We start from the raw sequence: 72,089 nt of genomic DNA, 5'->3' as shown, positions 1-72,089 counted from the left end.
ACAGTAGCCTGCTCAATGTATTTAAATTTTATTTATTGACCAAATTGGCAAACGAAATAACAGCCATATTCATAAACTGCCAATAGGCGAGGGAGGAAATGCAGTCATTATAGTTATACTGCTGCCCCACTGATTGTTCCACAGTGTGTCTGAGTAGGTCTCTATTACAGTACAGACATATAGCTACAGACACTCAAGGACAAACGAACACAAAGAAATTAAGAGTTTAAAACCTGTTAAGGCTAGGGCAGAATACTGCCCCCGTTGGTGAAATGCGTGCCCATAGTAAACAGAAAAGAAATCTGTAAAAAATTGCTAATATATGCATATAATAAATATTATTGAATAGAAAACAGTCTAAAGCTTCTAAAACCGTTTAAATTATGTCTGTAAGTAAAGCAGAACTCTCAGGGCACTCATTCTCCCAAACTCTCTCTTGTCATCCAAAAAGTTGGCCCAACTTTGACGTCATCGCCCCCACCCTTCCCAAGCACCTACAGTCCTGGGAACAGTTCCTATGCCTTCAGCGCGGTGTCCGCTTTCAATGGGGCTTCTCATTGTGTGAATCTCGCGCTCACGAGAGTAATGAAGGGCCGAAACCTTTCGGTTGCGCGAGAAAACAGGTTACTCTGACGCGCATTCTGTCTTTCTTCCAAGATTGATTAAACGATGCGTGTGTTTCTCTTTGTCCTGAGAATTGCGGTGAAGCTATATAGCATGCTAACGCTGTGTTCTGAACCAAGTTTGACAAGTTTAGTCGACATATAATATGTAATTTCAACGTTTTGGTGCGAACTAACTTTACTTTTTGGCTGCATTTCAACCGAAATATGTTGTGTTTGATAACCGAAAGACACAGACTTCAAAACTAAAGCTGTTTTTGGTAAGTATAAACCCTTCCAGGTCTTCTGATGGAAGAACAGCAAAGGTAAGGGAACATTTATGTGTTAAATTTGGGTTTCTGTGGAGGAGCCAAAATGCTAATTCCTGAGCGCCGACTCACATTATAGCCTAGTGAACGAAATCTGTCAAGTTAAAAATAAATGTAACACAGCTGTTTTATTAAGAAGAAGTGTATCTTTCTAAGTATATGTAGAACATGTATATTTAGTCAACGTTTATGATGTGTATTTCTGTTATCTGGCAGAGTTACCATAATTTCTCCAGGCATTGTTGTATCATTTTTTAGCCATGACCTTCTATGTAAACCGTGATTTATGGATATAATTAGCATATTATTGAAAAAAACATAAATGTACTGTATAACATGTCCTATTCCTGTCATCTGATTAAGATTTTCAAAAGCTTAGTGAATTATTTTACTTTTAATCCTGCTTTTGTGATTGCATCTATTGTTCTACAAAATGGCTATGTAAATTAGCCTATCTTTGGTGGTGGTTTGACATAAATATGTGCTATGTTTTCGCCGTAAAACATTTTAGAAATCTGACTTGGTGGCTAGATGAACAAGGTGTTTATCTTTCATTTGAGCTATTGGACTTGTTAATGTGTGGAGGTTAAATATTTCTAAGAATATTTTTTGCGTTCTGTGTGCTACTGTGTCAGTTGAGCAGTGGGGGGAGGTGCCCTAGCGGGACGTGTGGTGCCAAGTAATTATTAAATCAAAATGCTATATATCCATACATTCTTCACATTTGTGTTTTTTTCACCAGAAATGATTGCTTATTGTACCTTCATGTATCTGTAAAATATTACTGTTCTCAGATTGTTTATTGATAGATTTTAGATGTATATTACATTGTCTTTTTTGTGTGCTAAATGCTATATATCCATTGTTTAGCTGGAATGGAATGTTTGTATACTGTATATTTGACTGTGATATGTGGTTGTCTCACCCATAGAATGAATTAGGAATTAGAATATAGAATGGACATAAAAAGCTTCTTATGGTGGGAGAAGTGTCAACCATTTTGGTCAGGGAGTTGGTCAACCGTGGTTTGCCAGTGCTGTGATAGTGTGAAATAATGAATTTGAAGAATTCATCTGCACTGTATGTTTGTTAGCTACCTATCCAGACAGATTTAGAGGAAAGACTCCATAAAATGTTCTAATTAACTGCCAATGTGCCAACATTCCATTCAAACAACCCAGTCTATCCACAGCCTTGTGCAATAATGGACTAATGGATCCTAATATTGGTTATAGACCTTTTCAGCTGTCAAAACAATAACGTGTTCTATACACATACGGATGCACATCCAAGATTTCCCCAGTAAACACCCAGCGCGCCATAATTGCTAGCTAGCTAGCACAAAATTACAAGGTTGTATTGCTTGATCCAACCAAAAAAACTGAACAGACAACTTATATACACTACCATTCAAAAGTTTGGGGTCACTTAGAAATGTCCTTGTTTTTGAACGAAAAGCAAGTTTTCTGTCCTTTAAAATAACATGAAATTGATCAGAAATACAGTGTAGAAATTGTTAATGTTGTAAATGACTATTGTTGCTGGAAACAGCATATATTTTATGGAATATCTACATAGGCGCACAGAGGATCATTATCAGCAACCATTACTCCTGTGTTCCAATGGCACGTTGTGTTAGCTAATCCAAGTTTATCATTTTAAAAGGCTAATTGATCATTAGAAAACACTTTTACAATTATGTTAGCACATTTGAAAAGGAATAAAATAGGCAATAAAATTGGCCTTCTTTAGACTAGTTGAGTATCTGGAGCATCAGCATTTGTGGGTTTGATTACAGGCTCAAAATGTCCAGAAACAAATAACTCTCTTCTGAAACTCATCAACCTATTCTCGTTCTGAGAACTGAAGACTATTCCATGTGAGAAATTGCCAAGAAACTGGAGATCTCGTAGTACAACGCTGTGTAATACTCCCTTCACAAAACAGTGCAAACAGGCTCTAACCAGAATAGAAAGAGGAGTAGGAGGCCCCTGTGCACAACTGAGCAAGAGGACAAGTACATTAGAGTGTCTAGTTTGAGAAACAGACACCTCACAAGTCCTCAACTGGCAGCGTCATTAAAAACGTCATTAAATATTTCTAATAGTTTTATTTCAAATGGAGAAAACATCTCAACAAAAAGTAAACAACATGTGAGAATTTGATAATCCTGTTTGAGTATATAAATGACAAGCCACATGTTAAAATGTTTTGCACATGCCCACGAGGCAAATACTAATCCCACCATATGTCTGCATTGGGCATGCATGCCATAAATAATCTCACATCCACTGTAAACTATAGAAGCAAAAGGGTAGAGCACGGATAGTGGAGCCAAGAGAAAAATCCCCTGGAGAGTGACCACAGTGAAGGGTCACTTTACATTAGCTGCAAAGTAGTCATGTAATGTATGAGTTTCATCCATGTATGGCTGCCCGAGTCAGGACACAAACCCTGATCAAATTACACTTGAAGCTAGCATGCCAACCACTGGAGAAGGAGAACAGTGAGTGTAGCAGAATTAAGCAAATTGGTGCAAAATTTGAGATTGTCCCCCAGCTGAGAAGTTACAGTATTAAAATATAGATCAATTCAATTCATGATAGACAGAAGGAGACACTATTTCAAGTCTCAGAAGGGGTGACATCACATCATAGTGGCTACTAGAATCATATAAAATCAAATGTATTTATATAGCCCTTCGTACATCAGCTGATATCTCAAAGTGCTGTAGAGAAACCCAGCCTAAAACCCCAAACAGCAAGCAATGCAGGTGTAGAAGCACGGTGGCTAGGAAAAACTCCCTAGAAAGGCCAAAACCTAGGAAGAAACCTAGAGAGGAACCAGGCTATGAGGGGTGGCCAGTCCTCTTCTGGCTGTGCCGGGTGGAGATTATAACAGAACATGGCCAAGATGTTCATGGCCAAGATGACCAGCATGGTCCAATAATAATAGGGCTCAGGTCCTCCGAGAGAAAGAGAGAATTAGAGAGAGCATACTTAAATTCACACAGGACACCAGATAAGACAGGAGAAGTACTCCAGATATAACAAACTGACCCTAGCCCCCCGACACATAAACTACTGCAGCATAAATACTGGAGGATGAGACAGGAGGGGTCAGGAGACACTGTGGCCCCATCCGATGATACCCCCGGACAGGGCCAAACAGGAAGGATATAACCCCACCCACTTTGCCAAAGCAGAGCCCCCACACCACTAGAGGGATATCTTCAACCACCAACCTACCATCCTGAGACAAGGCCGAGTATAGACCACAAAGATCTCCGCCACGGCACAACTCAATGGGGTGCGCCAACCCAGACAGGAAGATCACGTCAGTGACTCAACCCACTCAAGTGACGCACCCTTCCTAGGGACAGCATGAAAGAGCACCAGTAAGCCAGTGACTCAGCCCCTGTAATAGGGTTAGAGGCAGAGAATCCCAGTGGAGAGAGGGGAACCAGCCAGGGCGGTTTGTTGCTCCAGAGCCTTTCCGTTCACCTTCCCACTCCTGGGCCAGACTACACTCAATCATATGAAAGACTTAAAGGTTGAGACCGAGTCTGCATCTCTCACATGGGTAGGCAGACCATTCCAGAAAAATGGAGCTCTATAGGAGAAAGCCCTGCCTCCAACTGTTTGCTTAGAAATTCTAGGGACAATTAGGAGGCCTGCATCTTGTGACCGTAGCGTACGTGTAGGTATGTACGGCAGGACCAAATCAGAGAGATAGGTAGGAGCAAGCCTATGTAATGCTTTGTAGGTTAGCAGTAAAACCTTGAAATCAGCCCTTGCCTTAACAGGAAGCCAGTGTAGGGAGGCTAGCACTGGAGTAATATGATCGAATATTTTGGTTCTAGTCAGGATTCTAGCAGCCGTATTTAGCACTAACTGAAGTTTATTTAGTGCTTTATCTGGGAAGCCGGAATGTAAAGCATTTGCAGTAGTCTAACCTAGAAGTAACAAAGGCATGGATTAATTTTTCTGCCTCATTTTTGGACAGAAAGTTTCTGATTTTTGCAATGTTACGTAGATGGAAAAAAGCTGTCCTTGAAACAGTCTTGATATGTTCGTCAAAAGAGAGATCAGTGTCCAGAGGAAATCCGAGGTCCTTCAAAGTTTTATTTGAGACGACTGTACAACCATCAAGATTAATTGTCAGATTGAACAGAAGATCTTTTTGTTTCTTGGGACCTAGAACAAGCATCTCTGTTTTGTCCGAGTTTAAAAGTAGAACGTTTGCAGCCATCCACTTCCTCATGTCTGAAACACAGGTTTCTTGGGGCTTCACCATGTTTCATTGAAATGTACAGCTGTGTGTCATCCTCTGAACTCACATGCAGCTCACCTCTGCTCCAGTCACACCCTTTTCACCACCTCCTCCTACCCGCCGACAGTATAACTCAGAGGCCGACTGTGTGGTCTGAGTCAATGTAGCAGAATTAAATACCTACAACATGAATTATGTGGGTGCTAGATTGACTGAGTTCACACAGTCTGCTCTACTGGCCGCTGAGGTTGATGTGGAGAAGGAGTAAGCCAGTGAGTTTAGCAGATGGTGTGAGTGTTCAGCCCATGTGAGTTAGTTGACAGGTGAGCGCTAGGTTCTTTCTCAATTCACCCCTCCTCAAATCTTCTCCTCGCCTCCTTCTCAAACCTACTGGAGAAGAAGGTCAGAGGGGAGGGTCCTTGTACCTTCTCCAATACAGCTGTGAGACAATAGAGGTGAGGAGATGGGATTCGAAGAATCACGTAAAGAAAAAGTGTGACAAAGCCCTAGTAGCCATCGTGTGGTGATTTCACCTGCCCCAACGCCTGAAATACTGTTATCCTAGCCGAACCAAGATCATTGGTTTTTGTAGGATAATGGACGCTGCTCTGTGGGTATAAAGTGCTGTTGTGGACAGGAGCTGCATCCCAGGTCCGCCACACAGGGATTGTTACACCCACACCAATGATCAAGGACACCAGCTGCAGCTACAAATCAGTGCAATATCATCAGACAAAATGTGTGTGACAACCAAATAAAACAGACAGACAGGGAATGACTAAAATACACAATACTTGATTCAAATGATTTCACATTTCATATCATACAAAGAACGCATATGTAAATGGTTAGAGGGTTACTAAAACATCCATACTCCAAAACAAGATTTGAATAGTTGAATGAATAGTGTCTTATACAAATAATAAGTAGAACGTCAGGTGTTGTGGCTGGGCTGGAACAAAAACCTACACACCCAGCAGCTAGATCTCTAGGAGCAAAGTTGGCAATGCATGTTCTATGCCTATACATTGTTACTTTAACAGTATTTGTGTAGTCCTAAAACCAACTCTAACAGTAAACCCAGAGCATATAACCCATTGGAGATACAGTTCCTACGGAAAGGACTCAGTCCCCTCGACTTTTCCACATTTTGTTACATTGCATCCTTATTCTCAAATTGATGAAAATCTACACATAATACCCCATAATGACAATGCGAAAAAAACGTTTTACATAAGTATTCATACCCTTTGCTATGAGACTCAAAATTGAGTCTGTTTCCATTGATCATCCTTGAGATGTTTCTACAACTTAATTGGAGTCCACTTGTGGGAAATTCGAATGGTTGTATATGATTTGAAAAGGCACACACCTGTCTATATAAGGTCCCACTGTTGACAGTGCATGTCAGAGAATAAAACAAGCCATGAGGTAGAAGAAATTGTCCGTAGAGCTTAGAGACAGGATTGTGTCGAGGCACAGATCTGGAGAAGGGTACCAAAAAATGTATGAAGCCTGAATGGCAAATGTCGCGTCTGGAGAAAACCTGGCACCATCCCTATGGTGAAGCATGGTGGTGGTCATGCTGTGAGGATGTTTGTCAGTGGCTGGGACTGGGAGACTAGTCAGGATCAAAGCAAAGATGAACAGAGCAAAGTATAGAGTGATCCTTGATGAAAACCTGCTCCAGAGGGCTCAGGACCTCAGACTGGGGTGAAGGTTCACCTTCAAACAGGACAACGACCCTAAGCACACAGCCAAGACAAGGAAGGAGTGGCTTTTGGACAAGACTCTGAATGTCCTTGAGTGGCTCATTCAGAGCCCTTACTTGAACCCAATCGAACATCTCTGGAGAAACCTGAAAATAGCTGTGCAGCAACGCTCCCCATTCAACCCGACAGAGCTTCGGAGGATATGAAGAGAAGAATGGGAGAAACTCCCCAAATACAGGTGTGCTAAGGTTGTAGCGTCATACGCAAGATTCAAGGCTGTAATCTCTGCCAAATGTGCTTCAACAAAGTACTGAGTAAAGGGTCTGAATACTTACACTACCGTTCAAAAGTTTGGGATCACTTAGAAATGTCCTTGTTTTTGAAAGAAAAGCACACTCTAATGTAATTGTTCTCTTGCTCAGTTGTGCACCGTGGCCTCCCACTCCTCTTTCTATTCTGGTTAGAGAGAGTTTGAGCTGTTCTGTGAAGGGAGTAGTACACAGTGTTGTACGATATCTTCAGTTTCTTGGAAATTTCTCGCATGGAATAGCCTTCATTTCTCAGAACAAGAATAGACTGACAAGTTTCAGAAGAAAGTACTTTGTTTCTGGCCATTTTGAGCCTGTAATCAAACCCACAAATTCTGATGATCCAGACACTCAACTAGGCCAATTTTATTGCTTCTTTAATCAGAACAACAGTTTTCAGCTGTGCTAACATAATTGCAAAAGGGTTTTCTAATGATCAATTAGCCTTTTAAAATGATAAACTTGGATTAGCTAACACAACGTGCCATTGGAACACAGGAGTGATGGTTGCTGATAATGGGCCTCTGTACGCCTGTGTAGATATTCCATTAAAACATCTGCTCTTTCCAGCTACAATAGTCATTTACAACATTAACAATGTCTACACTATAGTTCAGATCAATTTGATATTATTTTAATGGACAAAAAATGTGCTTTTCTTTAAAAAACAAGGACATTTCTAAGTGACCCCAAACTTTTGAATGGTAGTGTATGTAAATGTGATATTTCAGTTTAATTTTTTTTATACATTTGCAAACATTTCTAAAAACCTGTTTTTACTTTGTCATTATGGGATATTGTGTGTAGATTGATGAGGGGAAAAAACAATTGAATACATTTTAGAATAAGGCTGTAACGTAACAAAATGTGGAAAAAGTCAAGGGGTCTGAATACTTTCCAAAGACACTGTATATTTATATAGTGTATAATGTATAATGTGTATATTTATGTTGTATCATACAGGGCGCATTTGAAAATGAGACCTAGGTCTCAAATTTAGACCCTTTTCCCAGTACACGACACACTGACTTCACGCCCATTCAACATAGCCTAGATTGAAGTTTTTATTACTTCTAAACAAAATAACTTTTTGGGGTTCTCATATGCTTACAATTATTTTTTGATTCTTGCTTGAACAGTCGCTAAGATTATATTTGGTTGTGATCTTTGGAAAATAACTATTTTGGATGCAGCATTTGTTAGCTATAATGCTAACACTCACTGATGTAGGCTGTAGCAAAAGCTTGCCAAAGAGCCATTTTACTAGTTGAAGTTGAAGTGTTTTTTAAAAGTATAATGTAGTCAATTTTCGTTGATGACAAACATTATATTAAGCAGGACATTCATACGGGCCTAGTAGTAGTGTAAAATGCACTCATAAGCAAATGTACTTAGTGGCTTTTTTTTGCTGGTGTTCTATAAGAACTCCCACTTGTTCTGCCACCTACTTGCACTCGACCTCCTGTGGCAATGTTTGCTAAAACAGAAAGGGGTCTATACGTCTTCCCTGTTAAAATACATTTTAAAAACTACGAAGTGGTTCAGGCAGCCAAAACAGCAAAATACTCCATCTAAATTTATATCGGTTCTCAATTTCAGTATGGCTCTAGAAACATATAGTTTCACATAGCCTTATAGTTTCATATCACGTCAAAACAATTTCACAAATGCAAAATATACATGTTTAAATATACGTGTTTTAACCGGTTTTAACACAGTTGCAGCCGACAGTATTTTCCAGTGACAACACGTTTGTGGCATCCGTTTTCCGTTTAAACACAGGTGTTTGGAGACGCACATAGCTAATGAGCACAGGTTTGCCTCTGTCTCCCGTCTGTTTTTCATGAACAAGCACTTTAACATGCAAATATGGCTGTGTGGAAACCCTAAACCTTACTCTTTACCTTTTTGGTAAAGCACACCACCTCTATGTTTACAGAAAAGAACACCTTCCCTGAAGTCAAACATGGAGGAGGTTCAGTGATGTTTTGGGGTTGCTTTGCTGCCTCTGGTACTGGGTGCCTTGAATGTGTGCATGGCATCATGAAATCAGGAGAACACCAAGGCATTTTGGAGCACAATGTTGGACCCAGTGTCAGAAAGCTGGGTCTCCGTTCGAAGGTCATGGGTCTTCTAGCAAGACAATGGCCCCAAACACACTTCAAAAAGCCCCCAGGAATGGTTCTTGACAAAACGCTGGACTGTTCTGAAGTGGCCAGCAATGAGTCCAGATCTAAATCCCATTAAACTTGTGGAGAGATCTGAAAACAGCAGTGGGGAGAAGGCTCCCTTCAAATCTGGGAGAACTGGAGCAGTTTACACCAGAGGTTTGGGACCAACTGCCAGTACAGAGGTGCAGGAAGCTCATCGATGGCTATACAAAGCGTTTGATTGCAGTTATTTTGGCCAAAGGATGTGCTCCAACATATCAAGTCTAGGGTGTCCCTAATTTTGTCAATGCCATTTCTGTTTATTTTCTGATTTAAATGTATTTATTACAGAACAAAGGTTTTGTAATATTAACAGTTAAATAAAGAATTGTGGAGATCATAAACTTTGGTCAATTTCAACTTATTTTTAGGGAAAATTGCAAGGGTGACAATATTTTTGACCACGACTGTAATTGAATAATCATTAGCATATCTATATTTCTATTTACAGATGTACAAATGAAGAACTGTGACCTCCAGGGTTAGAGCATTGTCAAACTTAGACCAGAAAATAACACTGTATGGTTTCATTTATTTAATGGTGATGAAGGCTGCCGCCGAAACGCCACAGTTTGTTCAGACCTCTGCTGCTGAAAAAATACATTCCAACTTATATTTCAGTGAGTGCAGGTTTTTCCTTTCTTCAAGTATATGCCTTTTGAACCCAGCACCCAAATACTTTTTTGTTACTACAAATATTAGGCTGAGCACTCCAATTTTCTATGATTATTCTCAGTTCTCCCACCACAGAACTGAGATGGTTGTTGAGGAGGGATCGGGCCGGGCCAGAGTGACTAGTAACTGTGACCTGGCTCTCACCCTACCTTCATTAAAGTCTCTCTCTAACCCAGGGGAGCAGGTTTCACAGTATCCTGTAAAAGGAAAACACAGCCCTGTAAAAGCACCTTCTCCTGTGTGTGTGTGTGTGTGTGTGTGTGTGTGTGTGTGTGTGTGTGTGTGTGTGTGTGTGTGTGTGTGTGTGTGTGTGTGTGTGTGGTGGCCAGTGGGGAGCACAGCTGGAGGAGGAGAGGTGAACCAACCTATTCAGACTGTTGCTGACCCACAGATTATGAAATGTGTTTACAGTGACGGTCATGTGTGTGTGGTGTGTCACTCTCTCACACTCTCTCACTGCATCATACAGTCATGGGGTGAGTTTCCCCCTACTATGTAAAGCGCTTTGAGTACCTCAGTTGGTAGAAAAGAGCTATATAAATCAATTATTATGAATTTTGTGGGACACAAACCAGGGGTGAAATGGAATTTGTTCACTGTGTGTACATTTAGGAGTTCTCCTCCCAAAAACTCTGCCCCATGTGTATATTTTAAGCAGCTCCTCTTGGATTGCCCCTTAATCCCCATTGACTGTTCACCATAGTGAGCGGCTTTAGGATACCCTGGGAGATTAACTAAACAAATACACCACCTTTGAGGGACATAAGCTGTGTTTAAAGAGAGTTAAAGACGTATAAAGGATTTGCCTTTAAAGACATCAAATTCCAAACAACCAATCCCATTTATTGGATGTGCAAAACCAACTAAAACAAGCATGGGGTTGTACCTCGTTAGTGAATGGGAAAGTATGTCAGTTTTGTGCCTTAAAAAAACATGAGCTGGCGTACACCCAGAAAAATGTGTTGTGTGGAGGTTCTGACTAACGGCGAAAAGATTTGTTCATCAGAACATTCTTTTATAAACAAATCATAGAAATGATTCATTCTTATGAACAAATCTTTCATGAACAAGTCTTATAAATTGATATATTTTTGCTACATGTCACGGATGACTAGGAGTGGAAGGTAGGAAGGAATCAGGTGCAGAGAGTTCAAGGAAAAATGGCAATTTATTCAGCACAAAATTGTCATGCCCAAACAGGGCGGAAAACACTGACCAACCCAAAACACAGGGTAACACGGTCCGGAGCACAACACCTCCATCTCAAACCGTGAACACAAAATAGAACAAGTAACAAAAGAACAACCGAAACAGCTCCGTCAGGTGAAAAACACACTAAACAGAAAAGAACTACCCACACCACACAGGTGGGAAAAGGCTACCTAAGTATGGTTCTCAATCAGAGACAACAATCGACAACTCTGATTCAGGCCAAACACAGAAATCCAAAACATAGAAAATGAACATAGAATGTCCACCCTAGTCACACCCTGGCTTAACCAAAATAGAGAATAAAAACCTCTCTATGGCCAGGGCGTGACACTACAGCTTATTAGCGTGCACCTAATATGTTCCCCCTGTTGATGATGCTCATTATACATTGAGGTTGAACCAACAGATTACATGTAACAAATATGAAATGAAATACGAGACAATTATGCGAAATTTAATTAACAATAATGTATGTTGATGCTAATATGATGTACAATATTCAATTATGTTTCTATATGATAACAATAGCGTAATATATTTAATATGCCATAAACTATTGTTTTTTAAAAACAGTTTCACTAATTCATTTGAATTAACTTAACTATTATGACACACTCTTCACTATTGTCATTGGTTGCACTAATTGCACTGTTTGTCTATATAACCTGGTTCAAGTATTCATGACATCACCCTGAGGAAGGCACAGTGATGCCGAAACGTTTGTAATACCCATTAAATTGCTGGGAGTTCATACCTGGAGTGTGAGACTTTCTTTAATTTGATAGTTTATAGTTTTGTACCTTACAACATCAAAGAAGCTCATGAATAAGATAAGATAAGTATCGACTTCCAAAAGGCTAGTCTGACCTTTCCATATGGATTATTCAGTGTTTCACTTGGCAGGCTGCTCCATCTCAAGGCTTTAATGAAACTATCCTAAGGCCATACCAGAAGACTCGATCCACAGTCCTATGAGGTCTTCCTCAGTACTGCTGGACTGCCTAGCCTTAGACTAAAGCACAGGATCCTACACTACCCAGTGCAGTTGCATCAACCATATGCCTCTACATGCAGCTTGTGTAGTTATAAGAACTTTGTAGCATACTTGTACAACTCTTACACCAAACCATGTAACACATGTGCAGCAACGCTGTATCATTTCCTAACATCAACAAATCTTATGCTTTGCAGTGTACCCTTATATAGGCATTCTTATTACATGTTTCAATACCAATTTCAGGCTCCTTACACATGTTTGACAAGGCGTTTGTTTTCCGATCGTGTTTTAAAGGCCACCTTTTGGCTTCTCATCTTTACTGAAAAGTGCCTGTTTCATTCACACACAACCGATCGCCCATCCCCACAGGGGATCAGGTGTCCGTTGGAAGTGAAGCCAGACATTCATTTTCCTCCATGTATTCCCTCCTGTTCTCCCCTAGACCCTGTCAGGCCTGGATCACGACCCCCATGCCGCCCACTCCTTTCATTGGACGGGAGACGTGAACGTATGTCCCTTCAACACTAGTGGCCTCAGATCAATTTTACACCGCTTTGAGCTTTCTCATTTTACACATCCAATTCATGACAACTCCCTTTAGTCCTGCTATGAACACGTACCTACTTCAACTTGAAACTCTTCAGATCAAAGGCCAGTGAATAAAAGGAGGCAAAACTCATTTCCAGACCTTTTCATTTAGGGGGTTTAGATGTGTGTTTGAGTATATGATGCATAATTAATGAGTTATTAAAAAGATTAACAAACACAAAAGCTGCTTCTAAGGCTGGACCATTTTGTGCTTTGTTTGGTTACTGGATCAATCTCTATTCAGTCGTAAGAAGCAGACACAAAAACAACCAAAAGGCCAGACATACTGTACCAAACCAGACGGCTATGGATCAGCAGAGCCTCCTAGTGCTTAAGGTGGCCATGTAATACCACTCAATAGAGCACAATTTTAGATTATTTCTTTATCTTAGAACAAAGATTATCTTATCTTGTGTCCTTGAACAAAGCTTATTTCACATAACAAACTATGTGACTGATGAGAGAACAATGTTATCAGTGGACTGAGAGGGCAATATGAACAGATGGATGAGCTGATTGGACATTTTCACATTTGAAGCATTTGGCAGACGCTCTTATCCAAAGCGACTTATAGGAGCAATTAGGCCTAAGTGCCTTGTTCAAGGGCACATCTAGAGATTTTTCACTAAGTCGGTTCTGGGATTTGAACCAATAACCATTTGGTTATTGGGCCAACACACTTAACCACTAGACTACCTGCCACCCCATTGATTTTGCAATGTGACTGCCTGAGGCTGATTGGCTCTGACCCACTCTGATTCTCCAAAAGCGGACACCCACAGTTGTGACTCTTTTCTCCCCATGTCACGACCGCGACTCTGATCCTCGTTCTACGGCTCTGCAATATACTGTATGTGGAAATGTAGAAATCTGGTGAGAACTTTCCCAGCTGAAATAGCTGGCATTCAAATGTCAGCAGTCCTCACTTTCTTTACAATGACTTTAAACAGTGCAGCCTTCATGGGTCACAGACATGACTTTCTTTGGACCAGGGAAACATAAATTATGAAAACATAAATGATGAAAACATGCATGGAGGGAAGTTATTGTTATTGTGTGTGCGTGTGTGCGTGTGCGCTTCTGTGTGTATTCCAATGGTCATGTATACTGTTCCTACAGCGTTGGTATTTGGTATTTATTAGGATCTACATTAGCTATTATAAGAGCAGAAGATACTCTTCCGGGGGCCCACACAAAACATGACATAATACAGAACATTAATAGACAAGAACAGATCAAGGACGGAACTTCAGCTTGCGGAATCAAAATCACCTTGCCTCCTTGCATCTCCTATACTCTCTCGGTCTCTCTATCTCTCTCTCTCTATTTCTCTCTCGCTATCTCTATCTTGAGGGATAATGGCGCTGGAGGTGATGTCTGCCGTTTTACGGGCTCCTAACCAACTGTGCTATTTTGTGTGTTTTTTCGAAATAGTTTGTAACTTATTTTGTACGTAATGTTGCCGCTACCGTCTCTTATGACCGAAAAGAGCTTCTGGATATCAGGACAGCGATTACTCACCTCAAACTAGAGAAATATTTTTTTTTTATGAGTCTGACGCAAAGGATATACTGCTTCTCCGAGACCAGGCCCAAATCCCTGTCCTTCGCTTGAAGAAAAGACAAAAATACAGGGGGCAGACATCGGGGTGCCTTGTGAGAATTCATCGGCAAGTGGACAACCCACCTCTATCGTCTGTTCTATTGGCCAACAAACAATTACTGGATAACAAACTGGATGCTCTTCGTTGGAGACCATCCCACCAACGGGACATTACAATTTTTAATATCTTATGTTTCACCGAGTCGTGGCTAAATGACGACACCGATAATATACAGTTGGCTGGGTTTTCCGTGCATCGGCAGGACAAAACAGCTGTCTGGTAAGACGAGGGGTGGGGGTGTGTGTCTATTTGTCAATAACAGCTGGTGCGTGATGTCTAATATTAAGGAAGTCTCTAGGTATCGCTTGCTTGAGATAGAGTACCTCATGTTAAGCTGTAGACCATACTATCCACCAAGGGAGTTTTCATCTATATTTTTCGTAGCTGTCTATTTGCCACCACAAGCTGATGCTGGCACTAAGACCGCTCTCAACGTGATGTATAAGGTCATAAGCAAACAAGTTAATGATCATCTAGAAGCGGCGCTCCTTGTGGCCAGGGACTTTAATGCAGGCAAACTTAAATCAGTTTTACCTCATTTCTACCAGCATGTCACATGTGCAACCAGAGGGAAAAAAACTCTAGACCACCTTCTCTCCACAACAGAGACACATACAAAGCTCTCCCTCCATTTGGAAAATCAAGCCATAATTATATCCTTTTGATTCCTGCTTACAAGCTAAAACTAAAGCAGGAAGTACCAGTGACTCGCGCAATACGGAAGTGGTCAGATGACGTAGATGCTACGCTACAGGACTGTTTTGCTAGCACAGACTGGAATATGTTCCGAGATTCATCCAATGCCACTGTGAGTGATTAGCCCCTTCCTGTACCACCTGTTCACCCACGACTGCTTGGCTACGCACGACTCCAACACCATCATTAAGTTTGCTGACGACACAACAGTGGTCGGCCTGATCACCGACAACAATGAGACGGCCTATAGGGAGGCCTGGCAGTGTGATGTCAGGACACCAACCTCTCCCTCAACGTGAGCAAGACAAAAGAGATGATCGTGGACTACAGGAAAAGGAGGGCCGATTACACCCCCATTCACATCGACAGGGCTGTAGTGGAGCGGGCCGAGAGTTATATAGCTGCAGCATCGAAAGCATCCTGAACTGGTTGCATAACAGGCTGGTATGGCAACTCATCGGCATCCGACCGCAAGGCGCTACAGATGGTAGTGCGTATGGCCCAGTATATCACTGGGGCCAAACTTCCCGCCATCAGGGACCTACATACTAAGCAATGTCAGTGGAAGGCCCAAACATTTTTCAAGGCTCCAGTCACCCAAGTCATAGACTGTTCTCTCTGCTACCGCATGGCAAGAGGTACCGGAGCGCCAAGTCTAGGTCTAAAAGGCTGCTTAACATCTACTACCCTCAAGCCATAAGACTGCTGAACAATTAATCAAATGGCCAGCCGGACTATTTACACTTTGCTTTCACCCTGCTGCTACTCGCTGTATATCTACGCATAGTCACTTTACCCTACCTACAGGTACAAATGACCTTGACTAACCTGTACCCACGCACCTTGACTCAGTACTGGTACCCCCTGTATAAAGCCTCGTTGTTGTTATTTGATTGTTACTTTTTATTTCATTTTTTACTTTAGTTTATTTAGTAAATATTTTTTCTTAACTCTATTTCTTGAACTGCATTGTTGGTTAAGGGCTTGTAAGTAAGCATTTCAAAGTAAGGTCTACACCTGTTGTATTCGGCGCATGTGAAAAAGACAATTTGATTTGATTTGATCTCTCTATCCATCTCTTTCTCGCTCTCTTGTTCTGAACTTGAGTTACTCTACCACTTTTCGGCATCTCTCTTTTATTAGGAGCTATCCTTCACCTTAGCTCTGCTATAGTCTTGTATTAGCAAAGTGGCCAGCTGGAATGGGTCACAGTAGACTTTTGGACAGAGGAGTGATGGGGAGAGACAGAGAAATAAACCGCTCCACCGGGGGAGAGATAAACATTTACTTTTCTATGAGTAGTTAGCATTAGCATGACATGCGGTCAGAGAGGATGGAGGGGGGAGAGAAAGAAAGGAAGAGAAAGACATTTCCATTCATCATTCAGTTTCTAGCATAGATCGGCATCCTTTCTAATGACTCTCCAGGTGTTAGCCAGGCCAGAACAACCAGCAGTAAACCAAACTCAGGATAAATCACCGCTATGCTGTGTCTTACACCTTCCATACCCACTAAACTGTGAACAGGTAGTTGACCCTCAGTGAATCCATAACCATTACAGTGGAGGTTATCAGATGTGTAGGGGGAATCGGGTTTCACACACAGCTACAATGTGATTACGGCCGTATTATCCCTTGCTAACGGAATAGGACTCTAAGGGCATTATGAGTGTGTTATAACACAAACACAGTGCCGGTTTGATGCCAATGGGTCATGAGAAATATGAATAACCCATAGGAAGAAAAGGTAAAAACAAGCCATTTTCCCATCACTGCCTTTTTCGTGCAATTTCTTGTTCATTTGTGCACAGCAGATCCAATCTCCTCCTTCTCCTTCTGTATGTGTGTGTGATATGTAGCGGAGGCAGGTAGAGATGATATTTCTTTACGTGTGTGACAGAGGCAGCCGCGCAAGGCCATGAGAAAGAGGGCACATTAGAATGCGGTGCTGTGTATCGCGCCGGCACACACTGCGGCTCCACTGACCCTAATTCATAATGACTCCATTGTGTCTCGTGACATGGATGTATATGGTGCATGAATGAAGTAGGACAGGCGCTTTAGCTGGGGAGATGGTGAGGTGATTAAGGCTCATGGATTAGTCTGCTTGGGTGAGAGACTGGGCCTGTTGGTGACCAGCTCACACACATAACACACAGCCAGACTGGCCACCCAAACAAACACAGTGTGAGACTGAGTTAAACACAACCAAAGGAACATATTACACTAATTGTCCTGTGTGATTATGCTAATGGTTTCTTTTCTACATACAAAACTAGGTTCTCAGATTTCATCAATATAATTGCCTTTTCTATGTGTATTTGTATGCAACGCAGGCTATTTGTTCTGCAAAAATATAGTGTTTACTGTATTACTATAAGCAACAGATGTCTTCGGGATCTCAGCCTTGGAAAGTGTGTCGCTATGCGTAGAGCCAAGTTCAATTCCAAACCACTGGATGGTTGAACTTAATAAGGTACTCAGGAGTTGGCGACTGTTTTGAGCAAATGTTAGGGTTAGGAATGTTGAGATGTTCTGGATCTTGAATGATTCATGTTCTGGTTGAATATCCAGGGTTTAAGGTGAGGTTCCTCCATGGTACTGTTATACTAGGGATTATCTTTGACGCACCAGACCCTCCTGTGTATAGTACTGCCATTCTGTCTGCTGGATGGTATGTTACCCTATACTTAAGTAATAATGCCCAAAAAGCCAGTGTTTGGAGGATATATCCTCCAAAAACCGTCTTCGAGGGCATTATCACTTAAGTATAGGCTAACAAATCTAGGGTTGCTACCCAAGCCGGCTGGTCGTTCGTTCTACCGGTTCGGTTGCCGGAGATGCTACCCAGTTGTTCAGTCTTTTTGTTCTGTATCTGTGGAAGCGACCCAGTCGTTCGTTCTAAATGTTCCATTAACATACTGGCTGGCAACATTCTTACCCCTTGCTTGCTAGCTAGCCAACTACGGCTAATTTGCAGTCAGGTCAAACCGTGCAGCCAGCATAACAACAGTAGCTGCATTTGTTTAAGCTGTTTTCTAGTGACATTTATTTCTATACATCCATAACAATGAGCTAATGAGGCGCGATTTCGCCTGCCATTGAAAGTGTGCTCTCTCGTCAGGACACTGTTGTTCAAAGGAGCTAGCCAACAACACAACTAACACAATCACTTCAAACTGAATCTAGAAAAACTGCAAACTAGCTGCACTTTATTTCGTTTTACCTTTTTAAAATTGACATTTACTTGTATATATCCATAAAAATGATGCCAGCTGATTCACGATTTCGACTGGCTGAGAAACGCTGCCTGTCTGTCTCGGTCCGATTCCCGGCACGCTCATTACTATGGGACAGCTGGAGATCTAATTTGAATATTGAAACAATGTTGCAAATGTCAGAGAGACAGACAGCAAGGTCCATACAAATCTCTGCTGTTGAAAACTAAATGTAAGTCTAAAAGAAATCTGAGATAATGTCTCAGATAATGCTTTTCTAGTGGACATCAAGTTCATAATTTACTGTGCTGTGCTGATTAGACAGTGGATTGCGCAGTCAGATGGAACAGAGTAAACAGGCATTTTAACGTCATAGATTTAGCCGGTGGTAATTTGTGGATTATAAATTGGGTGGGTCGAGCCCTGAATGCTGATTGGTTGACAGCAGTGGTATATCAGACCGTATACCACGGGTATGACAAAGTATTCATTTTTACTGCTCTAATTACGTTGGTAACCAGTTTATAATAGCAATAATGCATCTCAGGGGTTTGTGGTATATGGCCAATATACCACGGCTAAGGGCTGTGTCCAGGCACTCTGCGAAGCGTATACCACACCCCATCATGTCTTATTGCTTAAATTGACACTGGCAGGAATGTGGTTTTACCCAATCAGCATTCAGGATTAGATCTACCCATTGTAAAATACAAAAAAAATACCTTAACAATTGGCCCTACTACATGCCTATGATGTTAATCCTAAAATAGTCACATTGATTACAAATATAGAAAACATAACACATTACCTGATATTGAATCGAATTACTTTATTTTAAAGCCTACCTTCCTGCCTTCCAATAAGCGATTCTCCTGTTCTCCACTGTGGGGCGCCAAGAAAATTGGAAGGCTACTGCGTTAAGCATGGTATGAGCAAAAACCGATACGGCGCATCAGTCTGTAGCCAAGCCTACAAATCAGCAAACCCTGCAAGACAGGGTAGAACAGTAAGCAATTGCCTTTGCCCGATGTTTGAATGTTGATAAAGTAGGAAGCAATGCAGAGTGCCACATACATGTCACTTTATTCACATGTTTAACTGAACTGTTCATTCTACACACTGGTATATCGAAATGGAATTGAACACAGGAGCTAAATGTGTAGTAAATTAACTATTTGATCTCAAGGGATGATAGAAATTACAGTAGCGGGCAATACGACTCAGTGGTTAGTTGCAGAATACGTTTCCACAATGCTGTATAATGAAAAACATGGTTCGTTTCAAAATACGTTATGTGTGCGTAAAGACAGCATCAACCTGGGTGAAAGGTGTAAACCTGTAACCGAAAGATCTTTATAATCTCGTTTAGGGTCCATGGCCCTCGTATGTCTACTTTGTGAAATAAATTATCTGTCGCTTGAGGAAGCACTGAAGCAGATACACCTCCTCAGGAGGAGGGATGTTGTTTTTGTAAGCGAAACGCCCATCATTCAAAATGCAAACCAATGAGACTGTGCGTGAGACTGAAACTGTACCCGCGCTGGCACAGTGGGGAACATGCATGGCCGAGCGAGTGCTCCTCTGACATGGGTTGATTTCTTCATGCTGAACTACACGACTTTCCACCGCTCCTGCTTATATTTGCCTCGTTTCAAGCGACACTTAGACATATTTGTGTCCATGCTAAGGATTTTATGAACTCGTTTTTTGCCACGGCACATTTAAACGACTCCGGTTCAAGGAAAGAGCTGCTCCTAGTTCTTCAGCGGTTCTTCAGCCGTGACAATACAGCGACAGCGACAGCGCCGACGACACGGACACACAGCCGCGCGAGTAAAGGAAGATTTGGCACTGTCTGTAGCCGGCTGGTTCTGTGGAGTTAATTATTATTCAAATGTTCTAGAAACATTTCAGAGCATATTTATGCATGGACCACGCTGTTATTAACTTGAAAATCAACAATTCAACGCTGCGTAGGCCTATAGTTACAGAAACTATTGGTGCCCAAAGAAGAGTTGATCCGAGAGAATAATTATTCATTTGTGTAGGCTGTGGTAGACCGACTACAGGAGAAAACTATTATAAAGCTAAAAATTCATGTTTATAATATCTGTGACATCCCACATCTTCTGCGGTCGAAGAGGATGCTCTTGTTGCTATGAATACACGACAAAAACAATGACTGAAATAGTGTCTTTTAAACGGATCCTCAACTAATTAATAATCAAGACATTTACCCACCAATTGCAATAGTTTTTATTCCACAAACTGGCATTGCTTTTTTTTACTGAATGAAAAAACAACTTTTTTTTACAAATGTCAATTCAAGCCTCAGCACAATAACTGCTTCGTGAAATAATCCAATCAATGCGTTATACTCGAGCAGTCAACTAAGACATAAGGCAATTATAATTTAAAAGCCTTCAGATGTGAATCTAATTTCACTCTGTTCATTTGAAGAATTCTACCGCGCCAGACGCTGCATCGAGAGGGACCTTGACGTGTCCAAGTTCGGGAGCCATGCCGCAGATGGAAATGATCCTATGCGTTTCGCTGGTGTTATGGACGTGTGTCTACGGCCAAGAGCCGGCCTCCAAGGTGGTGTCCGACCGCTATGCGGTCTACTGGAACCGGACCAACCCCAGGTGAGTCTCGTGCGTAACCGCAATGTGTGTCAGGGATGGGCCACGGTTACAAACTTCATGCGGGATCAACTTAATTGATGACATTGGTTGGAGGTGGATGGCCCGTAGACCATATGATATTTGTTACAATGTGAATTTTAAATATTCTGCCCTACTATACTGACCATGATTCACTTGTGTATTAGCCTAAATATACATTTTATTGATGCACATCGGCAATCATTTACAAAGACGAACGTGTATGTTGCGTGACATATATCTTATCTACCTCTCATCAATAAGTTTGTTATATCTTATACTGTAAATACACCAGAATGATTATTAATATTATCCTGGTTCTGCTGGATGCGTCCACAGATCTGTTGCCGCGAAAGGCTTTCATTTTAGGTAGGCTTATAATTTAACTAATGGAAAATGATGTGGTTTATCTCTCGAATGAGGGAAATCGGGTGTTAGTTTGATCATTTAAAATATTCTGTGTGTGAGTCGGATTCTTAACGCGTTCACTTTTACTGATTCGGCAGTAGGACAATTATTCTGTAGCAGCAGTGGCTATTGATTTCTGTTAGAATTGGCTACGAATGTATCCAAGTGTCTGTTCAACACATCTATAATGTTGCCTTGAATAAGATTCAATATTATCAGCCAGTTTTCTTTGGAAAAATGATAAGCCGTTTGCATATGACGCACAACAAAAACCCACAACACTTGTGCCTTCTTATAACATGTTAAAAGCCTTTCCACATGGTTGTACAATAAAATACAATAAATATTCAGTTAGGTTTCCACCTGCCATTTGTATTTTATTGTAATTGGTCAAAGTTGCCAATTAGTGTGGTCACAAGGGTAAAGCAATGGCTGTAATTACCCACTGTAATGGAATGGTCAGATGTGACTGCTATTTGACAGAGATGCTAATTGTGCAATACTATTCTCAGGTAGCCTACAGCTTTGAGTTGACTCCCCAGGTGACTAACTGTTATTCACACTGGATGGCCTGATTCTCAGAAAATAGTTTGTAGTATGAGTGTACCACTTTGTGTCATGCATAACATATCACCTTTGTACCTTATCAGGTTTTTCCTGACATTTACAGTATCGGGATGACTCCTCAACATTTATGCTTAGGGAGAAGAAACTGGTCCGTTGGGGTGATATTGCTTTGCACGGAATCAACAGATGATGCTGTACTTGTTTGTCTTTTTGTGGTAACCCTGAGGCAAAGTGTGTGCAATGAGCTAGTTAGGAGAAGAAAGAGAACGGGTGAGATATTAACGCAAATATGGTGGCATCAAAGGCAAGGCTCTCTGCCTCTCTACCTCTTTTCCTGGAACAGATAACATCTTTGATGCACTCCCATAGTGGCATCAGCTCATTCCAACAGCTCCTGCCAAACCAAAAAAAAAACGAAAAAGCTTTCCAGCTTCCCAAGTCCTGCTCCTCCAAAGCCATGCCCCCCGACCCGGCTACCCTGCCACCCAACCACATGCTGGGGCAGACAATGAGGGGAGCACAGAGGGGTATTTCAGCAGTGCCCAGGCCCAGTGTGGTGCATGCTCCTGTGAGAGACACACATATGCTGAGGTCACACACTCTGTGGTAATCAAGCAGGCCCTGGGTTAACCATCACATGGCAGCACAGAGGGGACTGTAGTCAGGGTTAAGCCCAGGGCAGAGCCTGCCTCTCCTCTGAGGCTCTGCGACGGCCATGCAACGGCACCCTGCCTGGGTTTTGTCTGAGGAGAATAGGGCTCCTCAAGTCAATAAATGACTAACTCTAAATTGACTCTCCTTTTCTCATTCAGGGGCCTAATCCAAACCCAACCCACTGTATAATGTAACCATGCACCATGCTAAGACTCAGGGGCCCCTGGCCCTGCCGTTTAATATAACCATGCTCTGTGTTAGACCTTGGGCCCGTGGCCCTTGCTAGGTAATGTAACTATACTCAGCCATCAGAGCCCGAAGCCTGCTGGGGTATAGTCACAACTTCCAGATGAGGCTTTTTTCTGACCACAGTAGAAAAACGGCACCCAACGCGGCAGCCCTGCAGTCCATACTCAGCCATTCATGAAATCCCCTACAGGGACTCTGAAATTGAAATGGGAAGTGACTCGTGAAAAATGTAAATGGTGAAGACATTTTCTATTGTTTAAAACTCATGTAGGTTGATGGTGTCATGTTTGTTGCGCGCTTAATGGGGGCGGCGGCAGCGTAGCCTAGTGGTTAGAGCGTTGGACTAGGAACCGGAAGGTTGCGAGTTCAAACCCCCGAGCTGACAAGGTACAAATCTGTCGTTCTGCCCCTGAACAGGCAGTTAACCCACTGTTCCTAGGCCGTCATTGAAAATAAGAATGTGTTCTTAACTGACTTGCCTGGTTAAATAAAGGTAAAATAAATAAATAAATAAAAAATAAACGTTGCTCCTATTTCCCTCACAATATCTCTCAAGAAAAACCTCTCAACATTCTGACACACTTTGTTGATACACTCCAACAGTGGGAATCAAAAGCAGTGGAACAGTAGTGTAACCATGATAAGGATTCAGTCATGCTCGGAGGTGCAAATGACTCAATCAGTGACAGTGAGGCGCTCAAGTCATTATAATCACCTTAATTTAAAAAAAAATTAAGTGCTTGTTGAGGAGACATAACATTTCTGAGCTACAATGGATATAGGGTCATTCCATTTGATTTCAATCCACTTTTGATCGCATCCCCTTTGATTTGAATGAAACTTTCAGTGCTTGCCCATGGTGAAAGTGTTATGAAAGTGACTTTTTGGAGATACAGATTCTCAAAGTTGACAGATTTTGCATACCACAAGACAACACTGGAAAAGATTGAAGGTTTAGTTTAATGTCATTTAACAGTTTACAAACAGGGTTGTCAAACAATGTAATAATTAGAATTAAAAATAAATCAATAATTATTATTATTATTTTTTTTTAAACATTTAACGTCAATGATCTAAAAACGTGTCAACCTCGATTATTTACATTTTCACATATGTTGTACCTTAAAACCTCATTTGCATAATCTGAAGTCAATTATCTGAAAACGCGGTCAACAACGATTTTTTTTCCATTTTCGCACATGTAGTTTAGACCCTATTTTACATAATCTGAGGTATTTGTGTTGTGCACGCCATCAGTTGAGACTCAGCATACTCTTGAATACAGGGCGGGTGTCATTTCATTCATAGAAATAGAATTCATAGAATGGACCTGTCCCTTCAGACCACTGATGGCGGGCACAACACAAATACCTCAGATTATGTAAAATAGGGTCTAAACTACATGTGCGAAAATGATTTTTTTTTTTTGTTGACCACGTTTTCAGATAATTGACGTTAAAGGCTAAAAAAAGTTTAAAATATATATATATAATCACAAAATTATGGAATAGTTTGACAACTGTTTTTGTAAGCATTTAAATGCTATCAAACTCAACCATTTATCTTCTCCAGTGATTAAGACATGGATGTCTCATGGTATGGTGGGGTATGCAAAATGGGTCAACTTTGGGCACCTATATCTCCTGAATGTTTTGGCATTCAGGTCCAAAAAGTCACTTGATGACCACTTCTACCATGGGCAAATATGTATGGAAAGTTTCATTCAAATCAAAAGGGGTGCAGTCAAAAAGGGATTGAAATAAAATGGAATAACCCTATATTATAATAAGTCCGAGTGTTTTGTTTGACTTGTTAGTGACACATTTTAAGAGAGCATCATTTTTAAGTGCCCGTCTTATAGGAATGTGCTATATTGGTAGTAATTAGCTATAGAATTTGCTCGGCCACAAAATAAAATGTCTTGTAAGGATTGGAGGAGAAGGGCTATCTTTGGATGGCTGTTGGTTAACATACATGCGTGAATGTTGTGTAAACACGGTGGAGGGGCTAGTCATGCATTTTATTCAGTAATACTGTGTTAATACATGTGTAATTAAAAACACAATTTGGAAGTAAAGTTAATGATTAGATTATTGCCCATTGATGAGTTAGCATTAGAGAAATCCCCACCGGCCTGTATTTAGTTTGATAGTTGCTTAATTAAAACCGTCAGGCTCCATATGGGACACATGCAACCATTGCTGTGGCAAGGTGTTTATTTGTTGCTAATAGGTGGGATCAGTGGAGAATCATTCCTGAGTCCCTAATCTTCCTGCTGTTTGTGTCTCCGATGCCATGGAAACTGATACTCTTCCTCATCAAAGAGGCTCATTGGGTGGGACTAACGACCTGACAGCTGGGGAGAGGGATTTCAGCATTCTACAAGAGCACTGTCACCCTAGGGACTGCAGTTTAAGCTTCGTTAATGCCCCTCAAATCTTTCTACAACAGATGTGACATATTTATCGCAGACAATCAAACTACTTTTTCGTCTGTCTTCCGGTTCCACTACTTTGGTATACTTTGATTTGGTTCTGCAGTCCTTGTGAGGAAACCTAAGAAATGTGAAAATGACTCAGTGGCTTCTCTTTCCACCTCATAACATCCTTGCCCTTACAGACACAGATAGTTCTCCTCTCAGCGAAATGACCTTGGCTGTTTGCTTTCTCTATTCTGGCAACATTTCTAATCTCCACTTAAGAAACAATACACCACTTTCCAGTTTGTGACAAGTTGATGTTGTGATAGTTTCCCAGTGGCATTGTGAGTTTGCTCCGTTTGCATTTTTCAGCGTGTTTACCTTTGTTTTCCCCATCAGCCTTTTCCCGGCTCCCTGCTGCTGGGTTCCGCTTGGATACAAAACGGAAACAAAAAGCAGCCACGTCCAAATATTGACTGGGTCTCAGGACCGCAACCCTCTCCCAGCCCCAGCCCAGACCGCGTGAAAGGATACTATTGTTCCTATCGTACTCAGCGGCCCCATAGCCGTCTTTTAACTATGCATGCTCTTAAAGCGAGACAGGCATATAGGGAGAGTTGGAGGAGAGGGGAGTGGGAGAGAGAAAGGTAGTTGTGGCAAGGCTCTTGTGAGGGCGAGTACGTAAGGAGGCGAAGGGGAAGGGGCACACAACGGGAGCGAGACACAGTCCACAGGGGTAACAGAAGCTTCCGGAGATGGGACACAGGGTTACCCGGGGAAATAGTGGCCATGCCATGGGCCCCCTGCATGAGGTCAAAACCGGTATTTCCACACCTGCCCTTACTTAGCCTGTGGATGGAGCCGCATGTTGCAGCCATCTTCTCAGGGAACTCTTGGCGTCAGAGAGTGAGGTTATTTGTCCTGGCCCTCAAAGAAGGGGAAAATAGTCCTGTGGAGAAAGCAGTCTGTCCCACTGCTCTGTGACCCTGCACACAGAGAAAGGTGCCTTGGCCCTGTCAGTCTCTTCAAACTAACAAGGCTGCCACTGCTTGACTAACGGGGACTAAAAAGAGGAGGGTGTTTTAAGTGGGTGTCTTGTTGGTGAACATTTATTGTGTTAACTGTGTGTAAGTAGGGATTTCTCTGTTACCTTACATGAATATTCAATATTCAGAGCACCACACAATGAATCCCTTTTTGGATAGAAAGTCTTTGCCATGCTCTTTCTGTTAAACGTTGTGCAGATCACATTCTCAACTTCCGTAAACTTGTTTTCAGTCAATTTTCCGATCGGTGGTATAGCTCGGCAAGTCGGCATCCACCATTTAATATGCGTGGGCCAGTCAGTGGATTAGAGCCAACCCTCCAGCCCCTAATCTCCAAGTCTCACTTCAGCGCTCCCAAGGTTCATTTTTCTGCTGTTTCTTAAGGTTTAAGTCTCGGCGGGGCTTTTTGTGTGCTGTTTAAATGTGAGTGGTGAAATGGCGTCCACTGTGTCTTTGTAGGCACCAGTGAGGGTATTAGCAGAGAGGCTCTAAGGGGCTTAAGAGGTCAGCCTCCCTTTGTGTGGAGACACAAAACACTTCCTGTGGGACCCTTCACCCCGCTCTGTTCTTCCCCCAGAAACCCAGGGCCTGCCCGACCATTCACATTAATCAGGCACAGCCCCTAATGACTGCAGTAAAGCCTCTGGAACTGCCGCTTGAAGGCCCTAAAGAGTCCCTAAAGCCTCCTGACAGACAGTGTAGTGGTGTGCGGGGAAGGCTTCTGTATTGACGGCCTCTGTGCAGTAGAGTGGTGAGTGGCTATCCAAGCTTCCTTTTACAGTACGCTTTAGCAGAACAAGCCCACAATGAAAGAGGACTATGTACAGTAGGCCAAGGCCAAGGTAATGAAAATGGACGCCACAAACAGAATCCACCAGGAAAGTGTAGGGTCTGAACAGTTTCTCCTGCGGTGAGCTGCAGTAGCGTTGCGTTATCTCCTGCACGCCTCCTATTGCAGAACGTTCTCCCCGAGGAAAGGAAATCAAGGACGCATTTTGCACTGCAGACTTTAAATGGATCAAGTAAATGGAGAGAACAAATTGTCTCAGTGCAAATCAGGGGAGAGATGGGGAGAGAGAGAGAGATTCAGAACGAGAACTGGAAGGATCTCCTTTCCCTCTGTCGACCATAGCTGTGCTCTCTGCTCTCTGCAGCTGGAGGGCTAGAGCAAGGGTGTCAAACTCATTTCGCCCAGGGCTGCGTTCGGTCTTCAATGTGTTATACTTCCTCACCGTTAAAAATATATGTAAAAAATAGTCCTCTATTCATCCTTTTTGATGCTCCCTGACTGTCGTTCATTCGGGTGATTATTAGCGAGCTGGCAATAACTGTATGGAACTGTATGTATGTAGGTCCATTATCACTTCTAATGGGCCTACATTTTCTACTACCTCGTGGGCTCGATCTGGCCCGCGGGCCGTATGTTTGACACCCCTGGCCTAAAGCCTGGTTATTTACAGAGGATTGGCTCGTCCTCTGTCTTTAGTAATTAGTCATGATTGCTGTTCGTAGTGCTCAGTCTGAGATAGCTCCAGAAGGGTGTGGTCGTGACAGTTTGGCTGTTTTTGTGTTGTTAACTGGAATTCCACCAGTGCTACTCTCTGGTCTATGGCACACAGACCTGGCATGCTTGTGGCTCCCACCAGGCACATTGGCACAGGGTGCTGTGTTTTACAGACCTTAGTATATACTATTCCAAATGAATCCAAATTGGCCGGAAAGTATGCACGATATAAAACAAATGTGATTACCGCCAAGCATCCGTGTAATGCTTCGGGAACTTTATTTGGGTCAATGTGGCTTTTGAAATGAAAGAAAAATCAAATATCCCTCTCCAAGAGGCAACGTTTCCTAATTTCATTGGTGACTAACTTTCAAGGTCTTGTTTTTTTTGGGGGGGGGGGGATTAAGACATTTTGCTTCTACAGAATTTCTTCTGTGATTGCATCAGACTTACAGACAAACAGGGTAGATGAAGTGTGTAGTATTATTTTTTCACCCCATTGTATTTGCTGATTAGATCAGATTGAATTACTGATACACTCTGAAAACGAAATTGGCCTACATTTTTTAATGGTTGAATGTACTGTGCTCCTCCTCTGTAATTCATTTGGTTCAAGTGAAGGAAATATTACTTTTGTCTGATGAAACTTTGTTTTATCTGATGAAAGCTCATTATTTTTCATAGCATGTTAAGAGAAGTCTTATATATTGGGTTAGCTTAGTGTATGCAATGATCTTTGGCATAGTTGTGGCGTTTCAGGCACCCGTGGACAGATTAGGTAAAGGGCATTGATCATGTGATTTCGGAGTAAATAAAAAAAAAAGTGACATTTAGATATCTGGGAAGAACAGTGTTCTTTTCGTTAACTTGATGTGACTTTGCAGGACCTTTAGTGTGGCTTTCTGGCCCATGGAGACAGAGAGTATGTCCTCCTGTTGTCTTTGAGCATGCTCAGTGCTTTGGAACCCATGAAATATTAAAAAGCTGTTTGCGATCTCACAGTAGAGCCTGGACAGCAAACCTTCACACGCAACCAGAAGAAATCCAGGTCAGGACCACCATGACTTTAATGCAGGGGTCGACATTTTGTCTCACTCCATAATACATACATGTTTTCTCACTCACCCCATGTTTCTTTGATGTTAAGAGACTTCGATGAAATTAAATGAGTTTATCAATCACCCCAAGTTTAGCACTGTTGATTGAAATCTCAGACTGCTAGGATTTGTTCTGTCTTCATAGGTGTCTCTCTCTCCTCTTTGCCCGACTCCCAGCTGTGTCTTGTGACGGGGAGGGAAGCAGAGACCGCCATTTCCCTCCAAATTCGACTCCATTTTGTTTTCAAGAAATAAAGTCGGGTTGAGAATCCTGGGAGCCTTACTGAACAGGCTCCGCCCCTTGTTTAATTCAACATGAAGATCCTTAGGAGACATCGAACAGCTTTAGATATGATTAACCAAAGTTTTTTTGATTGTGATTTTAATGCATTTCTCCAAAAGCATGTACAACGTTAGTTTAAACTGAAAACAATGGTAGAAGCAACATAGTCATGGCTTGGCTGTGTTTGTGTCATAGCCATTTTGCGTTTGTGCCCTAGCCTAGCTTAGCATAGCTGTATCTGTGCCTTGGTTGCCGGTAACCTAGCTGAGCCGGCGGCCTGGCACCCGTATCACTCCTCACAGCAACACAGTGGGAACAAGCAGGCAGATGCTCGCAGGGCCCGGGCTGATGATCTCCCTTTATGTCTTGGCTCCGCCAGGTCCCTCAGTTATTCTAGTGCATAATTGATGGCGGAGTTAGAATAGCAGAAGTAATGCGATGAGAGGGTGCAGCCAGGCGGAGCGAGGGATCGCGTGCGTGCGACTGCAAACATTGGAGGGGACGACGAGAGGACATCTGGAGTAACAGGTCCCCGTCCTCTGGTGTGTGGATTTCGACACAGAATGTCACCCTCCCAGCCAATCACAGCTCAACATCTTCCCACCAGTAAGACGTCTTCGCCGAAGCAGAATACTACGTTCCCCGTGAATCAGACAACCGACCGCAGTTAGCAGTCTGTAGTCTGCAGATGATGTGCTAAGTTTGTCATAGGTTTTATTAGCCTTTTCTCATATTAAATGAAACTGAAATACAGAATGAGTAGCATTACGCTTTTACATTACATTGATTATAATTTAAGTCATTTGGCATTTTACTAGTCATGTGAATGAGCCGGGATTGTGGTGTTTATGGGTACATTGCGTCACAAGGCATTGTCTCCACCATCTTTGTTCCTTTATCATGCATTAGATGTAGCAGAGATTGGCTGTGCTGGATCTCTAGTGACAGGGTGTATATCACACCTAGACAAGTCACTACAAAGAGACACTAATGGCCAAATAACCCTCCCTTGTCTACTAAACAAAGAGGCCAGGTCACAGATAACCTGTCCTGTCCCACTTTGAAGCAGTCGACTTACCTTTCGCAACAAAAAACTGCAATAAAAGCTGCAGGACTTCCCCTGAAACCCATCTGAAATACCTGTGTTCCTGGTTACGATGCTGCGATCAGAGCTTGAAACCACTCGGTATCATTCCCAATAGTATTATAGTACTATGGGACAGACAAGAAGGACCAGATGTACTGGATAGATGTGAGACAATTACAACTATATAAGATTTTTTTTTTAAGTTCAATAAAAAAGAATGTAGAATTTTTTCAATGTAAGTCAGCCTAGCACTAAAATATATCAACGAAAATGCCTTCATTTTAATTGATAAATGAACGTCTTTTACATTTTTTAAAGAAAACCTTTAGTTGTTAGAAATAGATAGCAATTTATTTTCCATCGTTATATCATTTGAATACGACCAACAGTCATCTAATAAAGTTATGATATTTTAGTTGTACTAATTAAAACCTAACATCTATTTCATGGAATCAATCTATCAGACCAAGCAATGTACTGTATACTTATTACTATATATTTGTAAGAATCAAGATTCTCAAGGGATTGTATATTATAGCAGCTTATTAGAGGATCAAATATTTTTTTGATTTCAGTTATAAACTCTGAGCCATGCTATGATTTGGCCAGTTACAGTATTCCATAATAACTCAATGGGCAAGTCTGTCTGGAGAAAATAATATTACCACTCTGCTATAAAGACTTCCTAAGCAGTGAGCACACTCAAGGAACAAGTAAAACATATTTATGAGCAGGACTTTATGATCTTTAATGACCAAAGCCCAGGCCCTTTAAGTGCACTTCTGGGCAGAGATGTTTTAGGGCCAGACATGGAACCAGCCAGGTAGTGCTCATACAGAGAGGCACTACTAGTAATATTTACCGGAATTTATTGTTTTGGTATGTTCATCCTCACATGGTGACGAAAACAGTTGTAAATTGTCACATATAATATGCTACTGCAATATCGATGTTTTCACTCGCTAGAGCATTTGTTTGTAGCCTATGTTTAAGAGTAAAAACAAAATCAAGGCATTCACTAATGTGAAGCACAAAATATAGATATATTGGACTGTGCTAGCTATATTTCAACAATTACATTACTCCAAAATTGAAGTACAATATTTTATTATAAGACAACGGATTTAGAAAGATATAAAGACAACTTTGAAGCAAATAAATAAAATATCGCCAACTATTTTTTAGATAGATACATGAGAAAGATTTATTTTTTTAAACTAAAAAACTAAACATTTTCATAAGAGTCTTGTGGTGGGTATAAATCAAATCAAATGTACAATGAACTTCTGACAAAATCGATCAACAACTGGAAAATACAAAATAATTACATTTGAATTGTTTGAAATACAATCAAGTATTTTCATTTTGATCCTCGTGCTGAGTTAGTTATTTGATAAGTTAATAAGTTATGTAAAGGAGGCCCTAACCATATTTTATGGAATGAGTAAATAACACAGTCAGGTGAATGGTGCTTTCTAGATATAATGGTCAGTCTAAGAGAAAAGTGCAGTTTTATTTAGGAAGCTGGCGTTTCAGTGCTTGGATGGACCTTTGATCCAACCATGGGTGTTTCGTGACGGCTTCCAAATCTGTCACTACTCCACTGTTACGCCTATTGGAGCATATCGAATGATTAAAGATGGGGGAAAAAGAGAATTGATTGAAAAAAAGCCTCTGGTCTGTTAGGTTCTGAAGTCTTGTGACTGCTACTTTGGGCTATGCAGAAGTTCTGTTAGTGAGGTCAGTCACACGATACACAGGGGGGCCAAAGAAGTACACCGGCTAACACATCACACACGTTTAACAACCACCAACCAAGCTACCATAGTATGACGGAGGCAGGCTCATTGGAAATTTTGCCCAGCAACATGATAGGAAATATGGTGGGCTGAGCTAATATTGCTGGTTACAATTCTCCTTTTCTATTGGTTAAAAATTGACCATGTGCAACTGGATTTTGCCCCAATTGTTTCTGGAAAACATTGAAATAACTGATAATTCTGATAAAACTTTTAGGTAAACTCAAGGCTTCATTTAATAGATCTATATCATTGTGTTAATCATTTTGGCGTTCAGTTTCAGCTGGCAGTGTGGCTCACAGTGCTTGCCTGTGCTGGTCTAATGATCTCCTGCATTCGGTAGCTTTGTTCCTGTTATTTAAATCCCACAGTATTTCCAATGACAAATCCTCTAGGCTAGTGTAAGGGATAGGAATTATGCAAATCCAAGCCCAAAGACAATGGAAGCGAGGTGTGATCAGTCAGAAACTCACCAATAAGGATTAAGCCAGAACCTGTGGCAACCAATGAGGCATAGAGCAGCTGCGTTTTCATTGGGAGATCAGCACTGATAACCAAAAGTGTGGCAGATACACCATGTGGAAATCGTATTCCATCTGTACCCATGCCTAAAGGGAGGCCATTAATGCACTGTTGGATTTATGCTGTGTGGCAGTGCTAGTTTATTTTGGGGCATATAGCCACTGGAAAGCACAGAGCAATCATTTTAAAACAGTATCCACAACATAGTGTCCATGCCACATAGTAACCACACACACACACACACACACACACACACACACACACACACACACACACACACACACACACACACACACACACACACACACACACACACACACACACACACACACACACACACACACACACACACACACACACACACACACACACACACACACGGGTGCCTTCCTTTTAGCCCAAGACATCTGAAGTAAATGTGAGAAGGTTATAACCACCCGTCTCTCTCTCTCTCTCTCTCTCTCTCTCTCTGTTCCTCACTTTCTTTCTCTCTTACCCTTTTTCTTGAGAACGATTTATCTGTATCCCTGTCTCTCCACATCTCTCTCTCTGCTTTCCTTTTTCTGTCTCTCCCTCTCTAACCCCTCACCCTCCTCTCCCTCCCTCCCTGCCCTGGTGTCCAGACGTCTGTCACATATGCTGACTCCCAGTCCTGGGCTGATATCAGATATGAGGAGAGGGACTTCACAGCCTTTCACTCCTCTCCTTCCCCCACCCCTCAACCCTCCACCTCCGACCCAGCTGACTCCCCCATACTGGAACGGCTAAAGTTGACCTCTGATGTCATTTCCTCCCCTCTTGGCGTGACTCCACAGGACTGATACTATGCATCGTATCGTATGGATCTTTAGTAGGCGTTTTCCCAAGTTGTATACCGTACTCTTTCCTCTACGTCTGTTAATGGATGTGAATGTGTGATTGGATATGACTGCATATAGCAGATGCTTTTTTAAATTTTTTATCAGTACCCGGGCTGTGTGTACAGCTTGATGTGCGGTACCACAGTAAGCAGCAGGGTGTGATGTTCACTGTTTGTGGGCCTCGTATTGTGCTCAGTGCTCATGGCTGTTACAGATGCTCTTCAGATGATTGTGTGGCACTGCATGATTTTAATTTGAAACCACACTCTGGCCCAGACAGACACTCTCATCTAATCTGGTGTGGAAATGAGTCTGCAGGCTGTGTGGAGACAGAGGTCTTAAAAAAAACACACACACACACACAACTGACAAGCACATCATGCCATGCATTTACTTTATCCCCCTGTAAATAAGCGTTTTGACCAGAGTTTGTGATTAATGAACGTCAATAGCCGTGAACAAAGTGCAGTTTAAATGTTAACAGTGTCCTCATCTGTTTGTATTGCCCCACATGTAACGCAATTCTCAGATCTGCAGTAGCCACATTATCTCCCCACATCCCTCACATCTTAGATGGAGAAATGCGCTTCAGCGTACCCCGACTCCCGGTCCCTCCCCACCAATGTCTTCCTGCAGCCTTTTGTTACGGTTCAGAATGGAGTTGACACGTGTGAAAGCGAACGTGTTATCCCCAGCCCAAAGATTCATTATCCGCTGCTGTTCTCACGGGGAGATAGAAAAATCACTTCTTTGTGAAGAGGAGGAAAGAGCTTCCCTCTGACCTCATGGCTGTGGTGTAATGTCAGGGGGTTGAGGTTGGCTGCTGGGGTGTAGCCACACCCACTGGGCTGATGAACTGTGGAACCCTCCCTGAGCTTGTCTTTCCCACCAGGGGAGAATCTCTGTTGCATACTCCTCAAGTCCTCTCTCCTCACCTCCTTCTCAAAACCAATTGGATGAGAAAGACAGAGGTCCCGCCCCTCCAATGGGTTTTGAGAAGGAGGTGAGGAGAGAGGACGCGAGAAGTATGCAATTGAGATTCTCCCCAGGATTACAGACGATAGCCAGGGCCCCTGCTGGAGAGACTTGGCTATGGAAACTTAGAGAACTGACTATGTGCAAGTGCTGCTTTTCACACTGTATCATTTATCATCCCTCTGCGAATTATGTGTCACAAACTGAGACTCTGAATACATCCCTTTCCTCTACCAACTGATCTCAGATTAACCCAGCTCATTATGAGAACTGCTCGTACCCCCTGTACAGCAGAGGACTGTATTGCAGCAGCATGGCTAGCCTTCCTTCCACAGCTCTCCAATTAGAGAGCTCACAAACAGATGACATAATGGCCCAGAAGAGCCTGCTGTCTTTCAGGTGCAAATTGAAACAGTGTGTGTTTGCCAGCGAGCTCATCCCAGCTAGTCGAACGCTAACACTCTCTCTCTGGCCACATTCCATCCTCCCGCCACCCCAGGGGCATCACTCACATCCCAACGCACTGTGATGGTGTTTTAATAGTAAATATGCAAACTGTGTGATATCCAATAGGCTATCAGATGTAATTATGACTGAGCAGTAGTCCCCCCTTCCCCCATGACAGCTATGTCTCGTTAGCAAGAAATGTGAAAATAGCAGCACTTTACATAACTAAACCTCCATGGGAAAAGCTGGTTCTGTGGGGAGAGAACTGTTAATGGATTAAGTGGCTGCTCCTTTTCCCAGTGAGGGGCTGTTTTCCCAGTGTAGGCCCTTACTGTTCATTCACATATGGCCCTCCGTACTGGGCACGCTAATAGGCATGGCTAGCGTAGCCACTCAGCTTTTGACCCAGTTCCCTGGCCCTAACTTCCAGCTTTCCCCCTTGCTCTATTCATCTCCGCGGCCCGGCATTCTTGTAAAAAAGAAAAGAAAAGTGTGTTCACTTTGGCGGCCGATGAAAGGAACACGGGACTTAAATCACTTAATGAGGGGAGACAAGCAGTGCTTTTGTCCAAGTTGTACTTGAGCTGCGTCCAGCCAAAGGCCTCTAACGGGGTCTGACACCTTTTCTCAGTGGCACGGCCTGTATGTTTCAGCACATCACCAAGGGGCTACAATCCCCACTCCAATGTATGTACGTTTACACTGTAAAACACCACAGCATTTATTTGGATTTCTAAGTCATATCACTCTGTTTATTTAGCTGGGACATTCCTTCGTTTTAGGAGCGGCAGCAGGAGTGCATTTCTCGGCAGGAAGGAACCCACAGGAAGTCTGAACCACTGTAAGGGCAGGGCAGGGTCGCTCCCTGTGGGCTTGTGGCCTTGCTGGGGAGTATGAATGATTGGGATCGGAGGCCAGAAAGGCACGTAGCAGAGCCACAACCGCTCCACCCCTGCACCGTGTGACTTCCAGCCAGTCCCAACTGTTTCACACACGGAAGGAAAACCACTCTCACTCTCCTTTTTCCTCACTTCCTCCTTTTATCACTACTGTCCTGCCCTATCTTCCTCTCACCCTCAGTCCGTAGATTCTCCATCCTCGCCTCTCTCTCTCTCTCTCTCTCTCTCGTTCAGTCCTGCTTTCTCTCTCTCTTAATCCTCCTTATTCCTCTCATCTTTCTAGTTCAATATTTCACTCCTTCTCTCCATCTCAACCCAATCCCCATCACTCACCCCTTTCTTCTCTCTGAAATCCCGTCATCCTGCTCTGTTAGTTTGTCCATCTCAGAACTAGGACCGATGCTCACAGATGACATTTGTGCAGAGCTCCAGTAACACACACACACAGGCAGATGAGGTGTAAATATCTTCAGCGGGGGGGTGTGTAATTGGAAAGGTTCACTTTAATTATGGAATGTCATTCAAGTTTTTAGCTGCTTGCCAAATCTGAGCCCAACGTGTAAATTAGTTTCCTGATGAGCAAGGGATTTTAAAAGGCCAGTTCTTGCACTGGGGGATGGAAGAGCCGGAATGGCATTACACAAACCATTAACATATCAGCTGTAAACAGTTGTCACTGAAAAGCCGCTGTGTGTGTTTGTTGGTGTGTGTCTGCGTGTGTGTGTGGGTCCTCAACGTAAGCTCATCCTAGTCACGGTGCTCAGTAAATGCCACATGATGCTGTTTTTACTAGCCCAGTTTATTTTGATTCCCTTTGAAATAACACAAACAGCCACCCATTGACAACCAAAACAGGTCAGAAACCCTATTAGGATGCAGAACACCTCCTTAGGCAAATATGGATTTGTCTTTGTGCAAATGTATAAAGAATGAACAGTGTGTAGTTTGCTTTGCGACCCTGCTTTGTATGGGTTTGAATGGCCTGCGACATGGCCCAGTAAACCCTGAGAAACCCGCAACATGAAAGGCTTCGTCTTTACACCAAGGAAATTATCGTGACACCTAATCACAAAAAGAGAGAGGGAAAAGAATCCCACAGGAGCCCACAGCAATCTCCCCGGGTTATCTTGAGGGAGCGTGACCTTTGTGACATTGATGGGATTTCACACACACACACACACACACACACACACACACACACACACACACACACACACACACACACACACACACACACACACACACACACACACACACACACACACACACACAGACACACAGACACACACACAGACACACACACACACACTTTCATTAGCCCTCTGTGGTGTGTGTCTCGTGTGCTTGGCTTTGTAGAGGTGGGGGAGATGGATGCTTTTTCTCAGCTTTCTCTCTCTGTTGTCCTCAGTCTTCCTTAATGGTCCTTTAAGAGAGTGAAACTGATGGAAAACTGACCTTAGATCAGTAGCTAACATAAAGCCATCTCCTTGAGCCAAACTTCTCTTTATTATCACCCAGTATTTTATACACCCAATAAAAAACATATAAAATGTGTTTTGCGTTTACCTTGAAATATTTGCAGACTGGTCAAATTCAGCGAAGCAGCCATTTGAAAAGAGGCATGCCTGTCGGCAGTTGGCTGGATTGGGACCAGTGAAACCAGTCTGCACTCCTCCACTCTCTCGCTCTGTGTCTCTTTCTCTCCCCCAGTCAGTCTCTCCATTCCTCTTGACAGGCCTTTCTCATGTCAGGCCAAACATGTGCTTTTCCTTAATGCTGGCGCACTGATAACCCAGGGTACCTAGTGCTGGAGGCTCACAGACAGCTATTTTCCATGAGCAGTAAATAAAATAAACAGTTGGCTATTTTGGGGGGGGGGGGGGGGGGGGGTGTAAGGCCAGATGGATGAGGTGTTTTAAATCAGCGGAGCTCCGAGGCTGAGCAGGGCCCCGCTGAATGTTCTCTGCACCCCTAGTGGACTGACGTTACCTCAGGTGGGAGATGAGGAGAGGAGAGGAGAGGAGAGGAGAGGAGAGGAGAGGAGAGGAGAGGAGAGGAGAGGAGAGGAGAGGAGAGGAGAGGAGAGGAGAGGAGAGGAGAGGAGAGGAGAGGAGAGGAGAGGAGGATAGGAACTCACCCCATATTTCTATCTACGCATATATGTCTCTTTCTTTCTTGTTCCCACGATCTTTTCATCTCGATTTTGTCTACAAACACATTCATTATTAGCTGCCCGAATCATCCACAGTGGAAAGAGTCTGAGCTTTCCAAATCCAGACCCCATCCTTTATCAACGTGTCTCTCCATCCAAGCTGTTCACTGTGTGAGTTTCTGATCTAAGATGATCTAAGTCTGATGTGTAATCCCAGCCACCTGGGTGTGTGATGGAACAGTATGAGCTTATCACAACCATCAGCCTCGTCTGGTTAACAGATACAGAAATACAGCTGGGAGGGTGTCACTCAACACACACAGTCTTGTATACACAGATGAGCATGAGTATCTCTGTGTGTGTGTATATGTGTGCGTGTGTGTGTGTGTGTTGGTGAGTGTATGTTTGCCATACTAGTAGAGCATAATTTGGAAATGTTTGCCAGAGTGTATCAGTGTCAGATTTGTAGGTCAGCAGTGATGTCATCAGGCCGTGATCTGCTGACCACTCCCCTTTGGCAGTGGGCCAGGTCCTGAACGTCATTCACGTCATTGGACATGGCCAACAAAGGCCCCTCTGGCCCCTCTCTTTGAGAGTTTGTCACTCGCCGAACAAAACCAGCAACGCTTGTTCATAACACGCCTGTCAACCCCCAAACAAAACCCAGCATCAGCCTTTCACACTGTGACAGTCATCTCCTCAAACAAGTCCAGCCACCTCTCTCTTCCCCCCTCTCTATGTAGTGTAGTATTTAGGGGGCAGAGTACCACTCACATTAGATCAAAGGGGGTATCAGATACATGGCAGCGGTCCCGACCCTGATACCAGCGTCTCCTGTGTAGTGTACGAGGTGGCTATGAAAAGCCCATTGTGCCCCTGCAAGCATGGTGTGGAGATAATTAGTGTGTACACCACCATGTCGGTCCTGGTGTGATCTCCCTGCTGGTCTCTTTGCGCCCGGCCTTTTGTGAGTCGTGCGAGAACTGGGAAGAGTCGGGGGCTCTGTGTAGTTGTGCTATCAGAGACCGAGATCAGCGTTCCTGTCTGTCTCGTCTTCTTCTCACGGCCAGATCAGCGTCTCACAGCCCTCCTGATTTACAGTCTAGTGGGCCGGTGGCTCCAGGATCGGGTGGCACTGCCCCTGTGTGTGCCAGGGAATCCTTAGGTGTTAGGTTCACTAATGTTGTTGCTTTATGCCCTTAAGAACTGGCCTGGTGCCAGGTTTATTGTTGAATCTCAGAATGAAGGAGGTTGGGGTGTCATGTTCTGACCTTAGTTCCTTTGTTTTGTCTTTGTTTTAGTATAGTCAGGGCGTGAGTTGGGGTGGGCAGACTATGTTCTTTTTTCTATCATTTGGGATTTCTGTGTTTGGCCTGGTATGGTTCTCAATCAGAGGCAGCTGTCAATCGTTGTCCCTGATTGAGAACCATACTTAGGTAACCTGGTTTCACCTTTGAGTTGTGGGTGATTGTTTTCTGTTTTGTGTCTGCAGCAGACAGAACTGTTTCGGTTTCATTTCCTTATCTTTGTTGTTTTATTCTTTAGTGTTCTGAGTTATAATAAATATCATGAACACTTACCATGCTGCGCATTGGTCCTCCGATCCTTCCGACTACTCCTCCTCGTCAGAGGTACTGTAAAACCATATATACAGAGTCTTCAGAAAGGACTCACACCCTTTGACTTTTTCCACATTTTGTTGTGTTACAGGCTGATTAAAAATGGATTCAATTGAGATATTTTGTCACTGGCCTACACACAATACTCCATAATGTTGAAGTGGAATTATGTTTCTATATTTTTTTTTACAAATGAATTCAAATGAAAAGCTGAAATGTCTTGAGTCAATAACTATTCAACCTCTTATGGAAAGCCTAAATAAGTTCAGGAGTAAAAATGTGCATAATAAGTCACATAATAAGTTGTATGGACTCACTCTGTCTGCAATAATAGTGTTGAACATGATTTCGGAATGACTACCTCATCTCTGTACCCCACACATACAATTATCTGTAAGGTCCCTCAGTCAAGCAGTGAATTTCAAACACAGATTCAACCATAAAGACCAGAGAGGCTTTCCAATGCCTCGCATAGATTAGTAAGCAGACATTGAATATTCCTTTGAGCATGGTGAAGTTATTAATAACACGTTGGACCCAATCAAAGATACAGGCGTCCTTCCTAACTCAGTTGCTGGAGAGGAAGGAAACCGTTCAAGGATTTCACCATGAGGCCCAATGGTGACTTTAAAACAGTTACAGAGTTTAATGGATGTGATATGAGAAAACTGAGGAGGGATCAACAACATTGTAGTTACTCCACAATACAAACCTAATTGACAGAGTGAAAAGAAGTAAGCCTGTACAGAATACAAAATATTCCAAAACATGCATCCTGTTTGCAACAAGGCACTAAAGTAATACTGCAAAGAATGTGGCAGAGCAATTCACTTTTTTCTCTGAACACACAGTGTTATGTTTGAGGCAAATCAAATACAACACATTACTGAGTATCACTCTCCATATTTTCAAGCATAGTGGTGGCTGCATCATGTTATGGGTTTGCTTGTAATCATTAAAGACTGGGGAGTTTTTCAGGATAAAAAAATAAACTAAATAGAGCTAAGCACATGCAAAATCCTAGAGTAAAACCTGGTTCAGTCTGCTCTCCACCATACAATGGGGGATGAATTCACCTTCAACAGGACAATAAAAATACAAGACCAAATCTACACCAAGAAGACAGAGAACGTTCCTGAGTGGCCGAGTTTGGCTTAAATATACTTTGAAATCTATGGTTGTCTAGCAATGATCAACAACCAATTTGACAGAGCTTGAATTCTTTTGAAAATAATAATAGGAAAATGTTACACAAATACTCAAGGATATATATATATATATATAGGCTTTAGTTAGTACAAGCCCAGACCAGGGTCCCATTCCTGCAGTCAAATGACCAAATCTCCCTCTCGTGGTCTCATGGGTGGAACGTTATTAATAGTTTTCATAATTCCATAAACGATAAACATCTTTTTATTTTAAACACTGAAAAATCTGGTGTTTCTATGTTAAACGGTTTTGTTATATTTCAGTCTTCTGTGATGTATATAAAGTGTAATATTGGGATGCAAACTCAAAATGTAATACATCTCAACTCTATATCTGACATGGTACAGGCGTCTTCTTTTTTTTAAGCCCATAACCATGTGTGTGAGGTGTATACTTTGGTTTCAAAGTAGATTTGTTTAAGACTACCAAGAAACACTCTGTGTGACCCTGATTTAGCCCACTGCAGTAAAAGGTTAACAGATCAACTTTGACAGATACCGTGCTTTGTTCCTTCAGAATTGTGTTTACCTCCGTTTGGGCTGGATAACACCAGATTGTCTCCTCGTGTAATGAGCTGATTTGAAATGCCTTTCCCGTTTCAAGACACAATTTATTTTATTGTGGTCTTGGACAAAACAATATGAGGTGTCTTATCATTGCTTTGATGCCTGGTATGGCTGTGTAGACAGTGTGTGTGGAGATGTGTGTATTCCCTTTATCAGCACACAGAGATGAGAGGGCCTGACCTTATCATAGGGAGTAACTTTGCCTCCTCCACACACACACACACACACACACACACACACACACACACACACACACACACACACACACAAATGCGCTCGCACACACGTTCGCACACATACAAGCTGGGCGGCTCATGTGCCTCTTTTGTTACCTTAGATCAGAGGCAACACTCCCAAACAGCTCAATACATCATAGGGTGACGCTCTTTGAGAACACACGATACCTGGCAGTGTGTGGGAAGTCAGCCAGACAGCTGATATTGATAACAGCTGGGCTTCAATACAATGTGGCCAGAGCAGTGGCTTGATTGGTCCCGGCATTGACCTGTGGGTTCTAAGATAGTTCTGGTGGTGGGTCGTGTTGTGAGGCAGTTAGACCACTGAATATTAGACTTCTGTCTTTGGTATTCTAGTGCTCTGACAGAGAGTTCTAGGGCACTGAGTTTTTCTCATTCAGTTCCTGTGGTCAGGAAAAAATTATATTCTTGGTCAGGGCACTGGCTTATCAAACAGAGGTGTGTGCTATTCTGTGCATGTACGTTCCCCACCAGTCTCTAACATGTGAGGGCATGTTTTAACATGTGACCCGTTTAGCAACATTTTCTCCACTGTCAAACCTAATGCCCAGCAGTCCACTGTCTTCAATCGACACCGAGGACAATGGCCCATGTGAGTCATTGACCACTCTACTCTACTAATCACATTTTGTCACCAGAAGTCCTTGGAATGCCTCACAGTGTGTGACATCATGTCATTGCTAGCACATTCCTCGGTGTCACCTCAGTTTAATCACCCTGAGATTTACTGTGGCCTGACCTTCTGGGGTTATTATGGGATGTGTGGAATCGATTGTTCAAAGTGCTGCGGGGTCAGGGTCTGGGTTAGGGCTACTGGTCATTTAGGGCTACTGCTATGTGCATATTCTCCATTTAGCTAATGGACCTCCTGCCATAACTACACTCAAACAGTCAGAGAAGAGTTATAGCTCCCATTGTCTCCATGTCTTTTTAAGTGGTGCTATTCCGGTCCTTAAGAGCTGCAGTGTATGCAGGCTTTTGTTTTATCCCAGCACTAAATCACCTGATTCAGCTAATTGTGATTAGACATGGTCTTCAATCTTGAAAACAATTAGTGTTACTATAAATCTGGGCTGGTGTAAAAGCGTGCACACAGTGTGGCCCTTCACAACTGAAATTGCATTTCTTTTTAGCATGCATGTGACTCTTGTATCATTTTGCCCATCTTATACAGGCCAAGTGTACATCACCAGTTTCACAGGTTTAGGCCTCCATGGCTAAGTACAGTAGGCTATGCATAACGCTAACATCTGTGATGCTTTCCGCTCCCATTCACACATGTGGAGGATCCTGTTGTTAGTACAGCAGCAGCTCCATAGCCGATAGCTGACCCTTAACGGTATGGATTAGCAACGCCACGCTGGCTCATACATGAATACGATGTGTTGAGAGGAGCTAACAGGCTGGGCTCTGGTGTGTGTGTGGCAGGTGTGGTGTGAAGCCTCCTGACACACACTCCCATTCACACACATGGTTTATATACTCTGAAATACACACGCACGCAGGCATACACGCACACACTGCACACACACACACATGCGCGCGTGCACCCACACACACACGCAAACACATGATGGTTTCGATCTGACAGATGGTTGGTTATGGATGGGCCGGGGTCCGTGTGCCGGCAAGCGGCCCAGTTATTAGAGGAATGGACAAAGGAGAGGGAGAGAGAGAGAGAAAGATAGAGATACAGAGAAAGAGAGAGAGAGAGACAGTGAAGGAAAAGTAGCCCTCTCGGGAGCCATTCGTCACTACAGGGCCTGTTTATTCCATTGGAACGGAATCCTTAAGGAGAAATACGGCCAAGCCTGTACAATAGCATACAGTCCTGCTGCTTTCTAAGCTATGAGAGATAGTATCTTTAGGATTGCTTTGAGCACACCTGTGTGTGTGTGTGTGTATGGGAGTAAGTTTCCATGTATGCGGGGAAGGGCCCATCTGTGTGTGTCCACATGTGAATGTGTGAGTGCGTGAGTGTTTGCAAACTGCAAGTGTGTGTGTGTGGGTGTGTGGGAAGTGTGTGTCGGGCTAGTCCGTCCCTTCTATCTCTGGGCCATTGTTTAGGAAGTGAATCCCCGGCAGACAGGGCAGAGACAGACGATGTGGCTGTGTGTCAATACTTACACTTCACTGTTTGGATAACGGATTACGAGGGATGAGAGGCAGAGATCGACTGAAATGGAATGAGAGCGGAGAGAGGAGGAGAGAGAGAGGGAAGGGAGTGTTCACTGCTCACACACACGTAAACCAGTATAGAGGCTCGCTCCCTCTTTTCCCCCCTCCGCTCTCTCTGTTAATAGTTGGTTTTCCAAGCTGAGGGTTATGATAGCATTTGTTCTTCTTGAAACAGCTGCCCTCTGTCTCAGGCACATGAAGAGGTGGAGGCAGGGCTGTGTGTAGGGAGAGTGGGGGGTGAGGGCTCTGGCCTGGCTCTTAACCAGGCCTCTAATCCACCCGGGCATTCCCGCTCAGGGGAAGGTGTCCATTTGGAGAAGGGGGCTGTCAACATATAGAGATCTTCCATCCACCCCTGATCCCTCTCTCCCAGTAAGCCCTGTCGCTCTCTCCTATCCCTCTATTCCAAGCCTCCACAGACCACATTCCCACATTCCTCAGATAAAGCGGTTGGGAGCTGCTCTTCCTCAGGGCTCGGGGCTGATGGAACTGGGCTAAGGGCTGGGGAAGCGTGTGAGTTGAGGTGCGTTCCTTAAGCCCCCACTAAAGCTAAGATAAGGCATATTTCCCTTCCTCATGAGTGCCAGACAAAATTTGTTTCTGATCTGTTCCCTAGACTTGGCCTTGACAGCTCAGGGTATTCTACCGGAATCCACTAAGAGACAGAGAAGAGAGAGGAAAGAGAGAGAGAGAATACTTTCTTTTGTGGGATATAATGACATGGGTGACAGAATGGCTGTAACATATGGAATAGCATAGCTCACTTTAATATACAATGAACAAAAATGTAAACGCAACATGTAAAGTGTTGGTCCCATGTTTCATGAGCTGATATAAAGGAACCCAGAAATGTTCCCTACGTACAAAAAGCTTATCTCTCAAAAATGTTGGCCACAAATGTGTTTACATCCCTGTTAGTGAGAATTTCTCCTTTGCCAAGATAGTTCATCCATCTGACAAGTGTGGCATATCAAGAAACTGATTAAACAGCATGATCATTACACAGGTGCAACTTGTGCTGGGGACAATTAAAGACCACTCACACAACACAATGCTAAAGATGTCTCAAGTTTTGAAGTAGCGTGCAATTGATTTGCATACTGCAGGAATGTTTAACAGAGCTGTTGCCAGAGAATTTAATGTTAATTTCTCTATCATAAGCCACCTCCAATGATGCTTTGGATATATTTTTTTGTTTGTTTGAATTTTACCCCTTTTTCTCCCCAATTTCATGGTATCCAATTGTTTGAGTAGCTACTGTCTTGTCTCATCGCTACAACTCCCATACGGGCTCGGGAGAGACGAAGGTTGAAAGTCATGCGTCCTCCGATACACAACCCAACCAAGCCGCACTGCTTCTTAACACAGCGCGCATCCTACCCGGAAGCCAGCCGCACCAATGTGTCGGAGGAAACACTGTGCACCTGGCAACCTTGGTTAGCACGCACTGCGCCCGGCCCGCCACAGGAGTCGCTGGTGCGCGATGAGACAAGGACATCCCCGCGATGAGACAAGGACGTCCCTAACCCGGACAACGCTAGGCTAATTGTGCGTCACCCCACGGACCTCCCGGGTCGCGGCCCGGTTACGACAGAGCCTGGGCGCGAACCCAGAGTCTCTGATGGCACAGCTGGCGCTGCAGTACAGCGCCCTTAACCACTGCGCCACCCCGGAGGCCCTGCTTTGGAGAATTTTGCAGTACGTCCAACCAGCCTCACAACCGCAGACTATGTGTAACCATGTCCTCACCAGGGTCTTGACCTGACTGCAGTTCTGCATTGCGACCAACTTCAGTGGGTAAATGCTCACCTGCGATGGCCACCGGCACACTGGAGAAGTGTGCTCTTTACGGATTAATCCCGGTTTCAACTGTACCGGGCAGATGGCAGCCAGCATGTATGCCGTTGTGCGGGCAAGCGGTTAGCTGATGTCAGTGCTGTGAACAGAGGCACGGTGGCGGTGGGGTTACGGTATGGGCAGGCATAATCTACCGAAAACAAACACAGTTGCATTTAATCAATGGCAATTTCAATGCGCAGAGATACTGTGGTGAGATCTTGAGGTCCATTGTCGTGCCATTCATCCACCGCCATCGCCCCATGTCGCAAGGATCTGTACACATTGAAGAGGAGTGGGACAACATTCCACAGGCCACAATAAACAGCCTGATCAACTCAATTCAAAGGAGATGTGTTGCACTGCACGAGGCAAGTGGTGTTCACACCAGATACTGAATGGTTTCCACACCCTTACTTTATTAAAGGTATCTGTGACCAACAGATGCATATCTGTATTCCCAGTCATGTGAAGTCCATAGATTAGGGCCTATTTGAATTAGGGCCCAATATAAAGTATTCCAATTGACTGATTTCCTTATATGAACTGTATTTGTAACTAAAATCTTTGAAATGGTTGCGTTTATATTTGTTTGTTCAGTGTATCTATTGCTGTACATATCATTCTTAGTATATGTTTTTGGTGTATATATGCAAAGATTGCATTCGGATTGAGTTTGGGTTTGAGTTTATTTGTATTTTTTTACAGCGACAGTGCACATTAATCGATGTTTCAGTAAAAGTGCCAGATTTAGCCTGTTGGCAAATTTTCAACCACAGTCCCTGGGCAGGTTTTTACTGATACAGTGTTATTTGAGTTGTTAATTTGATTTGTTCGGACATTTCTTGAATTTAGGTTTGGATCATTTGTGAACTAGTAATAGAAGGTTTTCTGCTCGCCCGCTTCATAACGTTAAACTGTGTGACCAATAGACTTGGTTTTGATTAGGACGCCGTCAACTCCATTGCTCTCACTCGTTTATCCATCTCTCCATTCCTTTAAACCTTTATTCCTCTGTCCTCTGACCACACCATGTGTGCCCTTAACAGTGTCCATCTGCAGTGTCATGGCAACCTGAGCCCAAACAGTGACGCCCTGTGTGTTTCAGAAACCACTCGAGGGCGTTTAAGATCTCATTGAATGTAATATCATCCCCGAGTATACTGTAAACTGTCAACACCATCCACTCACCATAGTTATCTCACCACAGTTATCTCACCACAGCCCGACACGTCCCCATAATGTAGCCCCGGCACCGCGGGCGGGAGCCCACGAGTTTGTTTGGGAAATATTCACACCTGGATCTGTTACAGTGAAGCTTTGTTCTTTCTCTTTCCTCTGTCTTCCATCCCTGGGGGGGGGGGTTGGTGATAAAGCCAGAGCCGTGGATAAACCCAGGGTAGAGCAGGCTGGCTTAAACCTGGGCAGAGTATCCACAGCCTCCTGGTCTAATCTACTCTGTGTTATGACAACACACACATATCTAATCCTCATTCCTACGGTAACACTGACCAGCAATCCCGCCCTGACTTTGGTATACTGTCAGTCAGTTACAGTATAGTCATGGTGTCTCTGGTCTCTGCTTGGGTTTACAGTCACTCTTGGATTGCAGTGGCTGTGGGTGTGGCAGTGCGCGTGTACGTACCTTTCGAGAATGCGTGTGTATGTGGACGTGGCAGCGTTTTACCAGTGTGTTAATGAGATGTGGTGCCAGCCTAACGGTGTCTCTGCTTTTCATCTCCGGTGTCAGATCCTGCAGGAGAGAGAGAGAAATAGGAGAGGCAGATGATGGCGGTTGCGGGGGGGGGGGCCTTTCGTGAACTAACACTTGCACGTTACTTTTTCCCAGCTAGCTCTGACTTTGCTGACAGCTACTGTACTTTATTGAGGAAAAATGTACTCACTATGACTGTGATATGTGGTCGTCCCACAAGATGAATGCTCTAGCTGCAAGACGCTCGGGATAAGGGTGTCTGCTAAATGTAAAAATGTAAACAGACAGCTGCATGTTTACTCCAAACAAGGCTCTCATTTACAGGGACATCCATCCCCTTCATAAAGAGGAATCTGGGAGGAAACACCACTCAATGTCTAAATTACAGACGCAACTTGGACACAAATATTCATCAGCATAGCTCAGGATACAGTGGATATACTGTACAGTTGGGGCTCCCAGACTGGTGGCCCGCTGAACACATTTGGCCTACGGTGGATTTATTTGGGGGGCAAAAAAACATGAGCGTTGGACATAAAAGACCGCAAAAACACCAGGAAATCAGCTCCAAGTGATTTTAATTTATTATTCCCACTCATAGTATTCCCACGCATAATAGAGAGACGTGATTGTGCAAAGGCTTATATAGGATCAGTCTCGCTCGCTCTTTCTTCATTCTTTTCTATCTCTTTGCCTCTGCAATCGCATATGTAATATTTGAATCAAGTCCCTTGTCACGTTTTTGGGATGATTAGTTGTTTTGGGTCTCTTCATTTTGCAACGTCTATCAACGTTTCTTCCCCAACCTCTACCTCCCTATCTGTCCCTCCCTTTCTCCACTCCTTCGTGGTCTCCCTCTCTTCCAGAGTGATATTGGGCAGAGTGGACACAGCTGTTTTGTAACCCTTCACCAGGGTCTCTCTTTGCTCCTGGAATCCCCTAAACCCCTCTCCATTCCGCCTCTATTTGTACCAAGCTCTGCTGAGAAAACAAGCCCATCCATAGAATCCCTACACGCACACGCAGACACACACACGCAGACACACACACACACACAGACACACGCACACAGACACACACACACGCACACACACACGCGCACACACACAGACACACACACACACACGTGCGCACTCACACAGACACACACACACACACACAGGATTCAATAAGGACTGCCTCAATCAATGAGACACATAATGGCTTCAGAGACTGACAGAGAGACAAAGAGAGCAAAAAGAAGGATGGAGGTAAAATGAATTGAGAGGAATGTAGATGTAAGAAACAGACTGAGTGAGACAGGGAAATGGATGTAGGTAGAAGATGGGGATAATAAAAAGAGGGAAGAACAGTTGAGGCAATGTTACAAGAGAGAAGAGAGAGAAGAGACACAGAGGCAGATGTTCATGTGTTTTAGAAGGTGAGAAAGGGGTGAGGAGGGATAAGGTAAAATCCCACTACTGTGGTCATTTGCACTCTCTTCACGTTCTGCCTGCCTGCCTGAGTGAAGAGCCTTACTCCAGATCTGTTAGGAGTTGGAAAGGGCACTGTTATTCTTCCAATTAAGCCCCAAACCAAACATGCCGTCTCAGTTTCAGCGCCTGCGTCCGTCTCTGTCCCCCCATCCAACCATCTGTCTTAATTTTGACAGCTTCGGCCCTGGACAGGAAGACACAGGTATGTAGGAAGATGCACCAGAGGCCGGTATGCTGTATACACACTGCCAGATGGGCCCAAATCGGGATTCATTTGGTGTAGGATTCACAGAACTGTGTATATAGCTAAAGAGTCCGACTGTCTTTGCCTGCAGGGTGTGTGTGTCCGACCAGTGTGTATAGGTAACTGCCAAAATAAAGGAAACACCAACATAAAATATTTTCATAGGGTTTTGGGCCACATGCCGCCAAACAGCTTCTATGCGCCTTTGCATAGATTCTACAAGTGTCTGAAACTCTGTTAGAGGAATGTGAAACCATTCTTCCACGAGAAATTCAATAATTTGGTGTAATTGATACTGATGGAAAACGCTGTCTCAGGTGCAGCTCCAGAATCAATTGGGTTGAGATCTGCTGCCTGACACACACACACACACACACACACACACACACACACACACACACACACACACACACACACACACACACACACACACACACACACACACACACACACACACACACACATTTGTATACATGACTCTAAGCATGATGGGATGTTAATTGCTTAATTAACTCAGAAAACCACACCTGTGTGGAAGCACCTGCTATCAATGTATCCCTTATTTACTCAAGTGTTTCCTTCATTTTGGCAGTTACCTGTATATGCGTGTGAGTGTACTGGGAGGGGCTGAGGCTGCTATAGGGTCCCCTCCTGTGTGTCCTCAAGGCAAGAGTTCTCAGCCGACGCCCCCCGCATGCTAAAAGGCCTGTGAGAGGCTCTTCACACAACTCCAACACGCTCGAGGGCCAGAATTGCCTTGTGACAAGTGTGGAGGGACAAGAGCCAGCAGGCACAGAGGAATGCAGGGCAGACTCCACTTTGTGTGTGGTTGTGTGTGTGTGTGTCTCTTTCTCAGTGTGGTGTTTAAATGGAATTGTACTGACTGATTGTTTGGCTTGCAGTACTGCTTGTTTGCGTTCAGCAGACTGGTCCCTCATCATTTACTCTGTATGACAAATTCTCTATTCCTCATTGTTGTGTGTGTGTGTGTGTGTGTGTGTTATCACTCCTGACCTGGGTGGGATCACTGAGGGAATTATGGGGATTAGTGTCTTTACCGGTGGTGAGAAAAGGCAACATCATCAGTCTACCTGCGACAGCTCTGACACAGTCCCAGGGTATGGTCTGCTAGCGTTGTAAAACTATAACCATACCTCAGGGGTCCCCAACTGGCGGCCGCGGGCCGAAATTGGCCTGCTGGTGAGTAATCCCTCCTGTGTATAGAGTGGACCAGCAGAGTCTATTCTACCTGGCAGATCATCACTCACTGCTGTCTGAGAGAGAGGAGCTTTGTGAGGGAGGATTATGCTGGGTTAGGGTTACTAACAGGGTTAGGCTGGATTAGACATTAATGATGACCTCTTGACCTGTGGCTGTAGAGTCCGTTCTTCTTCTGGGGTATCAAATGTACAAAACTGCTATAGCTTTGAGCCAGAGATCTTCATGGTCAGGTCACATGATCAGGAAAAACTCATTGGCCTTCAAATGAGATATTGGGGTCTATTGATTGATCTTCCTCTTTTGAAACGATCATTATAGACGACACAGTAGCCACCTTTGACACACCCTATGCATCAGTATAACATACTTGGGTGTTGTTATAAGGATGAACACACTATCTACGACGTGTTGAGCACTTTAAGTGTGCTCTGTGTGTTCCTGTGTGTGCAATGGGTGCCGTGTGTGTTCAGCCATGTGTTTTTAATGTGTATGTTGACTGACGTGGGTTCACAGTGTTTTTAAACCCTACCCACTCCCCCTTCCACACACACACACACGCATGTGAACACACTCTATTTCATTGGTGGTCATGGATACTGTACGTTGGTCTTTGAGACCCTTGTTCTGAAGCTTTCTGCTACAGTTTTTAACACAATTGACGGCCTACCTTGTGCCCCTGAAAGGAAGGATAGATGTCTTTGCTAATAAAGTGACAGCTTTACATGGAAACACGCAAACCTAAAATATACTCCTTCGCCCTCTCTGACTCACAGAACAATCCAAGGGACACTCCAAGGCCCTTCTCTCCTGGATGAAACATGTCTCTTTTCAAACCACAAATCGATGCTAGAAGTTTAAAGGCTTGTTTTATTTTCTGTCAAATTTACCTCAACCAAAACTGGACTTTTTTGTCCAGTGGGTTCCATGAGTTTACCTGTGTTAGTCTATATTCCATTATGTGAAGAACATATAGAGCATGAAGAACATATAGAATATATAGAACATGAAGAACATATAGAACATGAAGAATAAATAGAACATATAGAATATGCAGAACATATAGAACATGCAGAACATATAGAATATGCAGAACATATAGGATATGCAGAACATATAGAAAATGAAGAACACATAGAACATGCAGAACATATAGAACATGAAGAACAAATAGAACATATGGAATATGCAGAACATATAGAATATGCAGAACATGAAGAACACATGGAACATGCAGAACAAATAGAACTTATATAACATGCAGAACATATATAACATGCAGAACATATAGAACATGCAGAACATATAGAACATGTTGAACAAATAGAACATGCAGAACATGCAGAACATGAGGAACATGCAGAACAAATGGAACATATAGAACATGTAGAACATGAGGTACAAGTAGAACATGTAGAACATATTGAACATGCAGAACATATAGGATATGCAGAACATGCAGAACATATAGAACATGAGGAACATGAAGAACAAATAGAACATATGGAATATGCAGAACATATAGAACATATAGAATATGCAGAACATATAGAACATGAAGAACACATGGAACATGCAGAACAAATATAACTTATATAACATGCAGAACATATAGAACATGCGGAACATGTGGAACATATAGAACATGCAGAACATATAGACCATGCAGAACATATAGAACATGCAGAACATATAGAACATAAAGAACATATAGAACATGAAGAACAAATAGAACATATAGAATATGCGGAACATATAGAACATGAGGAACATATAGAACATGAGGAACATGTATAACATGCAGAACATATGGAACATGTAGAACATGGGGTACAAGTAGAACATGCAGAACATATAGAACATGAGGAACATATAGAACATGAAGAACATGAGGAACATATAGAATATGCAGAACGTATAGAACATGCAGGACATATATAAAATATAGGACTTGCAGAACATATAGGACATGCAGAACATATAGAACATGCGGAACATATAGGACTTGCAGAACATATAGGACATATAGAACATGCAAAACATATAGAACATGCAGAACATATAGAACACGCAGAACATGCAGAACATATAGAACATAAAGAACATGCAGAACATGTAGAACATATAGAACATGCAGAACATATAGAACATGTCGAACATGCAGAACATATAGAACATGCAGAACATATAGAACATGAGGAACATATAGAACATGCAGAACATATAGAACACGCAGAACATGCAGAACATAAAGAACATGTAGAACATATAGAACATGCAGAACATATAGAACATGTCGAACAATAGAACATGCAGAACATATAGAACATGCAGAACATATAGAACATTAAGAACATATAGAACATGAGGAACATATAGAACATGCAGAACATATAGAACACGCAGAACATGCAGAACATAAAGAACATGTAGAACATATAGAACATGCAGAACATATAGAACATGTCGAACAAATAGAACATGCAGAACATATAGAACATATAGAACATTAAGAACATATAGAACATGAGGAACATATAGAACATGCAGAACATATAGAACATGCAGAACAAATGGAACATGTAGAACATGCAGAACATGAGGTACAAGTAGAACATATTGAACATGCAGAACATATAGAACATGAGGAACATATATAATATGCAGAAAATATAGAACATGCAGAACATGTAGAACATGAGGAACATATAGAATATGCAGAACGTATATAACATGAAGAACATACAGAACATATAGAACATGAGGAACATATAGAGCATGCAGAACATATAGAATGTGCAGAACATATAGAATATGCAGAACATATAGAACATGCATCACATATAGAACATGCAGAACATATAGAACATGCAGAACATATAGAACATGCAGAACATATAGAACATGCAGGACATTTAGAACATACAGAACATGAGGAACATATAGAACACGAGGAACATATACAACATGCAGAACATATGGAACATGTAGAACATGCAGAACATGGGGTACAAGTAGAACATGTAGACCATGCAGAACATGAGGAACATATAGAACATGCAGAACATATAGAACATGCAGCACATATGGAACATGTAGAACATGGGGTACAAGTAGAACATGCAGAACATGAGGAACATATAGAATATGCAGAAAATATAGAACATGCAGAACATGAGGAACATATAGAATATGCAGAACGTATATAACATGAAGAACATAAAGAACATGCAGAACATTTAGAACATGAGGAACATATAGAACAGGAGGAATATAGAATATGCAGAACATATAGAACATGCAGGACATATAGAACATGCAGAACATATAGAACATGTAGGACATTTAGAACATGCAGAACATATAGAACATGAAGAACATATAGGACATGAAGAACATATAGAACAAGCAGAACATATAGAACATGCAGAACATGAATAACATATAGAACAAGCAGAACATATAGAACACGCAGAACATATAGAACATGAAGAACATATAGAACATGAAGAACATATAGAACAAGCAGAACATATAGAACACGCAGAACATATAGAACATGAAGAACATATAGAACAAGCAGAACATATAGAAGGCATGAATGGTTATGTGTAGAGATGATGACATACAGGCTTTATGCATTTACTGTTTCAGGATCACTATGGTTACTGGGCAGTTAGGGTTTTAAGATGGTGTAGAGGTTAGCCAATAGCCATGACAGTGAGCGCCTGCAGCAGTGTTCTGTTCTGTAGGGCTGTAAAGTGAGCTGACAGTAAGGGTTAAGATGGCTGCAGCCTCCCTGCTCCTCTCTCCACATGGGGTAGATGAGGGACTAGCATGCCTGTCATTCACAAGGGGGGTGTATTTATGTACACACCACTGTGCTCCAGGCCTGCTGGAACTGCACACCTCTCTTTCCTCTTCTGTCTCTCTCTCACCTGCCACTCTTTTTCTCTTCTCTTTCTCTCTCTTGTCTCTCTCCCTCTCGCACACTTGTTCTTCTCTCCTTTCTCCTTCCTCTATCTCTCTCTGCCTCACGCTTTATCACTAACTCACCTATCTCTCTCTCTCTCTCGTTTTCCCTCCCTCTCTCTCTGAGGCAAGGACACTTAGTGACTGTGCAGAAGTGAGAGGAGAGGAAAGGTGGCGTTTGCACAGCAGGGTAGTATCTCCACTCCAATAACAATCACATCAAGTGGTGTGGTAAATGAGGTGGCCCATGGTTCAGTGTCTGGGGCTAATCACTACAGTCGGTTCACTAAAACCCAGTGATAATGATTCAGCACACAGCCCTCCTTCTGCACTGGCAGCAGTACATAGCCAAAAAGCCCCCCCCCCCCCCCATGCACATTCACACGTACACATAGCCTACACATTTTCACACAGCCTTTTGTGTGGATGGGATGGGTATAGACGGAACCCTGCCCCAGATGAAAGGAAGGCTCTTTAACCTGAACATGTGCTCAGCTCTGCCGTCCATGACGATACTGAGATGAGATCCAAACTGCAGGCGTAATAACACAAATACACTGATCCAACACTGAGTGGATGGATGGTCTGAGGGAGACAGAGCATCTGTCTTACTCTACGTCTCTATTCCTTTGGCGTCGTACCTCAGACAGAGAAGTGTCTGACTCAATGTTCTTTGGGATGGAAACTGGCCTGTCATGAGGTGATCTATCAAAAGAACCTCTCTTGCTCTGTTATTACCTACTCTATCACCAGAAAGACACTGTACATCCCTGGACAAATATATAAACAGCCAGTGACATGTGGCTTGTATTACCCCTTAGACAGCTGGCCCAGGATCAGATTTGTTTCTTTTCTTTTAATGTTAGGGCTGGGATTGGGAGAGCTGATCTGGAATCCGTTTTGAAGGACAGAGAGGAGGAGGATGAGTCAGTGTTGGCTTCAGCGAGGCCTGAGCAGGTGCTGTAGGGGCATGTGACCAGCTGGTAAAGGGAATGTCTGGGCTGGTCCATCCATAACATCGGGGGTGGGCTGCTTTTGTCTGGACTGGCCCATCCATGACTTTGGGGGTGGGCTGCTTTTGTCTGCTGGATCTTGGCCTGTGATTCAGGACCTGCTTTTGTTCCTGCTGTCCTTTGGCCTTGATCTCAGAACAATATGAGCTGCATCGCTAAACTTTCTGTGTGTGAGCGTTTGGCTATGAAACTCTTCAATGGGACCATGGTGTGAATATTAGCTGTGGGTTGCCGTTTTATATAAATGTTCAATTTGGATATAAAACTTGCCCTTTGAAAAGTCACAATGGCTGAGTTTGAGATGATGTCCTCCTGGCTGAGATGATGTCCTCCTGGAGTGGTAGGGTGAAGAAAGGTGGGTTATGAGGCCTAGAGGGGTGCGATTGAGGGGGGCAGGTGTTGTGACTTGGCGTTGGCATGCCTGGCACTCTGAGGGGCGCTCTATGTTTAGCCCTTACATGAATTTACATGTGCTGTTTTTTCTGGGCCTGCTGCTGTTTGTTGACAGAACAGAATGGTTCCCCCTCAGTGGCGGCCGGACCACCCCCTCTTACACTCTAACAGGCATCTACCGACCCCTCTCTGGTTCTACGTTACCCATGTTACATCTGACCTGAGCACATCCATCTTTCCTTCCCTCTCCTATTCCCACTTTGCTCCTTCTTCCCCCTTTTCTCATCCCTCCTTTTCGCCCTCTTTTTCGCCTTGCTTCTCTCTTTTCTGTTCTCCTCGTCTTTCGCCTTTCTGACTTTTCCCAACCTTGAACACAACAAATATCCAACAGCGTCATTTAGTTTTTTTAACCATCTTCCAACAGAACACTATTACTCAACTTAATCAATGTTACCCCACGGTGATATGGGTAAGACCTCACTAGTGGATGACTGGTGGTGTGTGTGAACGCTGTGGAGCCTTGTCATGGGTGGGTGATTGAGTCCAGACGTTGTGTTTTTCTTCTCTCACCACTATACAGGGTTGGTTTGGCCCAGGGCAGGGCGGGTTGGAGTTCCCTGGGGTGCTGTAAAGTGATAGGGCAGCGCGGGGGGGTTCAAATCGTCCCCCGGAGTGACGGGTCAAATGTCAAAACTCCAGCCCGGTGAGGGGGATCAGGGTCATGTTAGTCAAACACGGACTGAGGTAGACCCTTCCTGTATAACTCACAGATGCTTATACCATTACTTTGTGTCTGTGTATGTATGTACTCATTTGTGTGTGTGTGTGTTTGTGTTTAATGAGAGGGCTGGGCCACTCTGTTTGCTCTAAGCCTCATGGATCCACCATTTTAAAGTTCCCCTTCCGTCCCTTAGCAGCCCCGCCACCTACACAGCAGCTCCTAAGATGGACGACCTTGGAGTCATCCCCGTCACCGGGCTCAGACATTGGCCAAATACTGAGGCCCTAGATGAATAATGGTCTGTCAGTGACCTCTCACCCCTGGCCAGGCTCTTATGTGTCAGATTGATATCCCCCTGAGTGGAATGTCTGATAGTGATAGGGAGCATCTAGCCATCTAGACAGGCAATCTATTTGGGATCCAAGCTCATGCTCCATCATTGATGTTTCTGTTTTCTGTAGATCTAGGCGTCTGTTTCTATGATCTAGGGCTATATGTTACACCTGTTCTGTCCAAGGTGCTGAGTGTGCCATATTTAGTAGGGTTATTTTAACAAGGCTTGGGGTTCTCCAGTTAAGTGGCTTCTGAGCTAGGCGCAGAACACCCTGAGATCTCTGTGTGTGTGTGCGTGTATCCTTGAATTTGAGAACCCTGTGCGTGTAAAAGAGGTAGGGCACAGCTCTGTCATAAGTCCTGTGTGATGGCAACCTGTGTGAGGGTCTGCCTCGAGACCAGGGGTTTATGGTATGAGCTGTCAGCCCCTGGGGTTAAGCACTGAGTGAGTGATGGAGCCCTGCTGTGTCTTTGTGTGTGTGTCTGTGTGTGTGTGTGTGTGTGTGTGTGTGTGTGTGTGTGTGTGTGTGTGTGTGTGTGTGTGTGTGTGAGTGCCTGTTGTGTGTGTGTGTGTTGAGTGACACTCACTCCATGCTGCCTATTTGACCCTTTGACCACCAGAATAGCATCATCATTCATTAACCTGTCCTGTACTGTGACTTAACTTCTGATGTCATTCAGGGAAAACAGCTTATTATTACTGTAAATTTCTCTTCCTGTTTTTGTTTCTCTCCTTAGCACTCTAGTTCTCTCTCTCCTACTCTATATTCTGTCTATATTCTCTCTCTGTTGCTCTCATTGTAATATTCCTGCCATGTAGGACCTACCTCCCACAAACAGCAATGGGTTTACAATCTAAAATTCAGTTACTCTCGCCCTTGTCTGACAAGCTCAGACAAAACCTTTTGTTCCCAGGGAAATTGACCACAAAGAAAAGAGAGAAGTGTATTTAAAAAAAAATAGTTTCTCTTTTCTCATCCATTTTTGCTGTCAACACCCAGTCTGCCTCTGAACCCTGGCAGACAGCACTCCCTCTCTCTCTGTGTGTGTGTGTGTGTGTGTGTGTGTGTGTGTGTGTGTGTGTGTGTGTGTGTGTGTGTGTGTGTGTGTGTGTGTGTGTGTGTGTGTGTGTGTGTGTGTGTGTGTGTTTGTCTGCACAGATGTGTGTGATCACTGATCAGTGGAGGTAATGATGTCTGAACCATGGCTGGTGGTGGGGTTGGTGGCACAGGTTCCCAGTGCTATGAATGATCAGCCGGGTGGATGGGGGTCAGGTCCTCCTGCCCTGAGGGAGAGGGGGAACACCAGGAAGAGGGAAAGATAGACTCCATATGCTGACATCAGAGCCCAGGGTCAAATGACCAGATGTATTAGCCTCTACCCTGTGGGGCCACAGTAGTGAAATGACCTACCTAAAGAGCTCCCCCTAGAGGTCAAGGATATGAACTACATACCGTGTGGGGTGTGTGCTTGTGCGAGTGTGTAGAACACACAACAAATGTCAGGAGAATAGATATCAAGGAAATATTTTAAAACCCAAGCACAGAGACTGTGGTCTGTAATACACATTGCTTTAACCTATGATTGTTGACTCATAGGTTTTCAATGGAAAACAATGTAATTATGTGAGAGACAGTGCAGTTGAACCTTGAAATGTTTGCTCCCATGACCATTTAGTTTGTATTTAGACAGTTGTTATAGACCCATTATGTGGTTCGGGACAGGTTAGCAGTTTCATGTGGTCTGGGCAGGGAAAGTGTCTCCTCTTTTCTCCCATTGTTATAAAACCATTGGAATCTGACCTTGCTCTGACCCCACTGTAATCATGTGTTGTAGAAAACACCAAGAAGGCTTTCTCTCTCTCTCCTTCCTCCTCTCCTCCTCTGAACCAGGGTGCAAACCATTCATTACCCGTGCGTGGTCACCTGAGCGAAAGAGAGCGGGAGAAAGAGGAACAAAGATAGGATTAGAGGAGTAAAAAGAAGGATTATCGTTATGAGTGTGCTTTGTTAAGAGTACTTGCCCCTGAATCAGACATGAGCCTGTCTAAGTGGCTGTGAGTAATTCAGCCAATCAAGCGTAATTAATCCCAAACACGACAGTGCTAGGATTTGGGTGTCTTATTTTTTTTTTTTACTCTATTGGCTCATCGCGTTACATGAACAACTGAATTAACAAATGACGGTGTTGATTTCTTAATCACGTTGTCGTTCGTTTTAAATCCTGCGTTATTTACTTCCTTGTCTGCTACATTTATATTCGTTGTAAGAATCTTTGAACGTATCCGCATTCGTCATTGTTTTTTTGTGCAAACTCCCAAAAGGACTCTGAGAAAACGCCGATGTCCCAGTTGAGCTCTGTCTGTGCGTTGTGAAGCATTACTCTAGCCTGAAGACATTCACAAAAAGATTGAAAACTCACACTAGAGGTGCTAATGAGCTTCAGACTGAGACATATGTCTCGGCATTATGGTTCAAGAATATGGCTCAGTGTGGATCGATATTGGGCACTATCACTCACAAGGAAGGCTCTCTCAGTGTATCTGTGGTGAGCATACTCTCCAGGAGGGCCAGAGTAATCCTCTCTGCTGTCCCTGTTAGCTCATCTGACGTAAATCTTCCGCTCGGCATGTTCAGAAAAGTGACCACTCCTCACCTCTCGGTCAGACGAAAATCGAGCCGAACTCTCTTCTCTAATCCGTGTTAATCTTTATGGCAGGTCTCAGGCCAGATTTGAGTGACAGTTAGGTGAGAGCATCTACATGTACACACAGGTTGACTTGAAAGGTAGCATTAAAAGCTTAAGGAGATGGACAGACCATGCTGGCTATCCCACAGTGCCTCTGGCTGAGGAAGTGATACTTACTGGTGGCTTTCTGTGGTTTGGTTGCCCTCTGTCAGTTATGGTATCAGTGAAAGCCTCTGAAACTGAGGCTGATTGAAGCCCTGCTGTGTCTGCCTGGAGCCACAGCACTCAGCTGGAGCATGAGAAAAGTGGAGAGAAAACAAGGCTTTGGTTTCATGTTTGATCAGGCTATAACTAGAGAGAAAACAAGGCTTTGGTTTTGTGTTTGACCAGACTATAACTTGAGAGAAAAATGATGAGAATCACACACATTGACACACTCTCACACATAATATAGGATACACACACACACACACACACACACACACACACACACACACACACACACACACACACACACACACACACACACACACACACACACACACACACACACACACACACACACACACACACACACACACACACACACACACACACACACACACACACACCTCTGTTGCCCACCAAACCCAGTAGTACAGTCACTAATCCTGCAGCACATTTGCAATCTATATAATGACAACCTGATACCCCCAGCAGGTCCCAGCCAACACACACCACCCTTTATACGGGGTGGCAGGGTAGCCTAGTGGTTATAGCGTTGGACTAGTAACCGAAAGGTTGCAAGTTCAAATCCCCGAGTTGACAAGGTACAAATCTTTCGTTCTGCCCCTGAACAAGGCAGTCAACCCACTGTTCCTGCTTGAAGATAAGAATTTGTTCTTAACTGACTTGCCTAGTTAAATAAAGGTAAAATACATGTTAAAAATATGCCTCTTAAAGCCTGGAAATGTACGTGTCAGTGAGAACAGCTGCACTGCCGTCCAACGCAGGCTCCTCTCTCACCTGACCCTGAATCAGTTCTGAGTGGTCCTTTCCCCCCTGGAAAGGTTGTTAGGTGGGTGTAACATCTGCTCCTTGGCCTGTGTGTCTCAGTCCTTACTTGAGAAACCCACAGAGCCAGAGTGAGTTCACCCGTATGGGATCATCAGTGCTCAGCATGCACAGACGTGGTCTCCAGCCTGTTCCCCCCGGCCCCAGTGTGTCAATGAACAGAGGTGGAGTATTGAAGACATCCGCAGTATGTCAGTGATACCGAGCTCGGGCCATTAGCGACTCTTGAGACGTGCCGGCCATCCTATCCCAATCTGGCTCCACTAAAAGCATCAGAAATGCAACCGTATATGGCGCCTATGGGAATTTGTGTTTCCCATCACTCCACAGGAATGAATACCTGGCATACCTGGCAGTCTGAAGTGTCTGTCTTTCACAACACATCTGGTTTCATTTTCTCTAGTTTAGGGCTTTAGTTCACAAACATTTAGTGTATCTTATGTTATTCCCCTTTTCCAAGTCATCACCGACCTGACATGACACACTAGGTGAGAGCTACATAATGAAGCTCTTGGGTATACTTTACCTATCCAACAGTGTGAGATCAGTGATGACATCAAGACCGGTAGAGTCATGGAAATGTGTGATAGTATCAATACTATTAGACCTTGTAGTCTTGAAGACTCCTACTCCATAACCCTTCTGCTTTCCTTCCCAGGTTCTACCGGGGTGACTACCACATCGACGTGTGTATAAACGACTACCTGGACGTCTTCTGTCCCCACTACCTGGACTCTGTCCCAGAGGAGCGGACAGAGCACTACGTCCTCTACATGGTCAACTACGACGGCTACAGCTCCTGTGACCACACGGCCAAGGGCTTCAAACGCTGGGAGTGTAACAGGCCCCACTCCCCAAACGGACCCCTGAAGTTCTCCGAGAAGTTCCAGCTCTTCACCCCTTTCTCTCTGGGCTTCGAGTTCCGCCCCGGCAGAGAGTACTACTACATCTGTGAGTAATGGTAATCTTTATGGTAATTTAGCACATGCTTATAGTCAAATAAGCTTAAAGTTAACAAAAGCATTCAGTATAAAGTACGGGAATCAAACCCACAACTCTGCTGGTGCAAGCGCCATGCCCCAACAAATTGAGTTATCAGGGCCATGTATGCCTGAATACCACTCATTTACATATCATAGAAAACACAGTTGGTACCACAGTACAGGAATACAGGAATGCTTTGCTTAAAGGCAGAGAGAGAGAGAGAGAGCTGCCACAGTCTTCCTGCATGGCATGGGCATTTATGATATCAGTGAAGAGTTATTATGTTGTGGGCTCTGGCTACAATGGAAAAACACAACATGCTTAGACGATTCAAGGGTGTGATGTGAGGCCAAGCATTGTGAGTCCAAGCATGGAACTGACTGCGGGGGGGGGGGGGGAAACAATAACAGTAGAACTTTGTCCTGGCAAAGAGGTTCAAAACCCAACATTTGCCCGAGGGAATACATCTCCATTCTCATGGTCTCCATATGAAGAGACTTTGTTACAAACTCGCCAGGCTCAACTTTCTGCTGCTCGTGAGAAGGCCTCTGGAACACAAGCATCTGAAGCCATGTTTTTACAAGTCGAGTCTGAGCCCTACAAGGCAGAGATCTGAGACTAAATAAGAGATCGCACCGGGCGGCCTGCTAGGCTACAGTATTTCTGATTCCTCTTACAGAGATGGCTTCACTTAGGCCTACTCCTCAGTAGCCTCAGCTGCACGCCTCAGACCCCCGTCATGTGATTCAGGAGAAAGCTGCCTGACGAATCGGCAGTCCTTAAAGGCACATGATATGATGACCTGCCCAATCTCCTAGGATGTTATTCTACTGGATTGGATAGATTGAATAAAGGATGGTGTGGGGCAGGTTATGGACTTTACGTTAGGATGTCTCTCAGTCTCTGTTTAATGTGCTAATAGGAGAGCCAAGATGGTGTCAAAATAGCCATCAAGTATATATTGCCATACTGGCTTTTATAGTGAAACTGGGGGAGAGAGAATGAGAAAGAGAGACTGGCCACATGGCCTGAAGGCATTTCCTTCCTTGCCCCAGAATTATTATTCAACCGTTAAAGATTCACTCAGAAAAGAGGCTGTTTTTCACCAAGAACACGTCGCCTGCGAGGAGGATGAAATAACAAAAAGGCGTGTACGTAATCACACCCCAGGGAACATACCGAGGTGTACACTAACCTGCTCCAACATCATGTCCCTCTATGTAGTTCCAGAAAAGCTGGATATCTCACAATAAACCATGTGATATCCGTTTCAGTATCACATTGCATGTGTCTGATCTGTCAAGTATGACTAAAGAGTTACATTGTCAGATGATACTAGCACATGTTGTAACACTACTGGACAATAGAGCTGAGAACTTAGAGCAAGTAAGTCAAGTGTTTGGGGGTTGACATGTGCCGGTGACAACGACTCAGCACAGAGGACAGACAGACAACCCTTTGTCCCCCCCGTGGATAGTTAACCCCCCAGGCGACGAGAGGAAAGGGACGGGTGCGGTGGGACATGGGGTGGGTTAAATCAAATGCCTGACACCTGCGGTTGGCCCTGGGTGTGTCCGTCCGTCTGGCAGACAGATGTCTGCAGGAAGCTATCAGGGGGATCAGAAGGGGCGTCCTGGGGGGGGGGGGGGGGGGTCAAAGTTCAGCATGTCCTGATGGCTGGATGTGAACCCGGGCTTCTCCCAGGCTACAGCTGCATGTTTTTCTAAAATAGCCAATGGGGAAGTGTGATCCAAATCTCAGGGGATAGAAATCCAATTATCTGGGGAGACAGTGGAGAGTCTGTCTCTCTCTCTGTGACTAGGGCTGACTGTGTGCTGTAAAGCTTCAAAATCCCAGGTCCTACTCCGTACACAGTCTGAAGATCTACATAGATAATGAGATAAACCCTGTTCAACAGTGTGTTTGTTCCACTGTCTAGGGTTTTGCTTTGTTCCGACAGATACAAACTGATCACAAGGGAATCATCTGATCCCATCGTATTTATATCAGATCTCCAATTCATCTCCGGTCTATACCCCAGACTTAAGTTACACGGCATATGAGCCCCTAGCTTGTGTCTGGTCATGTGTGTGTGTGTGTGTGTCTGGTGGTGTGTGTGTCTGCGTGTGTGTGTCTGGTGGTTTGTGTGTGTGTGTTCGGGAGTGTCTGCATGTGTATAGTGTGCGTGGACGTGTGAGACGTTTATGGGATGGTGTGTGTTCACGAGAGGATGCTAATCTCCTCCACTGGGCCGCATGGCATGACTAACCTGGGATCTAGTGTCGCAGCGCGTGAGACGGGGTCGTAGAAAAGCAGCTCACGGCTGTGTGGGGTATTGTGGAGTCCAGGCTCTGTCTCTGTCTGTCTGATTGACTGACTGGGAATAGAAAGGGAGCTAGTACAGTCTGGCCTGAGTGCCTGCCACTGTAGGGGTGTGAGGTAAGTTACACGATACTCGCTGACACAGACAGAAGAGCCATGATTGACGCCACACTGCCAATATAACTCTCCACATCAAGTTCTAAAGACAATTTTTATCATATTTCATAGCCACGCTAAGTGCTTTAAAATCGTGACCTCAGTCTTCAGTCATGGAAATACTGACATGGCTCGTTTTTATCAGGAATTGACTGCCAGTATCATTCACAGGGAAGAAGAGTGTATCAAGATAGATGATAGGCTATAGGACACTCTATAGACAAACTTTATTGCTCTCTCTCTATCTCAAACACACACACACACACACACACACACACACATGCACATACACACACACCCACACACAAACAGCATGATGGTGCCCTGAGGGGTGGGGGTTTATGTCTAGATTAAGAGCAGCTTGAGACCCCAGGCAGGCCAGGAAATGACGGGGTCAGAACATAGGGGCCCATAGAGTTGGGGGTTGCTGGGTGGGAGAATAAGAGAGGCATTCTATAGAGGGGATGAATACAGTCACGGTCAGGGTCTGTCAAACTAGCAACAAGAACAAGATCTCAGTCACAACCTACTTTCAGAATAGAAGTGAGATAGGGACTTCAGAACTATAGCTTCTCAAGACATCACACAATGTGAAACACCCGCAGTCTAGTTTCTCACTTTGGTGACTACGTCCTAGGTGACATTGTCTAGTTGTTGACAGGTCAGAAGGTGAAGCGGCCTGAGTTGAAGTGACCTGCCACCATAGGGATTTAGTGAAGCAGCTGTCATATTTCAGTTATCCAGAGTAGACGTCTGTGTTGCAGGGTTGTGCTACTTTACTGCTAATAGAACCCAGTGGCAGGTGTTGACGGCCTCTGCAGCCAATCAAATCATTCATAGCAGATGGTGATGTTACTCTGAGCCAATCAAATTCTGTGTTGCAGATGTGGACAACATTTGGAGCCAATAGAAGTTTGAGTAGCAGGTGCAGACAGTTCTTTCATCCAATAGACGTTTGAGTAGCCGGTGTGGATGTCTCTTGAAAGCCAATCCAAATTGAAGGGGGCAGGTGTTTGTGTTGTTTAAATCTAATGGAAGTCTATGTCGCAGATGTTGCCCTCACTCAGTAGCCAATTGAAATGTGTTTCAGGTGTTGATCAACATTGCTAATTCATAAAAGTGGCCTACAATATGCTACATTCATCACAAGTTGCATCCTTTCAGAACCTAGAATAATAGTGAAGACATCAATATGAAATAACACAACGGAATCATGTAGTAACCAAAAAAGTGTTAAACAAATCATTTATATTTGCGATTCTTCAAATAGCCACCCTTTGCATTGATGACAGTTTTGCACGCTCTTGAAATTCTCTCAACCAGCTTCACCTATAATGCTTTTCCAACAGTCTTGAAGGAGTTCCCACATCTGCTGAGCACTTGTTGACTGTTTTTCCTTCACTCTGCTGTCAAACTCATCCCAAACCATCTCAATTGGTTTGAGGTCAGGGGATTGTGGTGGCCAGGTCATCTGATGCAGCAATCCATCACTCTCTTTATTGATAAAATAGCCCTTACACAGCCTGGAGGTATGTTGAGTCATTGTCCTGTTGAAAACAAATGATAGTCCCACTATGCGCAAACTAGATGGGATGGAGTATCGCTGCAGAATGCTTTGGTAGCCATGCTGGTTAAGTGTGCCTTGAATTCTAAATAAATTATAGACAGTGTCACCAGAAAAGCACCCCCACACCATAACACCTCCCCCATGCCTTATGGTGGGAACCACACATGCGGAGATCATCCGTTCACCCACACCACATCTCATAAAGATGTCCATTGCTCATGTTTCTTGGCCCAAACAAGTTTCATCTTATTATTGGTGTCCTTTAGTAGTGGTTTCTTCGCTTATTTGGGCTGTTGTCCTAATATGGACTTGGCCTTTTACCAAATAGGGCTACCTTGTCACAACACAACTGATTGGCTCAAACGCAATAAGAAGGAAATAAATTCCATTTGAACTTTTAACAAGGCCCACCTGTTAATTCAAATGCATTCCAGGTGACTACATCATGAACTTGGTTGAGAGAATGCCAAGAGTGTGCAAAGCTGTCATCAAGGCAATGGGTGGCTATTTGAAGAATCTCAAATGTAAAATATATTTTCATTTGTTTCACACTTCTTTGGTTACTGGTTGGTTACTACATGATTCCATATATGCTATTTCATCGTTTTGATGTCTTTATTATTCTACAATGTAGAAAATGTAGAAAATAGTAACAATAAAGAAAAATCCTGGAATGAGTCGGTGTTCTAAAACTTTTGACCAGTAGTGTGTGTCTGTACAGAATAGCTCTCAGGTCTTTGCTGTTAGCGTTGAAGTACGTAAGCATTGTTCTTAACATATCTGAAATGTTTTCACAGCTTCCACCATTGCTGACAATGGAAGGAGAAGTTGCCTACGACTGAAGGTGTTCGTCAGACCAGCAAGTAAATGTATTTCTGAAAGAACATGCCATTCTCTATTCTTTCAATCTGTGGACAACTTTTATTGCATTATGTGAAAGTCTGATATCAATCTTGGGCTCGCTATGAATGTTCACATCCCAACTCCTTTTGTTGCAGACAATTGTGTGAAAACTGTCAGTGTTCACGATCGGGTCTTTGACGTCAATGAGAGAGTGGACAATTCCCTAGAACCAAGAGGTTTGTTTGACTCTATAAAGTGTGTGTATGTGTCTTTGGGTGTGTGCCTGCCTGCCTGCCTGTGCGTGCGTGCGTTTATTCAGGAATGACAAATTGTATTTCCTGATACAGAATCCCGAAGAGGCTCTTATTTTCCCATTCTTCCAATGGTCCAATATGTCAGTCACATAGACAATTTATGGAATGACAAAGCCACTACTTAATTTCACACATTAATGTTTCAGTCTTGCATGTGAATGATGTCTCTTCTCCAATGATTCTTATCTCCTCCATCTTTTCCTCCCTTCATCTAGATGACACCAGCCACGAGTCAGCTGAGCCATCCCGAGGTGACGTCAACTCCGTGGGCCGGGTTCAGACCGCCGGCCTGCTGGTGACCTCCTCCCTGCTTCTCCTGGCAGCCATCTTGTCTTCATAGCGCCCAGCCTGAGGGTTTTAGACAGAGCGGAGTGGACCGCCCTGACTGGACCACAGGCCCCCCACAACCCCCAAGGAGCACTTTTTAACAGACAGTCTCTCTCAGTGCAAGGGAGACGAGAGACTTATAAGTGGAAGTCCTTTTTATAAACGTTGCTTTGGGGAGTTAAGATGCCAAAAGCCTTTTTGTCATTTTACTTTCCTGTGAATATTTGATATTTGAAGGCCATGGTATGCCGTTGAATTTGCTCTCCCCATACCCTCTCACACACTAACACACACACATGCTCCCTCTCTCTCTCTCTCTCTCTCTCTCTCTCTCTCTCTCTCTCTCTCTCTCTCTCTCTCTCTCCTCTGTAGCCACACCAAACATTTTGCAAGATTAAACTACGGAACAAAAAACATTTTCCAAACCCCCAAATGACTTTGATTGAGAATATGATGAAGTCGTGTGGCAAATGACAATTGATCGTTTGAAGAAGGCTTGTGACTGATCGGATCTGCCAATGGCAATGAGGCCAAGGCATACTGGCCAATCAAATGAGGCCAACGGTGAAACAAGGATCCAAAGCCATGCCATGGTTGTAGCTTGGAGAAATCCTGTTGCCAAGCAGAGGGTTGTCTGTTGTTTTATTTCCTTTGAAGAGTCCATTAGAAGTTCCTCTCAGGTGATGGGGGTGGAATTCAATGACTCAGAGACTGGGAGAGGATGTTTGAGATTAACCGGAGAAAATAAGCCCCCATGTTTAGTACTTTCTGTCCTTTTAGGGGAATTAGTGATTGATTAATGTATTTTTGAAATAAATCACATAATTCAAGTTTAGCAGCCAACACGGGTGTATATTTGCGAGGAGCGTGGGAGCTGATATGGTATTTTGTCAGGCAAATGTATTTTCCTATTTATTCTTGAGTCCTCGTGCTCTGTCCCTTTTCTGATGACTGTCCTGGTTCTGTCACTGTAACTACAGCAGAGAGAAGCCCAAAACATCCCACCACGAAAAAGCATCAGTCTCTCTTTTTGTTTAAGACGGGTATGCTTATATTTCATTACTCGTACACATTAAATATCTGGGCTTGGACTCAAAATGTAACTGAATTGGATTGTTTTTATCCAGCTGAGTTCAGGGAAGAGGACAGAGAATCGTTTGTTGTATCAGGGTGTAGGAATGTGAGTTATAACTGTGATCTTCTCTGTAACAGTAAACACAAACTATATGCGTACTAACAAGTCAGCCCATATTACAATCCACTACTTCATTTGGAAACATTGTCATAACCTTTACCAAACTACATTTACGTTTATAAACACAAGGTACAGGGATGACACCGTTCTGTAGCTAACACGATTAGTTTCAATGATGTTTTTAGTAGTATTCTTGGGTTCTGCCAGGCAAACAGCACACACTTGCATTGATATTGATATTGATAGGTTAGCGACTATGCAGTGATGATCCACCCACACGTCCCCGCAGTTCTCCTAACTTTGCAGGAAGGTTGTGGTAACGTTGTGGACATAAGGTTCCTCTATAGCAGCTGCAGCTCTGGTATGATTTAGCCGTGTCTTTGATGTCGTGTGGAGCAGCGTCCTTGCAGACCACATGCTGGGTGGCCATGCGTTGGTTATTTCTGGAATGGAAAAAGAAAAGACCACCAGGAGAGAGAGGGAGAGAGGTGTCCTGTTCAGTCTCTGGATAGGTTCACTAGTAGGGGTGAGAGAGGTGTCCTGTTCAGTCTCTGGATAGGTTCACTAGTAGGGGGGAGAGAGGTGTCCTGTTCAGTCTCTGGATAGGTTCACTAGCAGGGGGGAGAGAGGTGTCCTGTTCAGTCTCTGGATAGGTTCACTAGCAGGGGGGAGAGAGGTGTCCTGTTCAGTCTCTGGATAGGTTCACTAGTAGGGGGGAGAGAGGTGTCCTGTTCAGTCTCTGGATAGGTTCACTAGCAGGGGCGAGAGAGGTGTCCTGTTCAGACTCTGGATAGGTTCACTAGTAGGGGCGAGAGAGGTGTCCTGTTCAGTCTCTGGATAGGTTCACTAGCAGGGGAGAGAGAGGTGTCCTGTTCAGACTCTGGATAGGTTCACTAGCAGGGGAGAGAGAGGTGTCCTGTTCAGACTCTGGATAGGTTCACTAGCAGGGGAGAGAGAGGTGTCCTGTTCAGTCTCTGGATAGGTTCACTAGCAGGGGAGAGAGAGGTGTCCTGTTCAGTCTCTGGATAGGTTCACTAGCAGGGGGGAGAGAGGTGTCCTGTTCAGACTCTGGATAGGTTCACTAGCAGGGGAGAGAGAGGTGTCCTGTTCAGACTCTGGATAGGTTCACTAGCAGGGGAGAGAGAGGTGTCCTGTTCAGACTCTGGATAGGTTCACTAGCAGGGGAGAGAGAGGTGTCCTGTTCAGTCTCTGGATAGGTTCACTAGCAGGGGAGAGAGAGGTGTCCTGTTCAGTCTCTGGATAGGTTCACTAGCAGGGGCGAGAGAGGTGTCCTGTTCAGTCTCTGGATAGGTTCACTAGTAGGGGCGAGAGAGGTGTCCTGTTCAGCCCAGTGGACCGGAGTGAGCGATGAGGTGAGAGAGAGGCCCCAGCTGAGACCAATAGAAATCGGCGTCTCAAACCCAGGAACACTCGGTAAATATTTCCCTCAGTCCCTTCACTTACTTATATACAGTCTATTTAGTGTACTGACACTAACTCACCTCCTTTGTAAAGAGTCAAATGGACTATCAGTGAGAAATACATTTAGCCTCTGCCTCTGTAGGCTGTCATTGTGGGATTCAGTTTGACCAAATCTGTAGATAGGAAAAGTCCAAATTCATTGTCACCGACATTCACTTCGGGCAACATTGGGAAATACGGATCACCTTGTCTTATGGGTACTGTGTATCCAGCCGTGGTCTAACAGAACGTACAGTGTTAGAGCAGTGATTCTCACACTTCTTTGAAGGGCAACCAGAGTTAAGGGAGACATTGTTAATGTTTTTAGTGAGAAAAATGTAAATGTTTGATATAAAAAACAAACAGTTGATTTCATTTCTAAATGTCTTTTTGTATGAGAAACATGATCAATGTTACAGTCTATATCTGTCAATTCTGAATCCACCGTGCGGTTAGCATTATGTGTAAGCGTCTCAAATATCAACTGTGCTGTGTGTGTGTGCGTGTGCGTGTGTGTGTGTGGAGGTTGAAGTTAAGGTCTCTGCTATTGGAAGTGCACTATATCCATCCATGCCCATTCCAAGAACCAGACCACACTCTTATCGCTCTCCCCTTTTGACCAGACCTTTACTTAGTAGTATTTTCATCTGGAATGTGGTTTAGGTGCCTGATGTTTTGAGTTCTTGTACCTGCTTAGTGGTCTCTCCAAAATGGTTTCAGATGAAGCTTCAGTAGTCAGTAGCACCATGTTGTTGTACCTGAATTCAGGAGATGGAATGTCCATTTTTTTGTAAAGCTTGTTGAGTGCTGGTTTTCTGTGCATATCACAATGTCCTAAATCAGTTAACAGTAATTTTTTATTCAACCGTTGATGTAGTGTATTAGATGCAGTTTTGTTACAGGGTGAACAGTGAATCTGATTGGAGGAGCTCTTCACCTGAATTTGGTACCTGTTACTGTAGCCATTTAGCCTGAACCTAATGTCACTGTGCCCTCCTATGTACCCTGTCCTACTGTATGTATCTGTCCCCTGTCCTCTGTCCCTGTCTTCTGTACTCTGTCTTCTGTGCTCTGTCCATGTCCCCTGTCCCTGGCCTCTGTCCATGTCCACTGTCCCCTGGCCTCTGTCCATGTCCCCTGTCCCTGGCCTCTGTCCATTTCCCCTGGCCTCTGTCCCTGTCCTCTTGTCCCAGACCTATTGTCCTCACCTCCCCAGACTGTTGTAACTCCTCCCTCTCTTCCTGGTCTAAACTCGCTTCACCAAATCTTTCTGCAAATGTATTTCATACGAAGGCCATTATTTGTAAATACACGTGTTGGAGCAGCTATGACTAACTACAACAAAAAAATGATTTAATAAAAGTTGTTTGTCATTGTCTCTCAAATTTGTAATGTCTTTTCTTTTTTACGTAAATTGAACTGCTTTGTCTAATGGGGCAGCAGGTTAGCGTGTAGGGCCAGTAACAGAAAGGTTGCTGGATCGAATCCCTGAGCGGACAAGGTAAAAGTCTGTTGTTCTGCCCCTGAACAAGGCACTTAACCCACTGTTCCCCAGTAGGCTGTCATTGTAAATAAGAATTTGTTCTTAACTGACTTGTCTAGTTAAATAGTGGATGGGAAATTAAATAGAGACAAGCTACTGCTCTTTGACAAAAATGGAAGATAACTGTCAATAAGCAGTACGTGTTAGGCATCCAAAGTTGTTTATTTACACTCCTTACTGCTGAACAGCTGTCATTCTATTATCTGAAGTTAAATCCCAAATAGAAAAACTACACAACTTCAAACAATCATACTTGAACCTGCAATGTGTTGAGTGATTTCTTAGGATCTCTGCCAAAAGCTGCTAGGCTTCTCTCTCATTATCCTTGTTTTCTCTCTGTGTGTCTATCCCTCTCTCTCCCTCTCTTTCTCGGTCCTTCCTCTCTCTTTCCTCTCTTTCTCTGACCTTCCTCTCTCCCTCTCTTTCTCTCTCTCACTCTCTCTGTCCTCTTTCTCTCACTCTCTCACCTCTTTCTTTCTCTCACGCTCTCTCACCTCTTTCTTTCTCTCACGCTCTCTCACCTCTTTCAGCAATGTAGTGCGCTGCCAACCCACAGCTCTCTGCGTCCTCCTCATCTCTCTGCGTCCTCCAACAGGACGGGTAGCCTACTCTCATCAGAGAGGCCTTTGAAACCTTGAATAAGAGTTTCAAATTTGGGGAAATGACACTCTCTAATTGTTTTATATATTTTTTGGACATTTTGTCAGGAAATGCAGCTCCGTCTCAGGTTCTGCTGTTGTGCAGTGGTTGTACAGCCTTTCCTCTGCAGGATCAGT

At 43.6% G+C, this 72,089-nt stretch overlaps 1 protein-coding gene across 2 annotated transcripts; it reads left to right on the top strand.

The window, feature by feature from the left end:
* The first annotated feature begins 20,025 nt into the window (after window positions 1-20,025).
* On the top strand, window positions 20,026-71,155 carry LOC109874399 (ephrin-A5-like). Of its 2 annotated transcripts, none has more exons than XM_020466281.2 (5): window positions 20,026-21,126; window positions 61,260-61,552; window positions 66,428-66,493; window positions 66,629-66,709; window positions 67,003-71,155. In XM_020466281.2, exons 1-5 carry the CDS (start codon window positions 21,002-21,004, stop codon window positions 67,125-67,127), a joined length of 690 nt encoding a protein of 229 aa, XP_020321870.1. In that variant the 5' UTR covers window positions 20,026-21,001; the 3' UTR covers window positions 67,128-71,155. The 2 variants fall into 2 exon arrangements, with proteins under 2 accessions (XP_020321870.1, XP_020321869.1); XM_020466280.2 differs by having other exon boundaries at window positions 66,428-66,499.
* Window positions 71,156-72,089: the final 934 nt, after the last annotated feature.

Source organism: Oncorhynchus kisutch, linkage group LG29, assembly GCF_002021735.2.
Source record: "Oncorhynchus kisutch isolate 150728-3 linkage group LG29, Okis_V2, whole genome shotgun sequence".
Classification (NCBI taxonomy): Eukaryota; Metazoa; Chordata; class Actinopteri; order Salmoniformes; family Salmonidae; genus Oncorhynchus; species Oncorhynchus kisutch.
Note: the sequence above shows the minus strand (reverse complement) of the source record. Positions and strands in the feature narration are given on the sequence as shown.

Coding starts and splice junctions, on each gene's coding strand:
- LOC109874399 (XM_020466280.2), top strand. CDS start 21,002: ATGCCGCAGATGGAAATGATCCTATGCGTTTCGCTGGTGTTATGGACG. Junction 61,553..66,427: donor CAGAGAGTACTACTACATCT/GTGAGTAATGGT, acceptor ATGTTTTCACAG/CTTCCACCATTGCTGACAAT. Junction 66,710..67,002: donor CAATTCCCTAGAACCAAGAG/GTTTGTTTGACT, acceptor CCCTTCATCTAG/ATGACACCAGCCACGAGTCA.